The 72,089-nt window shown below is 38.2% G+C and overlaps 1 protein-coding gene and 1 pseudogene across 1 annotated transcript; both read right to left on the bottom strand.

The window, feature by feature from the left end:
- Positions 1–49,308: 49,308 nt before the first annotated feature.
- LOC143891695 ((-)-germacrene D synthase-like) lies at positions 49,309–50,135 on the bottom strand (annotated as a pseudogene).
- A 3,181-nt stretch (positions 50,136–53,316) lies between these two features.
- LOC143872454 (beta-cubebene synthase-like) lies at positions 53,317–58,739 on the bottom strand. The gene is made up of 7 exons (XM_077376738.1): positions 58,534–58,739; positions 57,194–57,455; positions 56,714–57,086; positions 56,273–56,494; positions 55,203–55,341; positions 54,494–54,742; positions 53,317–54,022 (listed from the first exon to the last, which is right to left on the bottom strand). Exons 1-7 carry the CDS (start codon positions 58,675–58,677, stop codon positions 53,732–53,734), a joined length of 1,680 nt encoding a protein of 559 aa, XP_077232853.1. The 5' UTR covers positions 58,678–58,739; the 3' UTR covers positions 53,317–53,731.
- Between the last annotated feature and the right edge of the window lie 13,350 nt (positions 58,740–72,089).

The following is a 72,089-nucleotide window of genomic DNA, read 5'->3' as shown; positions in this document are numbered from 1 at the left end:
TCCCCACCACCATTCCCACCATTACCATTATATATTCCATTATCCCCACCACCATTCCCACCATTACCATTATATATTCCATTATTCCCACCACCATTCCCACCATTACCATTATATATTCCATTATTCCCACCACCATTCCCACCATTACCATTATATATTCCATTATTCCCACCACCATTCCCACAATTACCATTGTTTATTTCCATTATTCTCCACCACACCCACCATTCACATTATATATTCCATTATTCCCCACCACAATTCCCACCATTACCATTATATATTCCATTATTCTCCACCACACCCACCATTCTCATTGTTTATTTCCATTATTCTCCACCACACCCACCATTCTCATTGTTTATTTCCACCTCTCCACTAAGTTTTTCACTATATAAAGAGAGGTGATGAGAGGAGAAAAAAAAACAACACATTGTTTTTGGATAGTTTTCTCTTTCTCTCCCTCAATATCTCTCACTCTCTCACTCTCACATTATCATTATCTACTTTCTCTCCTTATTTGTTTCTCCCCATCTCTCTCCCTTGTTCCATATAAAAAAAAATATAAAAGAAAATAAAACAAAGAAAAAGAGAAAGAAAGCGGAAGCGGATCAAGCGGCGGTGCGATTTTCGAATTTTTCGGCTCTCGGATTCGGCGAGGATTTCGATCACAGGTAGGTACTTAATTTTTAGATTTTTCTAGAATTATTTGGTATATTTGCATGATTTTTAGTATTTAATTGGATTTAGTTGAAAATTAAATATGTATGCTCAAAATCATGATCTCCATGAGTGTTTCGAAAATAAAATATATACTAAATGAATTCCAAAATTAATGAAATTTCGTGGGAAACTAATATGATACCAGTACATTCTACCATGAAATTTTGAGAATTTTGAGAATTTGTTTGGTATATTATTTTATGCTTTCTTTGAAATTTACCAGCTTTTGGAGGAATTGTTACTGACATCAGATCACAACTTAAATTCTTAAAATTTTTACAGTAGTCTTCAATCTCACATTTCTAGTTACTGTAAAAGTTTCAAGTGATTTGGATCTGTTTTCATATGGGATGTAGGGTTAATTCATAATCTGGTCTGAAAATTAAAAAATCTGAAACTGATAGTAAATGGTTTCCAAAATTCATGAAAATTTCTCAGTATGTTATTTTTACTTATATCTTATTAATGTAGAAATTTCATTGAATTTAGATTCATATTTCTAGTGGTTTCTGTGTTATTTGTGCAATCTGGTCAATCAATTGTTAAATCGAAATTAAATATGAGCTTAATGTAAAAATCTGTAAAACTCTTTCCGTAAGCTACATTTCATCATATCTTGCTGCTGTAGAAATTTCAACTCATTTCGAATTCGTTTGCTACAATTTCACTTGTAAAATCACTCATATGTTTAAAATTGATAAAATTCATTGAAAATCCGAAATTAATTGAAAATCATCTGAATATTTCTAAAGAACCTTAAATCTCTGTCACACATTAACTCCTTAATCCATTGAAACAGAAATCTTAGGATCATTAGAATTCCCCGGAAAAATGGTCAGTGCATCCATAATCGTATCCCAATTGCAACCGATCTTTGACAATTTGAATACTTAAGCTATAGCATGTTGTTGGCTCCGAGGTTACTGTCCACGGAAATCCTGAGATATGCCAGGCAATAAGATGTTATAACCTAAGTATTAAATTGCGCAAGGAAAGAACGCACGATTCCCTTCCTTGGATGCTATTCTGGGCCGAAATTGGTGAACCCTAGAACCATTGGTAATCCTCAAGTGTCCATAAATCGAAAATCCATGAAATCTGAAATTAATTAACTTCAAGAATTTGAATTGATTTGTCTCGAGTCTTCCGGAACCATTGGATTATGGTTTCCAATCTAAGAACCATTAGAGCCCAATTTAGGAACACTAGTGTTGTGTCGTGTCCTAAGTTTTAGGGAGTCCTAGAGTTAGGAGTCCAGCCTCATCACGGACGTTTGTTATGTATAACAACCGTGCCATAGGTCTAGTCACACTAGTCACCCAATCTTTCCTTAAGACGAGCCTAGTAACCTAGGATGTAGGCAAACCTGCATTAGTCTAAGGAACAATTTGCATTTAGATAAGAATCATATAGCATCTCAGATGAAATCCTAAGATAATAAAATCCTCAACTTGAATTAAATAACTTCTCTCAAAACTGTTGAAACAGTCAATTCTGTCTAGGTCGGTGTCCTAGTTGAGTTAGGCATAAGTAGCTTGGCTTAGGTGCACCGAACTACGTCGACTCTGATCCCAGTGAGGCTTGGGTACGTAGGCAGCTTGGATGTCTGACGGCATACCACCCGCGAGTCGGCACCACAACAAATTGTGGTGTTTTGGATATTAATTTTCTTGTAAATGCTTAATCAAATCATTTAGGGCTTTCCATGAAATTAGAATTCTAGGAGAACTTTCACTTAGAATGAATCCAGACAAATTAATAAATCAAGATACACATCTAGGATTCACATTGAAATTAGATTCTAGGATGCATGTCACTTAGTTCGCACATTAACATAGAGTTGAATGAGCCATTTAAAATAAATTTAAAAGAGTTAGCTTTTGGAATCGAAGACCGATTATCGGACAAGAATGGTGCATGTGGTGGATAACTCCCCATACCTTCCATTCTCGTAACCAGGTAGCGAGTCTAGATTTCTGGTTAATTATGGGTCCTAGATCCCACATCTAGGTGGCGACTCTGTCAGTCTCTTTCGTGTGGAATTCGGATTGCCTTAGTGATCCCAAGTCCACAGGAAAGACGAATTCAAATCAATATTAAAATGCACACGCCAATCGCGTGGGAACGAGAGACCAAGAGAGAGAGCGCGGCGGCTCGCGCCCCACCCCTCTCGTGGGATCGTGTCCCACAGTCTGGCGACTCTGCTGGGGACCACCTAACTTCATTACAATTCCAAAGGATAACTCATTTGAATCTATTTTAACTGGCTCATAAAAACTCTATCTCTTTTATGCTTGTTAGATTAGTTTGTATGCTTTATTTTCTCATCACATATACTCAAACTTAATCTAACAAAACCTGAAGGCATCATAGATTGCGCGAACTTATTGCACACACTTACATCACTTTCATCTAAACCCCTGCATCTCACATGCACACACGTCCTATTTTAGGAACCCGGAGTGTTATCTAGCATGGTTGACTGGGATTTCATCACCTGGTGCCTCTGTGCTAGAGAAGCATTCCACCCTTAGCCTAGTACCTTTATGGTACGTAAACGGATCTCTTGTTCACGTACTGATACGCCGGACACTGGTACAGTATATCGAACAGGGATTCGCGCTAAGGGAACTCTTGGCCTTACCCCTAGATTAACCCACACATGCATGTAGTATACGAACACATGTGCATCACGTGTGTGAGCCTAGTTTAGGATATCTTACCCATTTGTGTCTAGATTAGGCCGTAGTCCATCTTCCAATGGCTACGATCGGTCCTAGGTACACAAACAAAGTCATGAGTCGAGATCCTCTCTCCACTCCGCTAGATTAGGATTAGGGTTGATGCCTTCAGGTAACACTGTTAAAATATGCGAAGACTAAAAACTTTTCCTTTGGGGTTAGGATATAAATCCCATCATTTCCAAAGATCTCATAGGATTAGTTATTCTTGATCTACCCGTTGAAAGTAATCCTATGCAATCTCACATTTTGATCATGTGTCTATCATTCGTCTCTTGTGGGATTCGATTGTATCTTCATTGGCGGAAATTGTGTCTCAATCATTTGATCGTGCAATCTTGATGATCCAATCTTGCCTATACCCTTGATCTCTTCCTCCTCTAGGGGCTACCTTTTTCAAGAATATTTCTGCTAAATCCTTCAGAGTTTACTCTCATAATCCTTGAACTAAGGGCATTCCCCTCATCATTTGGATTCATTCTATTGTCCCAATTACTTGATTAAATGTGTAATATTTTTCAGTCATTGAGAAGAAACACTCCATGAATGTCAAGCTCATATACCTCGTGTTCATTATTTCCATGACAGGGCACTAAACACCATAGCTAACCCTACTATTCCTTGGGTTCGGATCTCTTCTCGATTGCAGAGGAAATCTGTCTCCCCGCCACCTTCTCTGAGGACCCCAGCATCTCCTTCTTTCCCATCCTCATCCTCCCCAATGGCAGAAAACCAGAACAGTAGTCTTCCACCCGCTGCTATTACCGATACTCTCACCTTGATTCTCCGGCAGCTTCAAGAACTCAAAGAAGAGAACCAAGTTATCAAGGCCCAGCTTTCTGAAAAGTTGGGGCCATCGTTGTCCAAAGATAAAGGGTCCATGCACCATACAGTTACTTCAGCCGCACCTGCCCAGCCAGTGTTCATTCCTATCCCTGACAAAACTGAAGAAGATTTTGAAAAAGAGCAGTACAGCGAAGATCGCAGCAGGCCTTCTCAGTCCATGGTTGATAAAGTAGTTATGGAGAAATTAGAAAGTCTTACCAGGAAGGTTCAGGACATTCAGTTTCAGGACCAGGGTGGTTTCAATCCAAGTGACCTCACACTGTTCCCAGAAATCCGTCTCCCAGCCAATTTTCAAATGCCGGACTTTGATAAATATGATGGTGTGGGTTGTCCAATCACACATTTGCAAATGTTCACCATCATGTGTCAGCCTCAAGGCTTATCTTCTGAGCAAATGGCTCAATTGTTCCCGGTTTCCCTAACCAAGGTTGCCAGGAGGTGGTTCATGGTCTTGGACAAGACTCGTTACAGGACATGGAAGGATATCGGCGAGCAGTTCATCAGGCAATTCAAATATGATGACGGGACAGAAATCACCAGGAAGGATTTGGAAAGGACAAAGCAAGACTTGAGGGAATCCTTTCTGACCTTTGTGAAAAGATGGAGGAGAATAGCAGCTCAGATGATGGAGCGCCCTTCTGAGGAAGAGCAGGTCCAAATAATCATGAAAAATATTTCCCCCCAGCTCCAGTATCACATGTCGTTGCAGTATTATCCGGACTTCAAACACTTTATCGTGGCAGGCACCCAAATAGAGGAGGCTATGGCTCAAGGTGTGTTCAACCGAAGTAACCCGAATACCAAAGAATTCAGGAAGCCTCCATCAGCTGAAATTAATAACCTTTCCCGCTCCAAGCCTCAGCCTTCAAAACCTCAGAACCCCATGGTGATGGATTATACCCAACCTGCTGTCGCACCTCGGCCACAGGCCCAGACAGAATTTACCCCTCTCCCTCTTCCACCATCTGTGATACTCAAGGAGTGTCTAGCCTCAGGTCGCATAATCCTGCCCGACATTAGGGCTCTTCCTAATCCTTTACCAGCAAATTGGCGAACAGATCAACACTGCGAATACCATAGAAATTCTGGCCATCTCACTGATAATTGCATTGCCCTAAAATTCAGAATCCAGAGGTTGCTCGACAATAAAAGCCTTGTGTTTGAGCCAAGTTCCGTTGCTACCAATAACCCATTATCAAATCATGCAGTACTGCCGCCAGCCGTTCGCAATGCTTAAATAACTGAAGGTTCAAAGGGGCACAGGTCCGGTTGCAATGAAAAGAATCAGAAGTTGAAAGTACCATTTATGAGCCAGCTTTCGCCGAGCCTCCGAAGCTAGACAGTTGCGGCAGTTAAAGTTTTAGTCGTTTATTATTTTATTTTGAGTCAGCCATCATGGTCAGTACAATTGTTGAGTCCGGTTCTACAGTTCAAGGTTAATGCCTAGTCCAGGCAAGTTATCTTTTGCTTTTCTTTTAGAGTTGTGAATCCTGAACATGTTCAGGATAGGTTGTGAGATGTAGTATTTTTTTCTTTAAATAAAATTTCAAGTTTCAATAGTTCACTTGTGTCTGTTTCTTAAGTATGCTTCTGATCTTAAAGTAAGACTCCCTCCTCAAATGAGGACAAAATTGACGAAACTCCACTTGAGTCACAGCAATTACTTGAACAAGAGGAGGAGCGCCAATCTCAGCCTTTCAAAGATGAAATTGAAGTGGTAAACACTGGCACTAAAACCTTGATCCAGTAAATGCCGATTGAAAATACATTACCCTCTGAAGAGTGTGAAGAATTGGTAAACCCATTTTGAGGATAAAAAGATGGTCCGGTAAGCGTTACCATTAATGCCAAGAGAAAGACCCAGATAGAAGGTTCAAGAAAGAATGAAGTGAATATCATATGCTATGCAAAGGGCATGGAGTGGAAACAACTTTCATATTTCCAATCAATGACCTTGGTTCTCAAATTCATAACATGAAGCTAACAAATTCAAGATAAGAAGTTCAAGAGCAAGCATTGAAAAGTGATCATCAGATATCAAGAGTTACAAATCCATAGATGGAGGATGTCGAAGAACAAGTTTCGCTCTATGAAAGTCGAAGGCACGTATTAGAATCTTGAAAGAAGAAGATTTATTATCTCTTACCTGGAAATGCCGTCAAACTCCGTAAAAAAAAGAAAAAGAAAATAAAAAAATAAATAATCAGTACCAGAGGGACTCTAGTAAACTAGATCGACTCCCAATCTGAACATCGGAAGGCCTCCTTTGGCCGAATAAATCCCAAAATCAGAACCCAACGTCAAAAGAATACTGGTTTGCAAACCCTTCGAGCCTAAATGAAATTTTCTTGAAAACCCATCAAACTAGGGGCATTCGCCCCGAACTACGCGAGACCTGATCCCTACACTGGGGTACGTAGGCAGCTCGGTTAAACCGAGTTCGGTCGATTCAAAAAAAAAAAAAAAGGAAAAGAAATGTAATCGTTCCAAAAAAAAAAAAAAAAAAAAAAAAAAAAAAAAAAGAGGGACCAGTTCCAAAAGAAGCGAGGTCAATCATTCCAGAAAGAAAGAAAAAAAGGAAAAAATCAATTAACCTTCAAACAATTTATCTTCAAACTAGGGGCATTCGCCCTGAACTACACACGACCTGATTCCTATCTTGGGATATGTATGCAACCTATTCATAGGTTCGGTCGAAATCTTTGTCGAGCCTTAAGCCATTCTTTGAAAAACCCTATCCTACCTATAAAGTCCTTCCAGTGTTCAGAATTATTGATCTAGGTACCGAAAACACAAAAAGTAAAAAAAAAAAAGAACGGAGTTTGAAGATCTGCTAGACTGAAAACCTGAAAGGGCGGTCTAGGCAAAATTTAAGATCGTTCCCCTGCTAAGTTGAAAACCCGAAAGGGCGGCTTAGGCAAAAGCTAAGGGGATAGCCTGCTGAATCGAAAACCTAGAAGGGCGGTTCAGGCAAAAGTTAAGGCCACCACGGTCCGCCAAGTTAAAAACCCTGAAGAGGTGACTTGGTCATGATAAGAGAATCATTGTAAGAAGGCTACAGCCGGTATCAGGACTGAAGATCAACTGAAGTTCAAGCAAATTCAAGTGACATCCTCAAAACTGGGGGGCATTGGAGCTAAGCAATCCTAGGAGTTGTAATTAAATCATTGAGGCATTACTGTTTTAAGGAAAAAGTCCAGTGTTTACCAATTGAAAAAAATATTCCTTGAAAGGATAGACTTACCAAATAAAACGTTAACTAAGTCAGAAGCATTACTGTGTCTGTCAGTATAGTTAATCAATCGTTGTTATTCTATGTTCATTCCTTCAGAGCTCCTCAATCCTTTGAGTAGTGTCTTTTATCTAAGTTTTCTCTTTAAAAAGAGTCAATCGTCGTCCTTGTGTCCAAAATGATGCAACTGTCTCGGTGAAGGAGGCCCGGCTTCGTCAGCTCCCTGCGATTGTACCTGAAAGAGCTTGAGAATCCAGTCAAACAGCTTCATTTCAAAGATGATCAACCCAGAAGAATTCAGAAGTAGAAACATCAGAAAGCCCAGTTTCCGTAAAAAGATCATACTCCAGGAAGGCATCTTAAGCTTGGAAGAGCCTCAGATGCAATGATGGTCGAGCCAATTTCTCAGAAAGATGAACCGTTAAAATTCAGAATTTCCTTCCAGTTAGTTAAATACTATCTTGGTCAAGAAATGTTTATCTAAACACCTATCAAGAGGCAAGTCCCACTTTTCCATGATTATATCCAAGAGAGCCGTTGTTCTAGATTACCAATTTCAAGTGTCTTGTTCAAGGTTTCAGTCATCCAAATCCCCAAAGACAAGACCAGCAGTCTCTTTGAGAAAAATCTTGTTGAAGTTTCATAAAAGTGTTTCTAATCCATTCTTGTTAGTAATGGTTCTTTGGTTTGCCGTTTCATCATTCGTCACGGTTTGCCGTTTCATCATTCGTCAAAGTCCTAGTTTCCGATATCTTTGTCAAGCACGATCTGCAACATCCCCGATTTCATTAAGTTCAAAAAATCAAAAATTCATCAAATCCAATCCTATGTCAAATTCAAGTTCATGAAAAATCTCTAAATTCTTCGTTGTTGAATTCATCAATCAAAGCTATCTTGTTTCTTTGAGCCTGTTTGTGAATGGTGCCTCTTTTCTCGAGTCCATTTCTAAATGGTCTCATCTTCTCCTTGAACCCGTTTGTGAACGGTGTCTCATTTTTCTGAGTCCATTTATGGTCTCATGTCCTCCTTGAGCCCGTTTGTGGACGGTGCCTTATTTCTGAAAAATCAAAAATTCATCAAATCCAATCCTATGTCAAATTCAAGTTCATGAAAAATCTCTAAATTCTTCGTTATTGAATTCATCAATCAAAGCTATCTTGTTTCTTTGAGCCTGTTTGTGAACGGTGCCTCTTTTCTCGAGTCCATTTGTAAATGGTCTCGTCTTCTCCTTGAACCCGTTTGTGAACGGTGTCTCATTTTTCTGAGTCCATTTACGGTCTCATGTCCTCCTTGAGCCCGTTTGTGGACGGTGCCTTATTTCTGAAAAATCAAAAATTCATCAAATCCAATCCTATGTCAAATTCAAGTTCATGAAAAAACTCTAAATTCTTCGTTGTTGAATTCATCAATCAAAGCTATCTTGTTTCTTTGAGCCTGTTTGTGAACGGTGCCTCTTTTCTCGAGTCCATTTGTAAATGGTCTCGTCTTCTCCTTGAACCCGTTTGTGAACGGTGTCTCATTTTTCTGAGTCCATTTACGGTCTCATGTCCTCCTTGAGCCCGTTTGTGGACGGTGCCTTATTTCTGAAAAATCAAAAATTCATCAAATCCAATCCTATGTCAAATTCAAGTTCATGAAAAAACTCTAAATTCTTCGTTGTTGAGTTCATCAATCAAAGCTATCTTGTTTCTTTGAGCCCGTTTGTGAACGGTGCCTCATTTCTCGAGTCCATTTGTAAATGGTCCCGTCTTCTCCTTAAGCCCGTTTGTGAACGGTACTTCATTTTCTGAGTCTATTTGTGAATGGTCTCATGTCCTCCTTGAGCCCGTTTGTGGACGCTGCCTTATTTCTGAAAAATCAAAAATTCATCAAATCCAATCCTACGTCAAATTCAAGTTTATGAAAAATCTCTAAATTCTTCGTGGTTGAAGCTATCTTGTTTCTTTGAGCCCATTTGTGAACGGTGCCTCATTTCTCGAGTCCATTTATGAATGGTCTCATGTTCTCCTAGAGCCCGTTTGTGAACGGTGCCTCGTTTCTCGAGTCCATTTGTGAATGGTCTCGTCTTCTCCTTAAGCCCGTTTGTGAACGGTACCTCATTTTCTGAGTCTATTTGTGAATGGTCTCATGTTTTCCTTGAGCCCGTTTGTGAACGGTGCCTCGTTTCTCGAATCCATTTGTGAATGGTCTCGTCTTCTCCTTGAGCCCGTTGGTGAACGGTACCTCATTTTCTGAGCCCATTTGTGAATGGTCTTTTTATTCTCCTTGAGCCCGTTTGTGAACGGTACCTCATTTTCTGAGTCTATTTGTGAATGGTCTCATGTTTTCCTTGAGCCCGTTTGTGAACGGTGCCTCGTTTCTCGAGTCCATTTGTGAATGGTCTCATCTTCTCCTTGAGCCCGTTTGTGAACGGTGCCTCATTTCTCGAGTCCATTTGTGAATGGTCTCGTCTTCTTCTTGAGCCCGTTTGTGAACGGTACCTCATTTTCTGAGTCCATTTGTGAATGGTCTCTTATTCTCCTTGAGCCCGTTTGTGAACGGTGCCTCGTTTCTCGAGTCCATTTGTGAATGGTCTCGTCTTCTCCTTAAGCCCGTTTGTGAACAGTACCTCATTTTCTGAGTCTATTTGTGAATGGTCTCATGTTCTCCTTGAGCACGTTTGTGAACGGTGCCTCGTTTCTCGAGTCCATTTGTGAATGGTCTCATCTTCTCCTTCAGCCCGTTTGTGAACAGTACCTCATTTTCTGAGTCCATTTGTGAATGGTCTCGTCCTCTCCTTAAGCCCGTTTGTGAACGGTACCTCATTTTCTGAGTCCATTTGTGAATGGTCTCATCTTCTTCTTAAGCCCGTTTGTGAACGGTACCTCATTTTCTGAGTCCATTTGTGAATGGTCTCATATCCTCCTTGAGGCCGTTTGTGAATGGTACCTCATTGTCTGAGTCCATTTGTGAATGGTCTCTTATCCTCCTTGAGCACGCTTGTGAAAGATGTCTCATTTTCTTTTAAAAAAAAAAAAAAAAAAAAAAAAAAAAAAAAAAAAAAAAAACCGCTTGAGAACCATCAGGATTTCTTATTATGTTCTAATTCTAGGATTTCATTTAGGGCCTTGCATTAGGTAGTAAATGTTTGCGTCTAAGTTCCGTTTTGTGTAGAGTCTTTTGTCGATTAAAGCTACGCAAAATGGCTCTGTCATTTTGACTTTGGTATTCGATGACTACGTCATCTCTACCAAAGAGGGGCATCTGTAGACACCCCATTTTGCTCTACCTTAATCGATAAAGAAATTAGGGTTTGTTTTCCGTCGGTTTTCCAATGTCTTTCTTTCCCGCATCCGTTTGTTACATTTCTAAATATTTTTGGTCATTTCCGTCGTGTTTCGCATTTTCCCGCTAAATGTTGAGAAGGATTATTCAGAAAAATCTAAACTAGGCAGAATTTGTACCCGTTTGTGTGGGACCCGCTGGTGTGGGACCTGCTAGTGTGGGACCTGCTAGTGTGGGACTCGTTTGTGTGGGACCCGCTGATGTGGGACCCGTTTGTGTGGGACCCGCTGATGTGGGACCCGCTTGTGTAGGGCCCGCTGATGTGGGACCCGCTTGTGCGGAACCCGCTGATGTGGGACTCACCATTAGCATGACTTAACTTTCTCTACCATTTCCACTAACTTCATTTTTCCCTTTAAAATAACACCATTATCTCCATTACCATTATATATTCCATTATCCCCACCACCATTCCCACCATTACCATTATATATTCCATTATCCCCACCACCATTCCCACCATTACCATTATATATTCCATTATTCCCACCACCATTCCCACCATTACCATTATATATTCCATTATTCCCACCACCATTCCCACCATTACCATTATATATTCCATTATTCCCACCACCATTCCCACAATTACCATTGTTTATTTCCATTATTCTCCACCACACCCACCATTCACATTATATATTCCATTATTCCCCACCACAATTCCCACCATTACCATTATATATTCCATTATTCTCCACCACACCCACCATTCTCATTGTTTATTTCCATTATTCTCCACCACACCCACCATTCTCATTGTTTATTTCCACCTCTCCACTAAGTTTTTCACTATATAAAGAGAGGTGATGAGAGGAGAAAAAAAAAACAACACATTGTTTTTGGATAGTTTTCTCTTTCTCTCCCTCAATATCTCTCACTCTCTCACTCTCACATTATCATTATCTACTTTCTCTCCTTATTTGTTTCTCCCCATCTCTCTCCCTTGTTCCATATAAAAAAAAATATAAAAGAAAATAAAACAAAGAAAAAGAGAAAGAAAGCGGAAGCGGATCAAGCGGCGGTGCGATTTTCGAATTTTTCGGCTCTCGGATTCGGCGAGGATTTCGATCACAGGTAGGTACTTAATTTTTAGATTTTTCTAGAATTATTTGGTATATTTGCATGATTTTTAGTATTTAATTGGATTTAGTTGAAAATTAAATATGTATGCTCAAAATCATGATCTCCATGAGTGTTTCGAAAATAAAATATATACTAAATGAATTCCAAAATTAATGAAATTTCGTGGGAAACTAATATGATACCAGTACATTCTACCATGAAATTTTGAGAATTTTGAGAATTTGTTTGGTATATTATTTTATGCTTTCTTTGAAATTTACCAGCTTTTGGAGGAATTGTTACTGACATCAGATCACAACTTAAATTCTTAAAATTTTTACAGTAGTCTTCAATCTCACATTTCTAGTTACTGTAAAAGTTTCAAGTGATTTGGATCTGTTTTCATATGGGATGTAGGGTTAATTCATAATCTGGTCTGAAAATTAAAAAATCTGAAACTGATAGTAAATGGTTTCCAAAATTCATGAAAATTTCTCAGTATGTTATTTTTACTTATATCTTATTAATGTAGAAATTTCATTGAATTTAGATTCATATTTCTAGTGGTTTCTGTGTTATTTGTGCAATCTGGTCAATCAATTGTTAAATCGAAATTAAATATGAGCTTAATGTAAAAATCTGTAAAACTCTTTCCGTAAGCTACATTTCATCATATCTTGCTGCTGTAGAAATTTCAACTCATTTCGAATTCGTTTGCTACAATTTCACTTGTAAAATCACTCATATGTTTAAAATTGATAAAATTCATTGAAAATCCGAAATTAATTGAAAATCATCTGAATATTTCTAAAGAACCTTAAATCTCTGTCACACATTAACTCCTTAATCCATTGAAACAGAAATCTTAGGATCATTAGAATTCCCTGGAAAAATGGTCAGTGCATCCATAATCGTATCCCAATTGCAACCGATCTTTGACAATTTGAATACTTAAGCTATAGCATGTTGTTGGCTCCGAGGTTACTGTCCACGGAAATCCTGAGATATGCCAGGCAATAAGATGTTATAACCTAAGTATTAAATTGCGCAAGGAAAGAACGCACGATTCCCTTCCTTGGATGCTATTCTGGGCCGAAATTGGTGAACCCTAGAACCATTGGTAATCCTCAAGTGTCCATAAATCGAAAATCCATGAAATCTGAAATTAATTAACTTCAAGAATTTGAATTGATTTGTCTCGAGTCTTCCGGAACCATTGGATTATGGTTTCCAATCTAAGAACCATTAGAGCCCAATTTAGGAACACTAGTGTTGTGTCGTGTCCTAAGTTTTAGGGAGTCCTAGAGTTAGGAGTCCAGCCTCATCACGGACGTTTGTTATGTATAACAACCGTGCCATAGGTCTAGTCACACTAGTCACCCAATCTTTCCTTAAGACGAGCCTAGTAACCTAGGATGTAGGCAAACCTGCATTAGTCTAAGGAACAATTTGCATTTAGATAAGAATCATATAGCATCTCAGATGAAATCCTAAGATAATAAAATCCTCAACTTGAATTAAATAACTTCTCTCAAAACTGTTGAAACAGTCAATTCTGTCTAGGTCGGTGTCCTAGTTGAGTTAGGCATAAGTAGCTTGGCTTAGGTGCACCGAACTACGTCGACTCTGATCCCAGTGAGGCTTGGGTACGTAGGCAGCTTGGATGTCTGACGGCATACCACCCGCGAGTCGGCACCACAACAAATTGTGGTGTTTTGGATATTAATTTTCTTGTAAATGCTTAATCAAATCATTTAGGGCTTTCCATGAAATTAGAATTCTAGGAGAACTTTCACTTAGAATGAATCCAGACAAATTAATAAATCAAGATACACATCTAGGATTCACATTGAAATTAGATTCTAGGATGCATGTCACTTAGTTCGCACATTAACATAGAGTTGAATGAGCCATTTAAAATAAATTTAAAAGAGTTAGCTTTTGGAATCGAAGACCGATTATCGGACAAGAATGGTGCATGTGGTGGATAACTCCCCATACCTTCCATTCTCGTAACCAGGTAGCGAGTCTAGATTTCTGGTTAATTATGGGTCCTAGATCCCACATCTAGGTGGCGACTCTGTCAGTCTCTTTCGTGTGGAATTCGGATTGCCTTAGTGATCCCAAGTCCACAGGAAAGACGAATTCAAATCAATATTAAAATGCACACGCCAATCGCGTGGGAACGAGAGACCAAGAGAGAGAGCGCGGCGGCTCGCGCCCCACCCCTCTCGTGGGATCGTGTCCCACACTCACTAATGAGATCACAATGGTCTCCTAAACGAGGGAAAAAGATCTATCTAAAGGTGTCTAAAAGACTTGAAAGTCCACTAAGTAAAGAGGGGAACACTACTTGGACTGAGCAAGTCCCCCTACAGATGGGCTTGGGCTAACGCCTTCATCGCCTTGCAATAATAGGGGAACCTAACTAGAGTATAAAGCTCCAAACTTACTAGACAAAAACCTTGACCTATTGGAATGACTCTAAAGAAACCAGGATTTCCAAACTTGTGATACTCTAAAACACAACATGAAATAAATTCACGAAAAAATAGGATTCCTATGCTCATCCTTCATCATTTTGATAGCAAAATCATTCATCCCGCCATACCCCTCATAGTATTCTAATCACGCAAGGTATCTACCACAGGCAGTACCATCCCGAAAGTGCTAATATAAGGCCTCGGAATTAAACTACAAAGTACGATTCAAACATGCCATATACTAAACACATCCATATCCGAACATTCTCTTCTTCAAAACAATTTCATTACAAACTTCTATTTCCAATCAAAATCCGTATGCATGCTTACCCCTATTGAAATCTAAACAAGTGTAGATGATAGATGAAATATACACTCTTTTAATACAAATCCCAAGAAAGTATAGCCAACATCACTTCCCAAACTAGCTAGAATTTACTCTTATGGAAAACAAGGAAAATTTACTACATTTATCTAACATGATAGCTCTAGTGCTGTTCACCAATATAGAAAAGGCGATTAAATAACTAACAGGCCTTGAATTGTACTTAACTATACATGAGGTATAAGAGAATAAACAAATGAATCACCTAAACTACGTTACATTAACCATAAGAACATGCTTAAAGAAATAAGCCTAATTTAATTTGCAGAGCACGCTTGACAGACAAAAGTTATAAGTTTAAAGGTGAATGAGAAGTACAAAAGCCAATTATATATATATATATATATATATATATATATATATAAGAAAAGAGAAAACAACCATTTTCAAACATATCTTATGTCTCCATTGATTAGCTGTCCTGTTATAATCACCATGTACTGCTCTACCTTTCTAAATTCTTGCTAACTCAATAACATGCATGTGACAAAATATCGATACCATTATCCCCTTCAATCATTCCAATCACTATTTTCAAATCACAAGTCAAATATTTCATTATAACCTTTGTCTAGGTATTTTCAAAACACATTTTCTAATCGAACAGATATCACACAAATAAAGGTTTTACAAATTCTACAAAGGAAAACTATTTGTACCAACTAGCATTTTATTTTATTTTAATGAGGACGCCACTATCATGCATGAGCTAAAGTCCAAAGAATACTATAGTTCATACAACAAATTCGTAAAGGCATTCCTAATATAAAGAGAATAACAAAACAAAACTAATGCAACTTCTAAACTTGTAGTATTAATAAAGTGGGGAAGAACATAAAAGGTGCAACTAATGAAGATGGTAATGCATATAATCAAAACTGGATAAAATTGGGCTAAACTGTACAAAATTGGGGCTGGATTGTATAAAAAAATTGGGGTTAAAACTGGCTGGTCGGTGAGGGCTTACCATGGTGAGGGTTGACATTACCAAACATGTGCGGGCTGCCCTTATCAAGGGGAAGCAACCCAACAGATTTGGGGGGGGGGGGGGGGGGGGGGTTTATCATAGCTAAGCAGCTAGACAAAATAAAACTAATAGATTCAATGTCCCACTGAATTTTAGAAATAGTACTTATCAAAGCAAAATGCATCCAACACATCATACAAATATCAGCTTTCCATGCTCAGGGAAATGAAATCGTACTTCTATAATTATACTTCCCACTCTTGTCTTTTACTATTTTATGGATTCATCAATTGGTGGTTGACACTTCACAAATGGATCCTCATGACTACACCAAAACCTGAACAAAAGATATCACTTATTCTAACATTGGTATCCACCTTATTGACATACTACCCTGCTGAAGTAATCCTTATAAATGACAAACCATTAGATAAAGAAAACACACATAAACATGCTTATATATGGACACATCATACCTATACCTATATATACTTACACTGTCATTCACAGCCATACTTACTCACTCACAGCCATTAATATACATACAGCCATACACATACATATACATTCATGTATATACATATATCCATCCGCATCCTTTCTTAAATATAATAAATGGACCTTTACGCTCATATACACATCACCCTTCAAATCTTTCATTCACAAATATCCAATAAGAGTCTAATAAAGCATAAATCAGAGAAGAGAATGAATTTATTCTCCAACACAGCCACAAGCACATACATTCACAAACAGTCAAACCATACTGTGCATCCAAAATGGCTTATAAAATCATCAACACGAATAAGAATTGTATTAACCTTCCTAAAAGAACTGAAAAATACATGCATATACAAGGCTTTCTGTTTCAGAATTTATATACTTCAAAACTAATGTGAATATTTCATGCCAAAAACTAATCTGTGCATTTTGGAATATCATCAAGACTTGGCGTATTAGTCTAGAACAGTGAATGACAGTTATCTTTACAATATTATCTTGAGCCGAGCCCTATTATGATAATGACAGACAAGTAAATACAGGTATTGGGCATTTTGACAATTAAAAGTTCAAAACAGGACCAAACGGATGTCATTTACAAGAAATGATTATGCGCAAATTGGGTCAACACAAGTTGTGATTCACAGTTATACCAAAACTATCCCCAAGTGAGCATGTAATCTGCAGATTTTGTTTAGAACAACTTCATTTCATAGACAGATACCTAAAACTTAGTACATTAATGGTATCATGAACAAATACATAACCAATCATCCAAATATTTTCAAATAAAGAAACTGTCTTTCAAAATCATTTGCCTGCTGATATTTAGGAATTTTGCCACCAAATCACTTTGAAGAAATTGATTGATCATGTATCAACAAACTATCTACAATTCTTCAGAATTTATTAATATAAATGTCAAGAGGAACCAAACCTGCACATCTTTGATCACTTAAATGTCACAGAGAAATCTCATAGACCTTCAATCCCAAGCATTACTCATACAGAAATTACTTTAAATCACAGATGTTAAGCCACGATCATGCACTTTCCACTGATAATCAATGGGATGGTTCAAATGATAATGCTTAGCTATATGTGACCAATTCTTAATAGGAATAAAAAAAAAATTCAATAAGAACATATGTACTGGTAGCTGAGTTGAAACTTCTGACAATTTTACATTAAAAATCCATAAAAGAATGTTATAACTTTTCAAAATTTATCTATCTCATAAGAATCATTAAACGAACACATTGGACTACTCTTTCATTAGAACTAAACTTCCAGATGTACCACATAATTCCAGATAATCACAAAATCCAATGCAAAATAGCACAAAGGATATGAATTATTCACAAGATCAATGGATCTATGAACCGGTTCATTCTCAGCACCTCATCTCAGTAACAATTGTCATACAGAACTATTAGATCTAAAAAATAAAATTCATCTATTTTAAAATAGACAATTAAATTTAAATAATACTTTCTCAATTTCAACATGAATAAACACTCTAGCACCTTACTCATGAGATATCCCCATTTCATCGGTTTCATCATGAAAATGCAAGGATCTAAAAACAACTGAGGGAAACATGGTGTAAAACTACCCAAATGATCATCAACTCATCATCACACAAGAAGAAGAAAGATCGGCAAAGAAAATCTCAGCAATTCAAGCTTATTGCTGTATGATTTAAAGCGAGAAAATCATACAAAATTTAAAAGAATGTCTTACCTAAATTGCTCCAATTAAAAAAAAAAGAATCAATGGACCTATCTTCTCTTCTTTGATTTTCTCTCTCCAAAATAGCACTTGATCTTTAATGCTCAGGCATATGAACAAATTTCAAGAGCGAGACCGGATCTGAAGTTTTAAACCTTCGATCAGGTAAAATAAACAAAACCTCAAGGTATAGAAAATCAATCCAAATGTTATAGCAAATCAAATCTCTAGGTTAGGGACAATTGCAAAGGGAAGAAAAAACTAAAGGAATGAGAACAAAATCCTATCGAAAATTGATCGGATCTCCGGCATGAAACGATCGGAGAGAAGGAAATGAGAGTTAGGGTTTCGATTTGAGGAAAAGATAGAGAAAAATCTAAGATCTAAAGTTCAAAAGCTTGCATAGAGGTCAACAAAACAAAGAGAAAAAAAAATGATCGGAAATTAGTAGGAAAACCTAACCGGAGCTCAGAACCTTGCCGGAGAAAAGTAGATCGGAGAAAAGAAGGCCGAGGTTAGGGTTTGTAATTGGGGAAAAATCTCACTCACACTCTTTCGATTTCTCAGAATTAGCAAGGCTTGTCGGAATCCTTGGATCTCATCAAAATTGCAGAGAAAAAGGAATGATTTCTAACTGAGGTGAGGAAGAAGAAGATGAGAGGTTTGGGTTAAAGAACAAGTGGATCGGAACTCCGATCAACACAATCGGAGAAGAAGATTCCTTCTCCCTCTCTCAATCTCTAGAATTTTAGATGAAAATGAATAGCCTCCTACGATTTTTCGCTGTGATCTTTTATATACCCAAAATGAAATCACCACTATTGGCACTCCACCAACTGATGAGCGCGCCAAAAAGTGATGGGCGCGCGAAGTTGGATCGATTTTAGACGGGCTAATTCACTCCCCTCTTGTATTAAAAAAGACACATTTAACCCATTTTCTTCCCATGGACAGCCCCTACCTTGAATTATTACACTAATTTATACAAGCTCAGGGCACCCCTGATTCGACTAATTGATCCCCCTTCTTCCTGCATTCTTTTACAATATAGCCTCTATCACACCCCACTCGCTTGCTATGCAAACCTTAACGGATTTGAGCGAAATTTTGCGGGGACTCTCCAGGGACCCTAATCTACCTTGGGGTTAAATTTGGGGCATCCATTCACTCATTTGGGATTTTATTAGATTTTTATGAGGTTTAGGGTCCGGTCAAAATGAGGTGTCTACACCTACATCCTATGTGTAACTAGGCTGTGCATCCTAAAGAAAACCATGGGCTGACTATATGCTTCCTAGTCTAGCCATCAGTTCGACTAAATGTCTAACCGACTAGGACTCGAGGCCTCCTAACTCTAGGGACACTCACACGACAAGACACACCATATCAATACAACAAGACATCCTCCTAACTCTAAAACACCCGAAATATCTAGGACAGACTCCTAACTTTAGGGGAAGATCTTTTTGAAAAGATTTTGAAGAATTTTTGTATTTTTGGAAAGTTTGAAATGCTTATTTTGAAAGGTTTGGCTGGACTTGGGATGTGGATCCCGAGCTGCACTACGTACCCTTTGGAAAGGGATCAAGCCAACGTAGTTCGGAACAGAATTCCTAACTACACTCCTAATGACTCAAGATTATTGAGATTTTTAGTTTTTCAGATGTTTTTGATGTGCTTTTGCTGTTTTGAAATGTTTTCCAGTGTTTTTGAATTTTTAAAGGATTCTCCCTTCTAGCCAAATGGGGAAACAAAAAGACAATCAGAAGGAAAAGAACACTCTTGTGATCCATAGCCTGGAGAAGTGTTAGATGAAATGATAGAACCCTTTTAGCCTAAGGGTTGTCTCAAACAAGTAAATCTGTGCCTCAAATGAATGATAGAATGGAAGGAATCCTGAGAAGGTGTGAAAAACCTAAGAAGATTGAGTTAAACCCTAAGAGAAAGTAGAGGAACTAAATCAGAAATGAATTCCTTCACTGCTGTTCTCCAAAAGAGTGTGCAGATGAGACAAGGCATGTCTCTCAAATAAAAAATGATCATTAAGATCAATGAGACATAGCCTGTCTCCTAAAAGAGAAGAATCGACTAAAGAATGAGACTGGGCGAGTCTCTTGAAAGAAAATGATGAAACTGATCGAGTCTCCCTAAAACAAAGAGATAACTGGGGCAAATGAGACAAAGCTTGTCTCCAAAAGATATGACTCTTCTACTGAGACATAGCTTGTCTCCTAGACGGGGGCTCTAGATAACTCTTTCATTACCCGTGCAATGAAAATGGACCTAAAGTTCAAGGGATGTCTAAAAAGACTAAATAAGTCTTCTAAAGAAAGAGGGGAGTGCTACTTGGATCAAACAAGTCCTCTGAGGATGGGCTTAGGCTAACGTCTTCATCGCCCTAGCAATAACAAGGTATATGATGACTAAGGGCCGTCTTAAAGACAATGAAAGTTTTCTAAAAAAGAAGGGGAAAGGAGAAAAATGCTATATGGACTAAGCCAGTCCCCTAAATGATGGGCTTGGGCTAACGCCTTCATCGCCCTAATCTAAAAGATACTTTTAAGAATCAAAGAGGACATTTATTCCTAAATTCAACGAAGATCCCCTCAACAAGACAAAATTATAAAATTCTAAACATGAAGTATAAATATCCATAGGACCCAAGAAAATGATTTCCGTCCTAACCATATTCTCTTCATTACCAAACTACAGATAAAAGAAAAGGAATTCTATCATTATTTTCATCAAAAGATTTATTTGAGTTATCAGCATCATGACACAATTCCTAAAATAACATTGCTATCTTATTCCTTCATGTTGAAATACCCATTAGGCCCTTATAAATCATAATGGATACTCTCAATAGCCAAAAATTTTAAAAAACTGAATATAGTTATTAAAGCATTTTTTTTTACTATCTTCATAACAACAATAGATTCTTTCTATAATGCACCATGGAGAGCAGAAATCAAATAAAGATTATGGATAAGTATCCAAATCAACAAATGCTCATGAACAATTTAGCGACTATCATAGCCTATATCAACCCTCACAAGAGTACTACTAAGAACCAAGCTAGGAAAAGAGGTAACTTGCACTGCTGGGGTAGTAAAACCTGATAATTCTTCTTTCTTAAAAACATATGAACAACAGACCTATAAATTTTTTTTACCCATAACAGTTGCCTACAAATCCCTTTTCCAGGTTATGCTTCTCATGAGAAAAATACACTGGCATATAACGCAAGACGAATTAGCAAGAGAAGCCAAATAAAGGAATTTATGAATAGTTACCATCTGCCACATAATTCATGGGTTCTCAACTGATATTATTAAGTAATATCTCTAATGGCCTCACATCAACCAAGAACAATGAAACACCAGTCTGTAAAATCAAGTAGGACACCCTCAAGGTAAGGAATCTATGGCTTTGTCAAAAGGATAATCATAGATATTAATCCTTTCCTTTGCCAGACACCGAGATCTTTTCTTTTCCCTCTAATATCCATGGGAAATGTTTTCCAAAATGAGTTATTGAGATTTGGAGCTAGAGATGATATATGCTATTAGAGGTGAAGAACCTGCACATATTATTGGGCTGTACGAGACTCTAGGAGTATAATCAAATGTGAGAGGATGAAATAGGGAATGGATATGAGTGGTTCAACCAGTTTTAGAAGGCCTGGAAATAGAACTGGATAGTATATAAAGAAGATAGAGTAGAGATAATACTATTATCAATATATGGTTTAGTCAGATAAAGAAATATCAATAACATCACCATGTTTGGATATTGGCTCTCCCCCAAATACAACATCAGCACATATATCAAAATATGATTAGGCTAGAAATAGCACCATCACTGCCATATTCTAACATAAGCAACTCCCATGCTTCAGCGTCAACACCATTGATCAGAACATAATTTTATTTCTAAAAAAAATGCATTCAATAAAATATATAAAAAATCAAACTATGTATGCATTTCCTTTAAATGAAATTGGCAGTTGGGTGAACAGAACTAATGGAAATTTAATTCTGTCTAGAATAAGGTTGCATTGTGTTTACACTTGAAATGCACAAAAAAAATAAAAATGAATTGAACATAACAGGTCAAATTTGTCAAATATTCAACATCTCATTTGACCAACTGGAAAACTTCCATTTTAGCATTATGGGTTATGCTTTGTTCAAATAATCACATCCAACTCATCTTGTTCTCTTGTAAAGAAGGGCATAAGAACCACTACATCATAAGGACGGTATCTTATTAAAGTAAGATATCTTATTAAAGTAAGATTAATCAAATCTACGCAACATGAGAAGTGAACCATATGTGACTATTATAATCAGTGTGCCAAAAGACAAGGAATGAAAGAGGACAGTTGAATTCCCATTTGAAGGAAGTAAAATTGTGTCCAAGTAATGACCAAATAAAATGGTTGTTGGAGATTGGGGACAAAGAAATTCTGAATCAGCAAGATTGTTGAGGCAATAAGAAATTAAACGGATGGCAAAAGAGATAGTGGTAGCATAAATTAAATTAGAAACAAAAATAGGGGAAATATTTTATAGTGACAAGAAGAAGGTTCTAAAATCTGTGAAGAGGATTGTAGATAAAGATGATGGAGGTTAATAGTGGGGGGGAAAAATGGCTGAAAAGCATGAAAACAAAAATAAATTTAAGAGGTTTTTCTCATCAAACGAATGGCATCTTCTTCTGGAAATCCTAGCGATTCTTAGCATGATATTGGGTAATCTCATTGCTATTACTCAAACAAGCATGAAACGTCTGCTTGCATATTCGTCCATAGGTCAAATCGGATATGTAATTATTGGAATAATTGTTGGAGACTCAAATGATGGATATGCAGGGCCTGAAAATGATGAAAGAGATCATCAGAAATAATGAACAGCCTTGAGTCTTTTTGTAAGCCCAAGGGTTCCCCATGGGTTCATTCAATCAACTTGTTTTGATGATTAACAAACGCAAATTGATTAGTTGTTTATGGACTGATCATTTGCCTTGAGTGTTGTGCTTTAGACAGGTCCTACACAAGTCAAACCATACTAGCACGCACCTTGTTGGCCTATGCTTGAAGATGAACCAAACACAATGGCAAAGGAGCTTGGAACATACTTGGACCAATCACACCTTGGAAGTACCAAGGAGAAGCTCATCATCAACCATCTCAAAGCATTGAACAAACAAAGAAAGTTCATGAAGGCCAAAGGTCGAGGATCAAGAACCTAATGCAAAGGACCAAGGAGCTTGTACCACAACTTGAAGATGTCAAGCATGGAAGCTCAACCATAGAAGATCCCAGCTCAAAAGAAGAGTTCAAGAGAGTGATAGAAAGGGTAGAATGTATTCCTATCTCTCTTGCATTTCCTCTTGTCAAGGCACATTGTTTAAACCCCTAAAAATATGTTTTTCAAAGAGACTAACACACCCTTTAAGGTCTTAAATGGATAAGTGAATGGCCATGGTGGTGTACCAACATGTTGGGACCCATATGGCATTCAACACAAGAATGAACAAAACAGAGTTCCGAAGCAACAACCTGGACCAGCAACTAAATCCTATCAAAACTTATTTAAAAAATTTTCAAATATTTTTGAAACTATTTTTAACAGATAGCTCTCATTTTTCTCATATCCGTAGAGTATAGGAACGTCAAAATCTGACGAGAAATGAGGGAGATATGAATTTTACAAGTGAGACAGTGTTTGCTGGAAATCCAGTCTCGGAACTCCGAGAAATGCACCAGATTCTAAATTTAAAGGCTCTGTTTGAATTCTCGGAACTCCGAGATTTGCTCGGAACTCCGAGAATTTCGCTCGGAACTCCGAGAATTTTTCTCGGAACTCCGAGAAATGTTTTTCTTCAAAAAAATATAGCCGTTGGGGTGCAACGGCTAGTTGATTTTTTGACCCAGTTTTGACTGTTTTACCCCCCAAACGGTCACATGGAGTTGGGACTTTATATATACCCATTCAAGGGTCCAAAACACTAGAGGAACATTGTCCAACTTCAACAAACCCTAGAAAATCATTTGTGAACTATTTTTGGGTTAAATTCTCTCACCAACCAAACTCTTTGTGCCTTGATTTGAGAAAATCTTTTGAGATTGGTTTAGGCTTAAACTTGTTTATTCTTGAGAGCATCCTTGGAGCTTCAACTTGCATTGTAGCCTACATAGAGGCAAAGCTTTTATCTTCTTCTTTACTCGATCGGTGGCAAGGGCATCCGTTGTTTTTAATTCCCTTGGGTGAACCGCTTAGAACTCGGCGGAGAAGGAGAGTCATTGTAAAGGTGGAAGGGCATCCTTATTTAATTCCCTTGGAGTGTAAAAGCCTAGGAGCCGGGCGTCGTGGAGGTCTCAATAGTGGAAATCCTCAAGTGCGACCTTGAGAAGAGTGGAGTAGGCCGTTTGCCGAACCACTATAAATATTTGTGTCACTTGTGTGATTGGTATTTCTCTCACTCCCTCTCACTCCCTCTCACTCTCTTATTTGATTATTTGTGCTTAGAATTGAGTGAGTAGTTAGCATTGATAATCAACCCAAATATCTTAACCTTGCTAACTAGGCTATTAAAATTACCTAATTATGTTTGTTAATCAACAATGGTTTTGAACTTATATTAATTTGTAATATTGTTTAAGTTCAACTATTTCAAACTTAATTAAACAAGGGATAAGTCTTTGGTGAAATCTTAGGAAAAGTTTTTAAAAGGTAAAGATTTTATAAACATCCTATTCACCCCCCCTCTAGGTTGCCAAACCAAGTCACTACTTGGATTTCACTTTTCCTCTCTATTGCTTTTTTTATATATATATTTTTATGACAGCAAAACTTTTCCCTATTATCTTTATAAACAGAATCATATCTTTGCAGACCAAGTTTCATTTTTGCCATACAAATAATTCAGAATAAACTATTTAAAAAAAATAAAAAAAATAAAAAAATGAAATAATGCTCTTTCGGTGCTAATAATCTTTATTTCCTTATCCAAATGATTCTTGAAGATGATTTAACTCCTAAACACTATGAAAAATTATCTTTTATATAAAACAGATAAGAAAATGAAACTTTTTATTTTATTCTCTGTTTTCTCTTTGAGCATGACCTTGTCAACAAACCTAATGATATGATATAGGAATTATCCTTCTAACAAGTTATCATGACAATCCATAAGAGGAACCAAAAGGAAATCAAGATTAATATTATAACACCTCCACAAATTTTTTTCAAACTTTACTCAGATCAGCATAGAATATAAAATCTTACACACACAATGATAAATTCTAAAATAAATGATGAAATACACAAAATTGTTTAATCAATTAATATAAATAGCAAAACGTCCACAGTTGCAAGCATTCCATATTGCTCAGAACAATTTAACCAGTTTAAAGAAAAAAATTGATATGACCTGATTCTTATAAATTAATGTATGAAAAGGAAATCATACACTAATAAGGTTGTTCAGAGAGAAAATTCCAAGACAAAAATAATCGAAATAACAATTTCAGCCTTAAAAATTTTCAATGGAATCAATTGAGTAATCTATTGTAAATGACAGAAAATTCTGGTCTTAAAACTCACTAAATCTAGCATCTAATTTACTATGACTTTCACGAGATCAAACCCCTCATCATCGACAGAAATCATATCGCAGAATCACAAGAACTAAATTTAATAAAAAAAAAGAGAAACATGTACCTGTAATCGAGTTTTCTTCCTTGAATCCAAAATCTTTTCTTCAAACTTCTTCAATTATACAAATGACTAGACTTCAGCTATGATTCCAAGCTCATGCCAGGGTTGACATGACATATAAGGTAGAGATGTGATGAGAGAGATTGCCGCCGGTAAAGGATGACCGGAAAAGTAACCGGAGCTCGCCGGAGCTTGTCGGAGAAGAAGATATTAGGGTTTAAATGATGAGATCCAGTTTCTCTCTCTAGATTTCCCTTCTCTTTCTCTCTATCTACTTACTTTCCAGATTACAAAGCCATAGAATAAATCATAGCCTGTACAAAATGTCTAGTTTTGAGGCTGAATATCTCAGCTATTTAAGATAAGAATAGATCAGATCTAAAAGATCATGGATCTAGGGTTTCAAGGTTTTTTTTTTTAGCTAAAAAAACCTGAAAAAGGGTTTGAAATAAGAACGAAGGAAGAAATGAAGCTAGATGAATAAGATGACCGGAGCAAGCTAGGCCGGAGATCGACCAGAATATGGCCAGAGTATAGTCGGAGAAGATGATGATGATCGGAGTTAGGGTTTCAGTGAGGAGGATTTGGGGAAAAACTCTCTCTTTCTCTCTATTTAGGCTTAGAAAAATCCTTGATTTTTTTTTTCAAAATGAAGGCTTAGATGGGTATTTATAGGCATTTTTGCAAATTGATATCAGCACCCTATTTTGATAAAGCGCACGGTTTTTTTATAAGGCGCGAGGAAATTGATGGCTGCACGCCCGAATCGTGTCCTATTCGGACCACGATATGCATCGCTCAGGATAAATTCACCCCCTTTCAGGATGAACTCACCCTCATTCTGCACTTGCACCACGACACAATCTCGACTAGTTCGCTAGGCAAACGTGCTCGGATCTCGACGAAATTTTGCGGGGACCTCGGTGGGACCCTAACCTAGCTTAGGGTGGAGTTTGGGACCCTAATGAACTGATTTGGTGAGCTTTTGCATAAAATTGGAAGGTTTAGGGCACGGTCGAAATGGGGTGTCTACAGATGCCCCTCTTTGGCAGAGCGTGCTTGTCACGCGAATGTCAAAGCTGAACCGATAGCACATTTTGACTGGACCAAGATTAGAGAGTTTAAAATTTTGGATTTTTGCAAATGATATCCACAAGATAACATGGTGAAATAGCCTTTCACCAGACTCTAACTGTGCAAACCCTGGTGAGATAGCCTCTCTCCCACTCGTAACTCAGCAATTGATATATGGACGAGATAGCCTCTCTTGCAAAACTTTAAAGGATTGATTTGGTTGTGAATGATCTCGGCATTTGGAGAGAAAATGGATTTGGATGCCGTGTAGAAACGGACTTGAATGCCGTATGAAAACGGACTTTGAATGTACTTGAATGCCGTGTGAAAACGGACTCGAACGGACTTGAATGCCGTGTGAAAAAGGACTTAGAATGCCGTGTGAAAATGGACTTGAATGCCGTGTGAAAACGGACTTTGAATGACTTGAATGCCGTGTGAAAACAGACTTGAATGCCATGTGAAAACGGATTTAGAATGCCGTGTGAAAACGGACTTTGAATGGACTTGAATGCTGTGTGAAAACGGACTTTGAATGCCGTGTGAAAACGGACTTTGCATGGACTTAAATGCCGTGTGAAAACAGACTTTGAATGCCATGTGAAAATGGACTCGAATGAACTTGAATGCCGTGTGAAAACGGACTCGAATGAACTTGAATGCCATGTGAAAACAGACTCGAATGAACTTGAATGCCGTGTGAAAACAGACTTTGAGTGCCGTGTGAAAACGGACTTAGAATGCCGTGTGAAAACAGACTTTGAATGACTTGAATGCCGTGTGAAAACGGACTTGAATGCCATGTGAAAACGGACTTTGAATGACTTGAATGCTGTGTGAAAACAGACTTGAATGCCGTGTGAAAACTGATTTAGAATGCCATGTGAAAACAACTTTTGAAAGGCAAAGTGAGGACGGATGCTGTAGAAAGCAAATGCTGAATGATTAAAGAAATCAGATTGGATTCGAAATTAGAAGATGATTTCCAAATGTCTTAACGGGAAATCGATTGATCATCTCTTGCTGAGAGAAATAAAGAATTCGCATTATCTGCTGAGAAAAAACTTGAATGAGTTGAAAAGATTTTGGGTATTATCCTCATTCCATTTTCAAGATAAAACTGTATTGTGAAGATTATTTTAAAAATTGTTTTGAAGAAAACTAATTTTTGAAAACATTGACTTCGCTGAAAAGAAATTGAGAAGCCGGATTCAAAGAATGTGCTCTAACTTCTCTTATCCTTATTTGCTGAGAATAGCTATCTCAATTGCCATTGCTTGCTGGATATCTTTTATGACCTGAATACTAAGGTCATAAAAGATGCCCCTAGAATGATTTTACTTCCATGACAGATTCATAAGAGAGCAAAACACAGGAAAATTGTCAAAAGGTTTTCATTTCATTGAATACTTAAGGTTACAGACTTTTCTCATATACAACAGACTGAATCTGATTGACATCTTTCTTTCATTTCTGCCAACTGCTAGTGCTTCAAATGGGTATGAGAACCTGACATTCTTTTGAACTCTTGTTCGACTTTGTATCACCTTTGAGGAGATACAAGTGTATAATTTTTCTCTTACCACCCCAGCTTTGAGAGGGATACTAACTACACAGGACTCCCCGTACAGGACTCTGGAATTTGACTTTGACTCGATAGAGAAAAGACTTTGACAATGATATCAAGAACCTCGATGATGACATGACTTGAACTCTAAGAGAGACTGAATCTGCTTCTTAGCCTGATAAGTGTTTTAAAATGGTACAGTCTACCACTCTTAGATTCTTTTTAAAACCGTATTTAAAGGTGTTTCATTTCTCTTTCCGGTATTTCTGTCATGGTTATTATCCATTTGGATTGCTTAGTCTTAACTCCCTAGCTTAGAGAGTGTCAGAAGAATCTCTACTGGCGCTTACTCAGACTTTGGAGTATTGCCGCCGAAGAAAATGAAAGTCTTGCTGGCTTTCAGAGTCTCTGCCCTTTATGAAGTCACTGCCATGACCAAATCGCCTTTTTTAGGTTTTCAATTCGGCAGACCACATGCCTTATATTTTGCCTGGACTGTCTGCCCTTGCAGATTTTCCATCCAGCAGGCTCAGCACCCTAATTTTTGCCTAAACCGCCCTTTCGGGTTTTCAGCTAGCAGGTAAATGACCCTAACTTTTGCGTAGACCGCTGTAGACACCCCATTTTGACCGACCCCCTTTTTTTCCCATGGATGAATAAATTCTCGAAGTTGAAAAATGCCCATTTACAAGTTATTGCTAAAATCCTTTCTGAAGCGTGAGTGACCCCTGAGCTCGGCATATTGGCCCAAGTCGCACCCCAACCCATGGTCTTGGGTTTAATCCGAGCTTAATATAAAAGAAATGCAGAGGGGTGGTGCATTATCGGAGCAAAGGAGTGTCAGTATCAACCTGTAAATCAAGTGGAGGAGAGAAGACAGTTGGGTTAGTGCCTTCGTCCAATATGGGTGTCCATATATTAATGTCTATTTTGCATCAAGATACTCCATTGAAAAGAGATGAAAAGGTTTGGTTACAAGTAGAAAAGGGGTAGGATATATCATTTCTTTTATTTTTATTTGAACCATCTCTCATAAATAGAAAATTCATAGTGAACATGTTATAAAGGTTGTCCCAGTAAGAGAGGGTGCTGAATAAATCATTTTCATGATTAAAGGAGGGTAAAGTATCCAAAATGAGTGTGTTATTGTCAAGGCACGGTAGTACAAGTACATTTACCTTGTTACAGAGAGGTGTGAATTAACTGCATAGGGGGTTGTCCCAAGGGGAAACGAGGGCACGAATTTATCACCTCCCTATATAAACCAACAAACTAGGGTTAGAAAAGAAAAAGAGAGGAGGGCTTGATTTTTCTTTTCGTAAGGCAGCCGCAAAGAGAGGAGGGGAGAGGGTGAGAGAGATCCGACCACCTCCCTCCTCTCTCCAGCCAACCACCATTCTCCGACCACCTCCTACCGGATTCCGACCAACCCCCATCCCCATCTTCAATACCCCTTGTCATCTCCCCCATTAGCACCACCAAAACCCCTTTTCATTTACCCATTCACTTCCAACCTCCATGGATTCCGGTGGCCTTGCCGGAATCCGATGATTCCCCTCTACAGACCCCCCCAATCTAACCTAAACCCCAAACCCACCACCTTAAGCTCATTCCCATCTTCAACCTCCAAACCAATTTCCAAATCCCACTATCCCCAACCCATATCCCATCTTCTTTTCACATTTTATTAAACCCTAACCACCACCATCATCTTCCACCTCCCTTTACCCTAATCCGAGCCTTATATCAGCCACCAAAAGAGAAACAGAGAAAAAAAAAACAGAGGAAGAGAGAGAGAGAGAGAGCAAGGGAGAGAAAAGGGGTGAGCTGGCCGGAGCTCCGATCGGCCCCATCGCCGCCATCTTCTTCTTCTTCTTCTTCTTGATCTCTACCCCCACCATCAGCCACCTCTGCAAATCTGACCATCATAGCCATTAAAACCCACATCTAGCAAAGCCCAAACCCATGAACTCCTCAGGATTCTTCATCCCATCCATCAAACCCTATTTTCTGCTCCGATCATATCCCTCTTCACCACCACCGTTTTCACCCAAACCCACTTCAATTTTCCTCCACCTCCTCCTGATTTCAACTACTCTGGTTTTCCCCAACAATCCCCATTGCAACCACCATCAGAGAGGAAGAAAGGAGGAGAGATCGAACCCATCTCATATTCTCCGGTGGCTCCTACCGGAATCCGACCCCATCTCCGGCCACCATTTTTCCGATCACCACCATTTTTATCTTCTATTTCCACTCCCCACCACCACCGAGCCACCATTTTCTCCTCTCCTCTGCACCAGCTGAGCCACTCCCAAACCCACCTCCATTAAAGAGCCTCTTCTTGTTTTTCTTCACCACCCACCCTCATCTCTAATCGTCTCCCACCTACTCCGGCCACTCCCTCTGCAAATCACCACCACCTCCTTCCCTAGCCTCCGACTCCATCGTCGTCGACCATTTTCATTTGCAGAAAAGAGGAGAAAACAGAGAGAATAGTAGAGGAGAGGGGTTTCATTTGCAATATATATATATATATATATATATATATACAGAGAATAAGAGAGAGAGAGAGAGAGAGAGAGAGAGAGAGAGAGAGAGAGAGAGAGAGAGGGTTTGGGGTTATCTTCTCGGGTCAGCTTTCCCGCCGGCCATTCTCGCTACCTCCGATCATATCCTCGGGCAACACTTTGTTGGGAAGCAGCAGTGTGAGCTACCTAAGAATTTCTCTACTTTCTCTCTTCTAAAAAAAAAACCTAGGGTTTTCTGAAATTCAGAAGAGTTTTTGAACTGAAAAACCAGAGGGGGAATAACCGAAGTTTTAAACACTAAACTAGAGAATAGTTAAAACTAAAAATCTGATTTTTAAAACTTAAAATCTGATATTTACTCTTACCCCCTATTTATAGGGGTTCGGGCCACAAATTCGCAAAGTGCCAATTTGTCGCACTCTGCGAAACTGGAAGAAATCCATTTTCATAGAGTGCGAAAATGGACTTGACACTAACATGTCACTGTCAGGTCAGCAACATTTCTATAATTGTGATTTTTCATCTTTTTTGGCTTCGAAAAACGTGATTTTTCATCTCTTTTGACTGGTTTGATTTTTAATACTTAAAATCTGATATTTACTCTTACCCCCTATTTATAGGGGTTCGGGCCACAAATTCGCAAAGTGCCAAATTGTCGCACTCTGCGAAATTGGAAGAAATCCATTTTCACAGAGTGCGAAAATGGACTTGACACTGACATGTCACTGTCAGGTCGGCAACATTTCTATAATTGTGATTTTTCATCTTTTTTGGCTTCGAAAAACGTGATTTTTCATCTCTTTTGACTGGTTTTTACGGAGTTTCGACAGACCGTAACTCCTCCGTTTGGACTTCGAATCGTACGCGGTCAGATCCGTTGGATTCTTCGTTCCAAGGAGAATCCAATGAACCTAATATCGGTGGTTTTCGGAACACAAAGTGCTTTTGAATAAAAATGAATATTTTTTACTCAAAGCTAACTTCTCGGTTGAAAGGCCATGTGAAAGCGGGCTTTTTGGCCGTGCCGTGAAAAGCGGGATACCGTGTAAAGACGGGCTTTTGTTTCACCTCTTGGGTAAAATTCATTTTTGAAAAAATATCCTAGTTTCAGAACCTAGAGAGAGATTGAGAGAAAGACAACAGGTGCTATGGGACTCGTCACTCGCGACAACCTATCATTAGTTCCACCTTGACAAAATTGGGTGTCTACAGATGCCCCTCTTTGGTAGAGGGTGCAAGGCACCTGAATGTGAATGTAAGGAGACCACAAAATTTTGTCACTGGGGACTAATGATAGCCGTACAAGATTCATATGGGTCCTTAGGTGTAAAGCCTTCACCGAGGAATCTTGTTGTCAGGTCCTTGAGTGGAAACCTCTCGTTGACGGTTTTTGGGTTTTAAAAATACGACTGTTAGAACGAGTCTTGGGTGAACATCGTTTCCAACAGCTGCGAGGGTCATCAGAAGTCAGGTTTGGAGCCTGACTTGGGGAGGGACCTCGAGGGATGTCGTTCTGACATCCAGTGCTGACACTGATAAAGGAGATGCCGAAGTGGCATCTGGCAGTTGGTACGACGGATCGTCGCAAGGTTTGATTTGAGTAGAGCAGATGCATGACTATCATTTGCTCTTTCAGACACCCAATTTTGTCAAGGCAGTACTAATGATAGGTGTCGCGAGGAAGAACCTTATGACAAGTCCCGGAGCACAAGTTTGGTTTATCTCAATCTCTCTCTTTAGGGTGTTTTTTCCAGAAGAAAATGATTTCCGCAAGCCTTTTTAAACCATCGGAAAGCCTGTTTTTACATAGCACCTGCCTTCTCGGCAAGCCGAAACCCTATTTTACACAACATCCGCCTTTTACGGCATAAACCGGTAAGCCCGTTTGCATACGGCATTTTAATCGGTAAGTTAACTTTGAGTCAAAATTTTTTTATTTTCACCCAAAAGACACTTCATTTCCCGAAAGCAAGCAATATTAGATTCATTGGAAACTCCTTGGAATGAGGAATCTAATGGGCCTGACCGCGTGCGAATCGGAATTCAAATGGAAAAGATATGGACATTCAAAGACGAAAAACATAAGGGAAGAAAGACCGGGAATGATGTCATCCAGATGACATCACCAATTTTGCTCGGGGCGAAATTGGACTCCCATTTCCGCCCCCATCGAAATTGGGCGGAAATGACCAAGCATACCCCCCTCCGAAACTATAAATAGAGGATGGCGGTAAGGCTTTGAAAGAGAGTTTTTTTGTTGATCATTTCTCTTTCTCTCTCCCCTTTTGTGGTTAGTTCACCCCTCTTTTCTTATATACACCGAACCTCTGCAGAAATTTCTGAAAAAAACCCTAGTTTACTTTATTTCTAGAAGAGAGAAAGTAGAGAAAGTCCATGTAGCTCACACCAGGCGTCTGCATTCTGCCGAAATTCTGAAGGTTTGGAGCGATATCCTTCAAATAGCGCCGTTGTGTAGACACCCCATTTTTACCGAACCCTTATGCACTTGGCTTGATTCAATTTTCCTTTAAACAATGAAGTTAGAGTCCCAAGTTGTTTCTCAGGGTTGTTTAAGATCCCAAGTAGATCCCCATAAAATTTTGTTAAAATTCGTCGAGGTTTGCCTAATATGACGAGTGTAGTTTGTAGCATAGTGTTGTATAGTGTAGCAGAAGGGGAGTGATTTATCCAATTTGTGGGTGGTCTAGTTAGAGTAGTTTGTAGTTTTAAAGCAGCAGGGGGTTGTCTTTGGCAAACTGAAGGGGCCTAAAATTTTCTTTTAAATTTTCACTAAAAACTTTCTTGTGGACCACCTCTTATTAAATAAACCAAGTTGAAATACACCAATAGGGGGTGTACCAAGCAACTAAAGGGGGGTAAAGTTTAACTCAATTGCCATAAATAAAGAAAAGCTCATTTCATTTTGTAAGTCCAAGGGTTCCCATGGGTTTAATCATTCACCTTACCTTCTTGTTTTGATGCTAGCAAACTAAATTGATTAGCATTTATGGACTGATGTGTTGCTTTGAGGTGTTGTGTTATATACAGGATTTGCTTGTCATAATCGCCATTACACAACTCTTCTCAACACATGACTTGTGGATCAAGAAGCAAAGGAACCAAGAGCTTGCACCTACATTGGAGACATCAACATTTGGAGATGTTTTATTGAAGAAGCTTGAAATTCCAAGGGTGGTCCCGAGTACGGCAACTATGAGGAGTGAAAATTAATTAGGTTTCTAACAAGTTTTAATCTTTTGAAAACTCAAACCTAAATTGGAAATTAAGAGATCAAAAATGAAATTCAAGCACAAGTTAAATCTAGAGGTGCAATGCAAAATAAAGAGCTAGAGTTCAAGAGAGAGTGCACCCGAGATTTAAAGTGGTTCGGTCCTCAAAACGCGAGGCCTACTCCACTCCACCAACAAAGACCCGTTGATGGCTTCACTAAGTGATCTTCTTAACTTCGACGAAGATCGGTGCCGATTACAAAATTCCAACCGGAGAGTGGGCTACGCTTCTCCGAACACTCGCCCAAATACAATCTTGAATGAAGAAGGAAAGAACTAAAAACAATCCCTCACAAGGGTTTACAAAATGTAGAAGATGTACAAATAGAGCCTATGATCCAAATCCCAATATTTAGATGATGAGAGGCATAAAAAAGTTTGATTCACTCTAAGGATCTTCAAGTAGGTTTTTTGAGTGTTAGGATTGATAGTATGGGTGTTTAGAATACCCATATTTGTAGAAAAAACCAAATATGACCGTTCAGTGGCATTGACGTAATTCTGGCAAAAATTCCCAATGGCTAGAAATCAGACCGTTATAGGGTTCTCGGAGTTCCGAGAAAAAATCTCGGAGTTCCGGGAATACACACAGAAGTTGGAAAAAGTCTACTGGACCATTTCTCGGAGTTCCGAGAATTTCTCTCGGAGTTCCGAGAAGCCTATGAAGAGCAGATTTTCACTTCATGTTTTTGGGCTTCCAACTTAACACCAAGTTGGGATTGCTATAAGGGTTCCAAGGTGTTGGAACACCACAAAGACAATCACATATAATTTTAGGGTGTGTGTTTATTTCCTTAATTATGCCTCTTAAAATCTAAAACTAAGATTGGATTTTATACAATCTAAATTGACTTCGATCTTCAATGAGATTCTTCAAGTCTTCATTTGTCTTGGATCTCCGATGTCTTTGGCCTTCATAATCGGTCCAATGAGATCTTCTTGGCCTCAATCCAAGCAATGTTGTCTTAGCACCAATGTGATCTACAACTTAGACAATCAAACACATTAGTGATCATAAATCACTTGTGTTTTGGAATCATCAAAATAAGATGGGAATGCCAAGGTGGAAACCATTGGGCTTACAAAGCTCAACATGAAGAACCCACAAGTTCCTAGCAAGTGTCAAGACAGAGCTTGGAGTTGAACATGCCATTGATGACACCTCATGCACCTTGCAACATGCATTGAAGATTGGAGGAGAAGTCACAAGGGCCAAATCTGTTGGAGAAGTTCACTCACAAGCCAAAGACGTCCAAGAAAGTGCAAAGGAGCTGCTACATTCCAATAAGACTCAAGGTTCTTATTTTTAGAATGTATTTGGAGTCCTCTTGAGTTTATGTTTAAATGCACTTTCAAAAGGTTTTCAAACGGTTTTTATACTTAACATTTTACATCTTTGAAAACCATTAACACATCCCAAAATGTGTTTGAAAACCTAGGACTTTAGCCCAAAAACCATGGCCCAAAAGCCCCCAAACTTTAAAGTTAAAAATAAAATTTTACACAGGGCCGGTCGACCGGGATATTCCGGGTGACCGTGGGATGGAACCTGGAATTCCAGGGCATCTCGAAAATTATCGGGCCGGTTGACCGAGTCAAGCCGGGCGGCTACGGATATGTGTCTGTTTCAAACAGAACAATCCGTCATGGGTTTAGGCGGGCAACCGCCGTGGGTCGGTCGACCACTGATAGGTTTTTCATCTGAAATTTTGAGCGAACAGGTTGACCTCGCCGAACGACCGCCATGGGGCAGGTCGACCGCGACGTTAAGAAATTTGAAAATATAAAAGGGCGCCCGATAGGGGCAAACGACTGCGATGGCTCGGTCGACCGCCGCGGTCGAGCAAACTAGCCATTGGGAAGTTTTCTACTTGACTTTTTCAAGCCAGTTACACTTGCATAACTACAGCTAAATAGGTCATAGCAGATATGATGAACAGTAAAGCAGTAAAGAGCTACAGCTATGCATGTGAATAACAATAAAGAAAACAGTAAAGGGCTATAACTAAACATGAGCATAAGTAATATGAAAAGCTGTAAAGAACTGTAAGAGCTACAGCTAAACAAGGTGAAGCTACAGCTGAACAGGTGAAGTAGAAACTATAACTAAAACGTGTGAATAACAAGTCACAAACAATCCAATCAAAGAAAGAAAGCACACTAACATGATTCTATGTAAGAAACAATGCTAAATAATAGACTCAAATCCCAAAATGCTAACAACAAACCCTAAAACTCTAAGTGTTTTCGTCCGAATCTTGGATGGCCTTAAATCCATCCAAGCCGCCTACGTATCCTCGACTCTACAGGAATCAAGACGACGTAGTTCTTACGCACTTATTCTAAACTATGATGCCTAACACATCTAGGACTGTTATCCTAAACTCGATCAACTAGACTCGACTAGTTGTTAAAGCTCCTTGAGCGATTCTTTAAGTTCAAGTGAATTGTAACTTTTAGGACTCCCTATATGCCCTAACTAAATGCAAGTTTTTTAGTCCTAAACTAATGCAAATAGTTCCTACATCCCATGTGTAACTAGGTTGTGTGTCCTAAGGAAAATAATGGGCTATCTAACGCACCCTATTCTAGTCATCAGTCGGCGATGTGGATCGCCAACTGACCGGATAGAGGTGAGGACATACTCCTAGCTAGGACAAACTCCTAACTCTAACACAAACACAAAACATCCAAAACACTCAACACATCTAGGACAAAATCCTAACTCTAGAGGAAGATTTTTTTGAAAACAGGTTTATTGAAAAGTTTTAAAGCTTTTTGTGTTTCTAAAAGTTTTACATGGTTTATTTTTAATGGTTTGACTGGACTTGGGATAAAGATCCCAAGTTGCCTACGTACCTAGTGGAAGAGGATCAAGCCAACGTAGTTCGGAAACCAAATTTCCTAAATTACTCTAAAAATTTTAACATTTCAGATATTTTTGAGTTTATGGTTTTCAAATGTTTTTGAATTTTGAATATTTTCAAATGTTTTTGAGTTTTAAATTTCTAATATTTTTTGGATTTTTGAAAAAAAAAATTGCAACCAAACACTCGGGCTAAACCCTAAGGCTAAAAGGGGAAACCCCTAGACAAGTAAACTCACTAAAGTGAAATGATCTCAAAATAAGTAAACCAGTGTCCCAACGTAAAATAAAAAAGGTAAGATCCCAAGCAGGTAAAGGTCTAATTAGACTAAGCTAGTCTCTAACAAAGAGGAGTGGCAACAACAGTAAAGGATAAACTCATAACTGGCAACACTAAGGAGGCACCAATAAGACCAAACATGTCTAACAGCTGTATAAAAGAGGGTGTAAATAAGTCAAAGAATGACTAACAACTTTATGAGGGGTACAAATAAGTCAAAACAAGTCTCCTGAATGAAAACAAAATAAACAAGAGTACTAATGAGACTAGGCAAGTCTCCTAGACATAGAGGTGAGCTCCAAGTATCCCTATCATTACCCTTGCAATGATAAATAGGTAAGGACAACGAACAGACCAAGTTGGTCTTCAACTAGTAGGGGAGTGTTCTATAAATGAGGGTAGATGACTCTCTAATGAGACCAAAGTGATATCCTAAAGGGGAAAACTCTTCTAAATGAGACAACGCTTGTCTCCTAATGGGGGCTCTAGATGACTCTTTCATTGCTCTTGCAATAAAAAGAAAAGCATAATATCTATGGTATATGTCTAAAAGACTAAAGAAGAGAGAATGGGAGGACTACTACTAGGACCAGGCAAGTCCCCTAAAGATGGGCTCAGGATGACTCCTTCATTGCCCTTGTGATGAATAAGGGAACCTATGGTTCAAAAGGATCGAAAAGACTAAACACTCTCTAACTAAGAAGAGGAAAGAAGAGGGAAGAGGGCACTACCATATCCAGGTAAGTCCCTCAAAAGGATGGGCTTGGGCTAACGCTTTCATCGCCCTTGCAATGAATTAGGAGAAAAAAATAACATAACCAAGGAGACTTAGCTAGTCCCGAGAGTAAATAAGGAAAATAAACTCCTAGATGATTACATCAATAAAGCAAAAGCTTAAGAATTTATCTATCTTTTACTTTAAACTTCACAGGTAAATAGATCAAACTAATATTTATACTAATTTTTAGACAAAGCTATTAGGGCATAGGAAGACATATATAATTTCTAATTAAATTCAATGAACACACTTGCATCCTATCTATATATAAACAGGAATTAAAATAAATTCATACAACATGTCACACTCTACTATTGAAAATAAAAGAAATAATCAACAATGTATAATTTATGACCATTTTTGCATATAAAAATGACTCTTCTCTATAAATAAAAAATGAAAGCTTGAGTGACTCATTTTCCTAAAATAAAAGGAGAATAAAGCCATATCAAGGTTGATTAAACATCTTAAAATAGAGCATTTGGTTCAACATAGGGATAAATCAAATCAGCATTTATTCGCTCGTTTCAAATAAATTGTTTCAACCCATTTCATATTCCCATAGCGATCAAAACACATACTCTCTAAACAGTTTATCACATACAATTCTAAAGCATTTCATTTATGGTCAGTAGACTAAGTACAATTAGCATGAATTATTGAAATTCGTAAGCACTTCATTACTATGTATGAAATATCCAATGTCTTCATTGTAAACCATCCCAACATTTTATCCTAAACAAATATCATAAATATACCACAAAATGATGCCTGTAAATCGAGCATTACCATCACAATGTCAACATAAAAGCATTTGTTAACAATAATTTCAGCGTTCATAATAGAGGTGTATATTTAGCTGAGATTAAGTTATCATCAAAACTATAGTTTTTTTTAATAAACTGAAAAGAGAATCTTCTCCATATAACACACCACAGATAATGTGCCTTACAAACCAGTTTGGTATATAAATGTCATGTTGCAATACTACATAAGGAATTGAAAATTTATACCATGATGAGAACAGGTTCTCTACTATTTTATGTCCTGACAACCATCATCCAAAAATTATAAAAGGTAACACTATTCCCAAACAAAAAAAGCCAAATTGGAAATCATAGAGTAACAACACAATATTAGTTCAAAAAACACAATTGACATAAGTCAAACGTCATTCTCAAATCAAAAACATTTAACCTTAACCATTTTTTCTGCTATGCATCAAATATTTTTTCAGCCAGGCTCCTCAACCTGACATTTCAATATCACACAGAGAACCTTTAAGATGATTTATACACATAAAAGAAATGGGATCAACACATTTACATCAATGACATCCGGTTATATTATCTGCCTCTCTGGACTCATGCACCCTTTTTTTTTGGACACTTTGGGCTGGGTAAAGACTTCTTAAACCGGTTGAAGAGAGAAGACAACAGTCATAAGAAGAGAAAATTATTAAAATAGAAGAGTACATACATCATTCCCTTAAACCTGAGAGGTATATGGAGTTCATTAGACAAATCAGTGTGCGTATTCTGAGAAACTGACATGCAGGTCTAATAAAAGAATCCAAGATATGAAAACTGCATAGCACTTGAAGAAAAATCTGGACAAATAGAACAGGAAATAAAACCAATAGACTATGAAGAATCAAAGCAACTCCTACATGGTGTGTGGAAATATCCTAGATTAGGATTGTAGACACCCCATTTTGACCGTACCTTGAGCCTCCCATGTTTGAGCAAAAACCAAACCAAATTAATCACTTAAGGTCCCAAATTTCACCCCAAGCTAGTTTAGGGTCCTACCAAGCTCCCCGTAAAATTTTGTTGAAATCCGAGCACGTTTGCCTAGCAAACAAGCCGAGATAGTATCGCGGTGCAAAGCCAGAAAAGGGGGGTGAATTTATCCTGAAGGGTTTAGATCGTGGTCCAAATGGGACACGATTCGGTAGCGCACTCATCAAAAATCGCGCAACTGCGCGCCAATAAAAAATGGTAGTGCCATTATCATCACCCGAAAATGTCTAATAAATATCGATTTTATCGTCTTATTTTACTCTCTCTGGATTTTTGCAAAAAAAAACAGATCTGAGGAAAGAAGAAATTCCTATTTTTTCCGGTGATATCGCCGGAGCTCTAGCCGGATTCTCAAGTCAATCATCTTGTTTTCCCCCTTTGCAAGCTTTAGTTACTATTTTTTTTTTCATTTTCCCCAAGATCTCGCTCTAATTTCCCTTTTTTCCGATCATTCCTCAACTTCTCCGACCGCCTCTCCGGCAACTTGCCAGAGCTCCGGTCGGATGTTTTTTTCTCCGATCGCTTCTATAAGCCTTCCCAGCTTTGTTTTCTTCTTTTTCTATCATTTTTTTTCTCCAAACCCTAAACCATTCGATCTATCTTCTCCGGTGAGATCTCGGCTACGCTCGGGTTGAACTCCAGTTAGCATATTTCTCCTACTTTTCTTCATTTTCCTTGCAAATCTGTTATTCCCTCTCTCGATTCTTCATTTGAAACCCTAATTTCTTAATCCATGGTTTACGATCAAGATTTTTTTCAAATCCAGTTGAAAATCTTAGATCCTTTTGTTTTTATTGTTTTTCGGAATCAGTTCTTCTTAGATCTGATGTTTTACCTGCATTTATAATCATTTTTTTTTTGTTGTTTACGAAACCCTAGATCTCTAAACTTAAGAGCTTAAATTCGAGTGAGAATTCTTTTAGCTCTGCTTTAGCTCTGTTGTGGATTTCTATCCAGCTGGTTTAATCTCGTCTTTGTTGGAAACGAGCAAAGAAGAGTTCATCCAAAAGATATTGGAGATTTGCAGGATTGAATAAGAATTGTTGATCTAAGGTGATATTGATAAAATCTGATTATTGCGGGACTCTAAATTCGAGTCATTCTACTATTGTTGAAGTTACAGGTAAGTTAATATATTTGTATTTTATCATCTATGATGTTTGAGCTATGATTTTCCCTGTGTATGATTGCTATTGTGAGTCAGTGATTCTTTTGTGATATATGTGATGTTTGACCTCTTCGGTGACAAAGGAAATGGATAATCTCATATTTAGGGATGCTCTAACTTTAAGAAAGATTTGATTTTTATTATTCTGCATTTGTGAACTGTTTCTGTTGAGGTTTCAAATTTTTTTTTTAAAGGGAAGAAAGGTTTTTGAACTCATTAATTACATTGGTGGAAAGACTGGACATTTGTCTCAAATTTAGGTGTTGTCTGATTCCCTTTGATCAATTTGAATTTTAGAAAAAGACAGAGGATAACAATTTGTTCCCCAACTTTGTATTTGCCTAATGCTCCTTGGCCTTCGGAATGCTTCATGTTCTTTATTACTTCTTTTCACTTTTTCTGAGAGTTTCTATCGTTTTCATATTATAACTCTATGTTCTGTCTCTATGTCCCGTCATGTTCTTCATGTTCTGTCAAGATTCTGTCATTCTTTTATGTTCTGTCATCTTAGCAATTTCATTGCCATAATTTATTTTTTTTATTTTTAGGTTGTCCAATAATATTTGGATTGTCATTTTTTTTTTGAATGCTTGTTACCTGTGTGATTCCTCATCTTTTGCCAAAGTTTGATATCTTGTTTCATAGAGTTTGCAAATAGGAATCAGGTTATATCCATAGCCATGATTTGAAACTTAAAAGTCAGTTCATGAAGAATTAAAGGCCGTTGGTATTCCCACTTCATTTTCTTTTATCACATGGAGTTCTGGAATGGTTTGAATCAATCAAAGATCACATAGTCCTTTACAACTTTTCAGGTTGAACTTTGTATGAGTAGTAACAATTAAGCTCCCAAGTGTTTCATATTGAATATCAATTCTTGTGTGGATGTAATGAGCATAGACATATGAAAGAGTGTAGTATTTGTGAACTTATTTACTGTATGGTATAGGGAATACTTGTCAGAATTCTTGGGAGGCTAATTAGAGTAAAGATAAAGCTTGGTTGACACCGATTCACATGTTTAGTTTCCCCCGGAGTATTGCTTCAAGTTGACTGGAAATATTGTTTCTTATATATAGGGAAATGACTAAAGTATATACTTACAGCTGATCATTTTAATGTTATCGTCTATCCATGATAGAAATAAAAAGGGTGAATACACATATGCTGAAGAGAAGGTTAGCTATTACTTCTACATTTTCAGCCTGGAAAGCATGATCTAATCGAAAATTATTCAATGCAGCCCTTTCCTTCTGAATCTATGATCAAAGTCACTACCCCTACTTGAATCAAATTTCTTCACTTTGGACCTATGGTTCACTGTCTTATTTGTAGGACCAATGACATTTTTCTTTTAGAATATTTTTATTGGGTGTATGTACCATAGATATAGTGTAGGTTAGGTTTTTTTTTTTTTTTTTTTTTTTTTTTTTAAAAGAAGTCCCTGGTAGTTTGCATATCTTATTTTTTGTTCTAGTGACCAAAGGTGAGTAGGGTTGGAGATATAGTTGAGGAAAATTTGACAAAAATAGTTTTTGGTTCTGGATTTGTTGTCCGTCAGAGTCTTGACATCTGTTATGGATTCTATCATAGCAAAGGGCGATGAAGGCGCTAGCCCAAGCCCATCTTTTAGGGACCTGCTCGGTCATAGTAGCACTCCCCTCTTTTGTTTAGTAGGCTTACCCAGCCTTTTAGATGTTTTAATCCTTCTTTAGAACCATTCCCTCATTGCAAGGGCAATGAAAGAGACATCTTGAGCCCACCCTTTAGGAAGACGAGCTACGTCTCAGCAGATAGTCATACTCTTTGAGAGACAGGCTTTGTCTCATTAGTGAGTCGCACGTAGGAGGCTTGTTTAGCCTCATCATTAGAAACTCCTTTCTTAGTTGTAGGCCAATTTGGTCTGGTAGTTGTCCTAACCCTTTTTATCATTGCAAGGGCAATGATAAGGATACTTGGAGCCCACCTCTCTTTTTGGAGACCTGCTTAGTCTCATTGATACCCTTCATTGTTTCCCCTCTTATTTTTTTTTAGACTTACCTCTCATTGCAAGGGCAATGAAGGAGTTATCCAGAGCTTACCCTTTTAGAGAGACATGCTTTGTCTCGTAGGAAAGTTTATCCTCAGGGAGACAGGCTATGTCTCATGTGGTAAAATTCAAACCCTTTGAAGACAGGCTTTGTCTCATTGGTCATAGTTGTCCTTCATCTTTTTTAAGAGACATGCCTTGTCTCATTAGCACATCCTTCTTAGAATTCCTAATTTCAGTGTCAGTCTTTAGCATAGGAGTCTGTTCTTAGCTAGAGAGTCAGTCCTTCTGTCTTTCAGGAGTCTGTCCTATCATCATAGGGGTTAGGATTCTTTCCAACCTCTCATCAAATATTGTGATTTTTATCCGCTCTTGTAAGGTATAGGATGCTGTCCAACCCTTGCAGAGTTGTTATTTTGTCATTTTCCCCCGCAAAGCATAGGTTGCTGTCCAACCTTTGCGGGATATTCAGGAGTTTGTCCTACCCTTATGATGATAGGGATTTGTCCTCTTGTGTCAAAAACTCAAAAATATTCAAAAATTTCAAAAAACACTTGAAAATTCAAAAACATCTAAAAACCAAAAATCCTCAAAAATCTGAGTCTTTTAAGAGTAGTTAGGAAATCTGTTCCGAACTACGTTGGCTTGATCCCTTCTACAGGGTACGTAGTGCAGCTTGGGATCTTTATCCCAAGTCCAGCCAAACCTTTAAAAATAAACATTTTAAACATTCAAAAAAATACAAAAATTCTTCAAAAACCTTTTTTTTTTCAAAAAGATCTTCCCCTAGAGTTAGGAATCTATCTTAGCTATTTGGGGTGTTTTAGAGTTAGGAGTCTGTCCTGATTTGTATTGATATGGTGTGTCCTGTCGTGTGAGTGTCCCTAGAGTTAGGAGGCCTCGAGTCGATCGGTTAGACATTTAGTCGAACCGATGGCTAGACTAGGAAGCATATAGTCAGCCCGTGGTTTTCTTTAGGATGCACAGCCTAGTTACACATAGGATGTAGGGCGCACCTGCATTAGCTTAAGGCTAATCAACTTGCATTAGTTAGGGCATATAGAGTCCTAAAAATTACAATTCACTTGAACGTAAGCAATTGTGCAAAAAGCTTTAAAAATCAGTCGAGTCTAGTGGATCGAGTCTAGGATAGCGGTTTTAGATGGTTAGGCATCGTAGTTTAGAATAGGCCATCGAACTACGTTGACTCTGATTCTTCTCGAGGCCGGGATACGTAGAGCAGCTGGGATGGACGGCCATCTTGGTTCGAGTCAATGCATTAGAGTTTTAGGATTCATTTTATCCAGTTATGTTTAGAAGTGAATTGTGTTGTGTATTTTGCTGTGTTTTCTTACTTTCATGTACAGATCCTATACCTTTAGCTGTAGTATGCATGTGTTTGCACACTAGAACTCAGACACCAATTAGGTATGACACTTATAACCTAGCTATTATTTGGCGACACTTCTTTCATTTCTTTTATGTGTGCTTATTATTCATCTCCGAGACATGCATGATTAGATAGACGTCTTCTCAGAGATATTCATTCCCATTTCATATGACTTTCGCCCAAAACTCTTCAAAATTATTAAGTAAATGGCGTAAGAGACCACGTGTTTGCACTTGGGCGGATGAGGTGCTCTTTAGACCTTCTGAATTCGTAACCAGGCACGAACCTTCTTTTATATATCTGGTTATCCGTTGCAACAGAGCATAGTATGGGATCCTTGGCCCACTTCCTTGGATGGCGACTCTTCTTTGTTTAAGGTACGCCTCGAATCTGGGCTAGTCCCCGAATCGAGAGGTATCTCACCTTTGTACCGCCACTCATGCTGTGAGGGGCACTTCTTTCGAGAGTTCCTTGGTAGAGCTCTCCATTCACGTGGATGATCCATAGAGACTAGCGCGTTGGGGCACATCCCTCCGCCGCCTCTCTCGGATCGAGGTCCACAAGGATGTCTGCAAGAAGAACTGAAATATTTAGGAATTAGGACCTGCCTATGATGTCTCTTTTCAGTTTTTCATAAACCAGTAGCCTATACAGTTTATTCTTCTTTAAATAGCACTGAAATCCAAAGTGACTCTATGTAAACTATAATTGAAAAGGCAAATGTCTCTCTCTATCATCTTCTTTTACATTCATAATATAAAGTAATTCTAAGTGAAAGCATTTTAACATCTAAGTAACTATTGTCCCTATTCCTAGAAGAGTAAACAAATTTCTTTAAATGACTACAAGACTTTGAAATCACTAAGCATTGTGATAATGGTAATAGGGCTTGTGAATATTGGTAACTTTGAATTGGTAGTAGAAATCACTAAACATACAAACCCCAAAGTTTTCAACTGAAATGATTTAATATGCCCCTAATGAAAATTACTGACAGTTTTGAATGAAGATAGGTCGATGAACTGAAAACTTACTTGACATTGCCATAGAAATAATATGCGAGCTAACACAACGTAAACTTTCTAGATGAGCGGACTCAAGGTTTTCCATGAAAACATTTGATGAAATAAATGTAGAACCAGACCTATCCTTTTGCAAAATGAATTACAAAAGTTAGGAACTACAAACATAAAATTTTAAACCTAACCATTTAAAAAAAAAAACAATGAACTAACGACCATTAGAGTTATAAAAAGTTGTTTCTATTTTACAGATTTTCAAAACTGAGTAAGTCTATAACTATTTGAAAATTGAAGGAATAGAAGAACATTCTTTCAGAGAATAAATTTTATACAAAGGATCAAAATGGGAAAGAAATAAAAGTATATGCCCTTTCCCTATTTAAACATAGGCATGTTGCATCCAGTCAAAATAAAAAGATAAAAAAATTTGTAGAGTTTTTAGTAGCACCAAAAGCATGAGAAATAGTCTTCAACACAAGCACTAGTATTGTTATTACAGTAGCACAAAATTGGCCATTTACATTATGAACCTCACACTTTCCTCCATATTTCAGATAGAAATACATTATTCAAATACATAGACTTTTTTTTTTTTAAATGTCAACTGAAATCAAAGCCAAGACACTTTACTCAAGTATGACGTAACACCCTTAAAATATTCACACATCATCTAGACTAACCTAAGGGAGGTTATCACTTCAAGACAAAATCAACATTTATAACTCTCTTTCACTACTGTCCTCTAAGCACACACAAAAATATACCAAGCTGAACATACGTATCAACAAACATCAAAGCCTCTAATTAATACTACCATTTCAAGGACACTAACAAGTAAAAATCATCACATTAAAAAAAAAGTCAACAACCTCCAGAACATCAATTTCACATTCTTATGCAATCATCGAATAAAGATGAACACAAAATAATCTATAAACATTGTCATAAATTCCAAACAGAATCACAATAGCATGCTGTTAAACAATCATTAGTGAAAGATTATCGCAAAATGTGAGCAACTAATAAGATTAAATAATATTTCAAAAAGAGGAAAAACAATTACCTCTTCTTTCACTTCTTTCTACCTAGGTATGAGAAGGAATGTTCAAATCTTTTCCTCTTTACCTTTATCCTCAGCTCTGCAATTCTCTTTTGAAAATCTCTAATTCTTCCTTGGATCCGGATCCTAGCGATCGTTCAACCGAGCTAGAATATTAATCTTCCTTTATACAGATTTAAGACATTTAGACTTCCTTCCTCGATTTTCAGAAAAGCACAAATCAAATTCCACCCAAAATATTCGGATCTAAACAAGTTCAAGCAATTGATGGCAAATTTTAAGGATTTGAAGCTTGGATCCGCAGTTTAAAAACTTGAACGAGTGAAAGGAATACATTAATCTATGGTTTAAAGGCGGATCTAGGGTTACAAATACTAACAATAAGAAAATTAGGGTTTAAAGCTTGGAAAACAAAGAAGAAGATCAAACAAGACAGTGAACTAAGAAATGAAACTAAATGAATCGGCCGGACTCTTGATCGGAGATCAGCAGGAGAAGACAAGGATCATGCTAGGGTATTGAATGACAGATGATATTGTTTCCAACTCTTTTTAGGAATGGATGTTAGATGTGATGTGTGGAGATAGGTAGCAGGATTACCTGGTATTGAATTTATTCTAGTTTTCTTCGCCTCTTTGAGAGACGGCGGATTCTAGTGTTCTTTTCAATGTCAGATGGTTTTGATATCAATTCTCTTTAGGATATGGATATTTTATTTTTCTTTTGCCCATCCCCAGGTCATGCACGTTTAGGTAGACATTTTCTCGGAGATATTTGTTCCCATTTCACATGATTTTCGGCCAAAATTCTTTGAAAACAATAAATAAATTGCATAAGAGACCGAGTCTGCTTGGGCGAGTAGGATTCCTAACACCTTCCCTACTCGTAATCTGGCACGGACCATTTCTTCTCTGGTTATCCGTTGCAAACAGAGCATTTATTTTTGGTTCCATGGCCTATCCATGGATGGCGACTCTTTCAAAATTTTAGGTACGTCTTGGTTTCGAGGCTTTTGTTTCCGGATCAAGAGGTATCTCTTATATCACCATAAGGCGTTTTGTTTTGAGAGTTCTTTGGTAGAGCTCTCCTTCATGTGGAGATCAAAAGGACCGACAAGGACTCGTTCCTTGACACTTCTCAAATCGGGGTTCACACGTTGTTCTGTCGAATTTCGCAGAACCACGAGCTATTTTTTAATAATAGTGCCGTTGTTCTACCTAAATCTCGGCAAACCCGAAGCCCCTTCGCCAACACAGTGCCGTTGTGCTGCCAAATTTTAGAGAATCCAAGGTCCTATTATCTAAATAGCACCCTTATTTTGCCGAAATCTTGGCAAACCCGAAGTCTCTTCGTCAAAACAGCGCCGTTACGCTGCCAAAATCTCCGCAATCTCTAAATCCTCTCAATAGTGCAGCTACTCTGCCTATTTCTCTTAAGCTTTTAGTAAATTTACATTTGTTTACCAAGCTTTATGTGATTTCCTTTACAGAGCAAGGTATGAGGTGGTGACATCATAAGATCTCCAGCTTACGTTGCCCCCAGAACTTAAGATGTAAATCTCTCTACCTTTCTTTTACTTTCTGCAATTTTCTTTACAAAGTAAGGTACAAGTGGTGACATCATAAAATCTCCGTCTCACGTTGCCCCCAGAACTTATGAAATAAATCCCTCTACCTTTCTTTTACTTTCTGCAATTTACTTTACAAAGTAACCAACACCCACTAACAAGACACATCTACAACAACTAACTCCCACTATCCTAAACCAATACACCATAGTTAACACCCATAACTATAAAACACATCCCCACAACTAGACAATAATCAGATTAAAACTACCCATATGCACCATAGTTATATGCACATAACATTCCTTCTCCCTTAGAATCGACATTGTCCTCAAGGTCGAATTACTATAGAAAAGATTGTCTTCCGCCCGGGTCCCAAATCTTATTGGGCACACTTCGATTGAGAAACACAATCAACTTTAGACCTCCATATTCTTCAAAAGTGATGACCGTGATCTTGTGAATCTCACTTTGGAAATCTGTTGTGGTGAAAGTTGAGAAGGGGAATACGATTTTTCATGATCATCAATTGCCGCTTTTTTCTTTCTCCGAACATCAAAATCTTCCATCTTTAGCCTTCCTTCGTCTTTGAGTATTTCCTCTATCGTTGTGCTGATTTTTTTTAAGCCTTCCATAAATTGATGTTGTTCTTCCATCATCTTCAAAGCAAGTGCTTTAATCTTTTCCAAATTGTCACGTATTGATTCCCAAAATTCTGAAGACGCAGCCATGGCGCAGGATCTTCCGCTTTGATACCAATTGTTACATGCCTAATTGGCCGTAACGGAAGTAAACGAAAATAAAATAGAAATGAGGGGGAGAGAGGTTGATTCGAGGCAACCGGACCTCCTAATGGCTCGATTCGAGAGGAACCATGACTCTCCTAGAACGAAGTCTCCTTTGTGCTGTAAAATTCTTCTCTTTCATTTTCATTAACATAAACTTCCTAAATACAAGAATGAAGGTAGTGCCACATAACTGCCCCATTAACCCACTTACATAACACATAACAAGTAACCAACACCCACTAACAAGACACATCTACAACAACTAACTCCCTCTATCCTAAACCCATACACCATAGCTAACACCCATAGCTCTAAAACACATCCCCATAACTAGACAACAATCAGATTATAACTACCCATATGCACATTAGTTATATGCACATAACAACACACAAGGACATATTATCAGTTAAAATAAATTACCTCGTAAGATCCTTTAACTCCATTTGGTGCAACGATTGTAAGAGATTGAAATCTAACTTTGCAATCTCTAGAAGCACATCATTTTGTTTATTCTCTGGTTGGTATATTGAGATGTAATGCCTATGCTCTAGCCTTGGTAAACTCTTCCATAAGGGCATCTCTAAGGCATGCTCTATTTGTGTTGCAAATTTAGAATCGTGATCGCTTATACCAGATTTAAGGTGTTTCCGTGTAAATGTAATGGCCTCATCTAATACATCCTCTCCTTGTGTACTGAGATATGCCACTTCATACAAGCTTAATAGGCCCCTCTTACCACTAATTAAGGTTAAGTTGAAGTTTCCCTGCTCATCTTTGAACTTTTTAAATACATCTATTTCAAAATCCAGCAATGTCATGTTATAAAGGATGTGAATGACAAAACTAGTGAAAGTAGCACAAGTTGTGCAATGAAAAATAGAAACAAAAAAAGGATTTACCAGAAGAAACATTAAACACATGCTGTCTTAGTAGTCGAAATCGGAGAGCAACAACATATAGATCATCGTCAGCAGCATAGGTATGGGATTCGTATAGTTGATGTAGTGCCTCGTTAATCTCCATTTCAAAATGATATGCCACTCAAGACGTTTTAGCACATCGATCAAATCTATTTCTTGTTGTGACCCCTTGGCACTGCTTAGCATTCTCTTCACTTCTTCCTTCAACTCTTCAATCCGCTTAGTCCATCCATGTAATTTCTGCATTGTACCATTCAGAAACAAATGTACATTAGCTACTATTACAACGAAACGTTGTAATTCAAAATAAATAAACGCTATAATTCAAAATAAAAGAGCGCTCTCTCTCTCTCATGTAGTTCTCTATTGAATACATAAATCCACAATTTTGTTTTCTTCTAAATTTCATACAATCATCCTTTTTCTCCGTTTTTAATCCTAACTACATAAATAGATATAATAGAAGACAAAAGAGATCATATCTAAAAACCCAGATCAAAGTCAAAATGCAGCCAAGAAAAATCCTTGTCGACTCCGCACAGACGTGGCAAAAAATGCAGTTGACGAGGTCATAACTCAAGAGAGTGAAAGGAGTTTTTATTAACTCTATAGGGCAAAATGCGAAACGTGGCCAAGGGGAAAGAGAGTTTACTCAGGGGAGTCCTCAATGACCCGGGGAAGTTTTAGATGCTTCAGATGACCTAAAAATAAACCGTTGAAGAGAGCATCCCCTAACATCACGAATGAGATCCCACATCGGAAAGGGTGGAAAAGTTGTTGGGCTATATATGTAGATCTCCCCTCTCCCCCTGTAGATGCGTTTTCACCATCTCTAAGGGGCAGGCCCCGCGGAGTGGGTCGGGCACGGTTAGTAATGCTGGAAAACAAAATCGGGGAGGGCGGAAGACCCAGAACCAGACAATATTTACACAGTCAGGCTGGGGCGTGACATAACGTTGTCAGATCGGGACCTCCAATCTAGTACGGTGTGCCAGGGAGGACGTTGGGCTTCAATTGGGTGGATTGTGAGACCCCACATCGGAAATGGAGGAAAATTTGTTGGGCTATATATGTGGATCTCCCCTGTAGACGTATTTTCAGCATCTCCAAGGGGTGGGTGCCCTACGGATTGGGTCGGTCACGGTTAGTACTGTTGGAAAACATAACCGGGGAGGGTGGATCTTTCACAAGATTTGGACACCAATTTGGGGAATTAAAAAATACTCACTGTTGGAACTCCAAGGCATGTGATAACAACAAGGAGAAATCATGAACCTCCAGATGCAATCTTGTTCCACCACCAACTTTCAATGGTATCAGTGCTGATAGTTACTTAGATTGGTCAATTTCCAATCAATGATACAGCATGGTTTTTACCGGTGCGCTCGGAGCCCATTCTCGGCTATCGGAGATTGAATATTGTTTATGTTTCCTATTTTAAATTGAAATTGTGCTCAAAGAATTTTGGTTTTTGGCGACAAAATTTCAAGCGATCCATTGGGAATATTGGATTCCTTGCGTTGATTGAAATCAAACGAGTAAAAATCCAATAGTTGGATCAAAGGTTACGGTGAAAACAAGAAAAAACCGAAAAAGAAACAAAACTAAGTTTTTTGGACTCGGTTGACCGAGGGGACCTTCGACTGACCTAAGATGGATTCGGTCGACCGAAGCCCAGGCTCTGGGTTTTTTTAATATTTTGTCTGAAAAGGACTGCACTCTCATAACCTCCTTTTCTTTTCATGGACCCCTTTTCGAACGTCTTGTTGAAGATTTATGTAGATCTTTCTTTTCTTCACACTCCATTCCTTGAAGGATTGAATACACCCCAACTATAATTTTGCTTCTCTCTTTCGTTCCTTATTTCCGCTCTTTCTAAATAGGCAGTAGCAAAAACTAACCCACATGGCTCTTTTTTATGGTTTGGATCAGTGTGTGATTTGTTTTGCCACTAAATGTAGGGGTGTTGCAAGTTGGGAAAGAAAAGGAACTGGAAGTTCAGCAAGAGTAATGGGCTGTTGCATGTATCATTTCTCTCTCTATCTCTCTTTGGAATGTATGCTCTAGTTCGGCAAAGCTATTGCATCCTTGATCGGTTATTTTCTAGTTGGAAAATCGCATGAGCAGAGGCCACTTCTGCTAGGATGTTAATCATACGTTTTTATCAGCCAAGTAGTGTTGACGGGGATTCTAGCCAATGCCAGCCGGAATCCTTTCTCGGCGAAGTCACCGTCATTGCCGTATTGATATTTTTTTGCCATTAGCAGCTCGTCGGAAAGCCAAAGCCGATCGGTGCAAACTTGCCGCTGCAATCGGCTGTAGCTGAACATGAACATGGGCTGTTTTTTTAGTTGCCAGAAGAGAGAGGGCACTTTTGGGGAGAAAATGTGAACCATTTGTTTTTGCCGGCAATATTGGTTATAATTTTTTTTATCGCGGAAAAACATACTTAATTTTTTTTTGAAAAATAATAAATATTAAGGAAGAATTTTTTTCCATGGCTAAAAATTAAATGTTTTTTTTTAATTTTTTTTAATTTTATAAGAGCAGGTTGGTTGAAGTGGACGCTTGCCTAAGGAGTTCTGTGTGACCGTAAAATCCCTACCAAGTTGAAGGGAAAGTTTTATAAAATAGCTGTGAGGCCAGCCATGCTGTACGGCTCAGAATGTTGGGCCACCAAAAAGCAGCATGTGCATAAGATGAATGTAGCGGAGATGCGAATGCTTAGATGGATGTGAAGCCACACAAGGTTAGATAGAATTAAAAATGAAGACATTCGTAAAAAGGTGGGGGTGGCTCCAATCGAGGAGAAGATGAGAGAGCACCGCTTAAGATGGTTTGGACATATCCAAAGTAGGCCTTTGGATGCTCAGGTGAGAAGAGGTGACTCGTGCCAAATTGAGGGAGTAAAAAGAGGTAGGGGTAGACCGAAAATAACATGGGTAGAAAGAGTGAGGAAAGACTTGATAGCTAGGAACTTAACAGAGAACATAACCTTGGATAGGATAGAATGGAAGAAAATGATCCAGGTAGAATAACCCAACTAGAACCAGGATTAGAGCCGGGTAGATCCCTTTTACCTTCTTCATGAATTTTGTTTTTCTAAAGGATTGATTTAGTTGACCCCAACTAGCTTGGGACAAAGGCTTTGTTGAGTTGAGTTGAGTTATTAAAAAATACTTATTAGTGACTTTTTTTTTCCATTTCCATTTCCTTGAATTTCCATTGCAATTTATGGGACAGATTTTGTGCGCCACCAAAAAAGGGGTTTTCTTGTACTAAGAGTATTTGTGCTAGTGTGACCTATTAGAATAATTGTGATTTTATACTTAATATCTCTATTAGTGTAAAGATAATCTATGATAACCCAAATCAAGTATGTTATCACAGTACTCATTTGTTCTCTTCACAGTGAACTTTGCTTTAGACATGTTTCGTAGGTCACTCTGTATTCAGTTTGGGACAAAACATACAATACATACTGTCATTCAGAGGAGATATTAAACACGTACAAAATATTAGTACGCCTATTACATAATATATATCCAACAATTTAGACAACATAGTAAACACAAAGTACTATTAACGCTCGAGGAATGATAGATGCAAGGTGCCTCTTTATGCAAGGGCTAGAGAAGAGCCCTAGACTACATCCACGTCATTAAGAGCAACCGAATTCAGTTTCTCAACCGAATTTAAAAATGATGTGGATCTATTCAAGGGCCCTTCTCCAGCCCTTGCATAAAGAAGGCCCTTGCATCTATCATTCCTCTTAACGCTATTACATGTTACATACAACAGTAATAAGATAATCAATATTGCTTTATTCAAGTACATCTAAACCATAAAAATAAGTAAACCGCATCTATTCTTAAAGGGCAATCGGATCAACAAACAGCAAGGTGATACGCTCTTTGGTCTTGCCGTTTGAGAAGGTGTATCCATCTTCATCTTTGTATAGTACTTCCATAACACGTGCGAGATTGACGATTCGCATAAGAAGAGTAAGAGAGACAGGGCGGTCGAGGCATGCTTTATTTATGTCTTTCCATGCAATCACTATCAATTCTCGAAGCTTAGCGCACGCCTCCTGCTCTGAGATGCCATGCTCCTTGACATAACATTGGATTGATGATGCAACATGCCCTCGTTCTTGTTCAAACTTCAAATATCAATAAAACATAAAAATAATGTTAAAATCAATCAAAAAGTAATTGCATATTTTATCATCCTATCTCATGTAACTTCATTAGTTGATGCTTGTATTATGATTTTTCCTTCTTTTTTTTGGGTAAAAAGGCTGTCTTTAAATGATAACCTAATGGCTGGACATAAAACACCTTCTGACTAAGACAACAAACTAAGTTTTTTTATTAGTTGGATTAGTTTTTTAACTTTAGTAGGTTTAGCAATCTCTTAAGAAATGAGTGGTAGTTAGTTGGTTAGGAACTTAGAATAAGTAAGTTATTTTATTGAGAAAGTTGTTAGTTATTAAAATCGTCATGATACATGACATGAATATGAAAGTCATTTTAAGGCTTTATCATATCATTACGTCCACTTAGCATCCTACCTTATTTTCTCAATATTATTATTTTTCATCTCTATGTTTTCATGTAAATCAGCATCCAACCTTGTTTCCCACGATGTCATCTTGCAGTCGGTTAACTAGTGATGCATCCATAACAACCTTAGGTCTTTTGCTTGCCCAATCAAATGCCTCCTTTGTTTCAATTTCACCCATCCCGACAAAAGTAAGGATAGTAAGCATTGGGTAACCACAACTGATCAATGAGATGCTTAAATGCTCATTGAATAGAGGTACATATCCCCTGTTAAACCATTCAGCTTCAGTAAAGTATGCTCTTGTTAAACCTCTAATCTGCGATAATAACAAGCCATTCAACCATAATATTAGAAAATAGCAATTATCATTGAAATGGAAAGATATGGTTATCTTCCTGTAACAAATCTAGGATGCTGATATTGGCACTTCCATGTTTTAATAATTGCATAAGGGTAATGATAAATTCACACACCATGTAGGATAATTCACTCCCCTGTAACGTGAATTGATGTTAAAAACGTTGAAGTCTGCCACGTACCCTCCTTTAAAGGGGTGCGAACTATCCTATAGGGGGTGTGAATGTATCATCACCCTTGCATAAAAATCAGGTTGTCTTTTCTTTTTTAATTGCTTTTGAGAAATTTTGAGAAACATTTAAATAATAAAAGACAAGATGAGTTTGTGCAATTATCAAAACATGGTATTGCCAATATCAGTAGCCCAATTCATATGTTCATAATATGTGTCAAACTTTATGTATACTCAGATGTCATACTCCTTCTATTAAGTATGGTACACGATAGGACTTTCCTTCAGCTGCAAGTTCCTCTTCTATTTCCTTGACATTATCCAAGAGAGCAAGATAACACACTTTCATATACTTTGGAAGCTGATCTATGGACTCAATAGCCCACCTGAAATTAATTAACCATTCACATTATCAGTACTTGACTAGTTAATGATTCTCACATTAAAAGAATGTGAAGCGTCGTTGATTAAAGCATCAATTTCGTGAGTTAAAAATAAGATTACCTCTAGATATGGTGAGTGATATTTTTCCATCACCATTCTAGCAGAGTATCAGCAGTATAATACCTTTGGTAATATTCTGCTCTTCTAAAGAAGAGAGAGAGAGAGAGAGAGAGAGAGAGAGAGAGAGAGAGAGAGAGAGAGAGAGAGCATCGGGAGGTTATAGGATCCTATTATTATATGAGATGAGAATTCAAAGGATGACTAAGGGCATGATTGGAACCCACAAAAATATATTTCATGGATATTTTTTTGTGAGGAGGTTGTGAGTGAGGAGAGCACGATTTGGTAACGAAAAACGGATGAAAAAAAATATTATTTAAAACAGGAAACTTTTTTCCCTATCTTTTCATGCATCATCGCACCCTTTCATCATTCACCACCTTATCAAGTCTCTCTCTCACCGTCCTCTTTACTGTTCTTTTACGTTGGTTAAAGAAATATTCCATGAATGTTATTTTCATGGTTTCCAAAGATACCCCAATTTTAAGTGTGGTGGCAACATTTAGCGTTGTATTGTAATTTGGGACGAGTGTCTCAAATAAGTTACGATGTAGCCTCAGTTCTTTCTTTGATGTGTCATTCATCATAGTAGTCCTTTGACATATTAACTAAAGGGATATGATATCAACACCACCACGTTTTGATATACGAGCTCACCAATCTTGTCTTCTAAAGGTCATTACGGTTCCCAAAAAACTAAAAACAAAAATACAAAAAGTTGGTGTGCTGATATCATTTCCCTAACTAAAATGATATAATATAGTAGTTTCTAATCAAAGCAATATAAATAAAAGATAAATGTAAATCGAGTACCTATCGAGTGCATCTGTGAATAGTTTTAGTTCCTCGAATTTACCATACACATCATAAATGTCATCAATCACTGATATTATGGATAATATTTTGGCAGTCATTATTCTAGCTCGAGAGTATTGTGGTTCAAAATACACTCCATTCGCCCAAAAAAAGTATAATTCCACGATTCGGTCCCTTGCAAAAGGCATGTTTCCTGTAAGATCCATCTCTTTCCACCACCTGTAAGAGATATCAATATATATAGTCCATTATAATCGTAGGGAATCAAATGTGGCATGTTTGATTTCATGTAATACAAAGAAAACCCTATAGTTTTGAAATTATATGATGAGTGGATAATATGATTATGATGAAAGAGACCGAAATCAAGAGCGCTACCCGCCTTGATGGTTTCTCTATAGCTCGATAGTGGAAATATTATCAGTTAAAATAAATTACCTCGTAAGATCCTTTAACTCCATTTGGTGCAACGATTGTAAGAGATTGAAATCTAACTTTGCAAGCTCTAGAAGCACATCATTTTGTTTATTCTGTGGTTGGTATATTGAGATGTAATGCCTATGCTCCAGCCTTGGTAAACTCTTCCATAAGGGCATCTCTAAGGCATGCTCTATCTGTGTTGCAAGTTTAGAATCGAGATGGCTTATATCAGATTTAAGGTGTTTCCGTGTAAATGTAATGGCCTCATCTAATACATCCTCTCCTTGTGTACTGAGATATGCCGCTTCATACAAGCTTAATAGGCCCCTCTTATCACTAATTATGGTTGAGTTGAAGTTTCCCTGCTCATCTTTGCACTTTTTAAATACATCTGTTTCAAAATCCAGCAATGTCATGTTATAAAGAATGTGAATGACAAAAGTAGTGAAAGTAGCACAAGTTGTGGCAATGAAAAAGAGAAACAAAAAAAGGATTTACCAGAAGAAACATTAAACCCATGCTGTCTTAGTAGTCGAAATCGGAGAGCAACAACATATAGATCATCGTCAGCAGCATATGTATGGGATTCGTATAGTTGATATAGTGCCTCGTTAATCTCCATTTCAAAATGATATGCCACTCCAAGACGTTGAAGCACATCGATCAAATCTATTTCTTGTTGTGACCCCTTGGCACTGCTTAGCATTCTCTTCACTTCTTCCTTCAACTCTTCAATCCGCTTAGTCCATTCATCTAATTTCTGCATGGTACCATTCAGAAACAAATGTACATTAGCTACTATTACAACGAAACGATGTAATTCAAAATAAATAAATGCTATAACTCAAAATAAATGAGCTCTCTCTCTCTCTCTCTCTCTCTCTCCTGTAGTTCTCTATTGAATACATAAATCCACAATTTTGTTTTCTTCTAAATTTTATACAATCGTCCTTTTTCTCCGTTTTTAATCCTAACTACATAAATAGATATAATAGAAGACAAAAGAGATCATATCAATGTTTAAAAACCCAGATGCGGGTCAAAATGCAGCCAAGAAAAGTCCTTGTCGACTCCGCACAGACGTGGCCAAAAACGCAGTTGACGAGGTCATATCTCAAGAGAGTAAAAGGAGTTTTTATTAACTCTATAGGGCAAAATACGAAACGTGGCCAAGGGAAAAGGAGTTGACTCGGGGAAGTCCTCGATGACACGGGGGAGTTTTAGATGCTTCAGATGACCTAAAATAAACCGTTGAAGAGAGCATCTCCTAATATCATGAGTGAGATCCCACATCGGAAATGGAGGAAAAGTTATTGGGTTATATATGTGGATCTCCCCTCTCCCAGTGTAGACGCGTTTTCAACATCTCCAAGGGGCGGGCCCCGCGGAGTGGGTCGGGCACTATTAGTAATGCTATAAAACAAAATCGGGAGGGTGGAAGACCCAGAACCGGACAATATTTACACAGTCAGGCTAGGGCGTGACATAATGGTATCAGATCAGGACCTCCAATCCAATACGGTGTGCCAGCAAGGACGTTGGGCTTCAATGGGGTGGATTGTGAGATCCCACATCGGAAATTGAGGAAAAGTTGTTCGGCTGTATATGTGGATCTCCCCTGTAGACTCATTTTCAGCATCTCCAAGGGGTGGGCGCCCCGCGGAATGGGTTGGTCACGGTTAGTACTGCTGGAAAACAAAACCGGGGAGGGTGGAAGACCTAGAACCTGACAATATTTACAAAGTTGGGTTGGGGCGTGACATCATGGGTTGAATCAAAAGAGCAGGAGATACACATGAACCATCGTAATTAAAGGTGATAATTGAATTTCTGTCTACCATTTGATCATGTGTGTAGGTGAGGAAGTGATCACCCCAAACGCTTGGGTGATACACTTCTGATTTAGGATTGAGTTGTGGCTTCTCATCTTCCTGTGGATTGAAGTAAGAACCAAAATAAGTGGTTGCAGTTACGAGATCCATAGGAATGGAAAGGGTGGGAAAGGAAGACAAGGGTGGTATTGTATTTTGTGGTGGAGGAGTCACATGAATCGTTATTTATAGGCATCAAAAGGAGGCCTGCTATATTTAAACATAAAAATGGTAGAGAAATAAGATAATGACATCGAATATACACATGAACTAATAAAATAAGAGAAGAAGGTGAGAGGGTGAGAAAGAGTAACGTGACCAGCAAATAAATGTTTTCTACTTGTTTTAGTGCCTTAGATTTTTATTTTTTTTAAAGTATTCCACCCACATTTTCCCCATACAACCGAATAAGTACAAATCAAATATAAATATTGAAAAACGTGTTTGTTGTCCATAATACACAGGACACAGGACAATTACCATTCATTTTTGTTGTCCACATACATAGGCAGTAGGAGAAAAAATGTGGATCATATGAGTATCTAACCCTCTAAGTCAAAGACGTGTGCTTACATATGTATTAATGCTGATAAATTAACAACCCCCCTCTTACTCTCTCCAACTTGAACACTTGGCGGGGCCAACAATTGATTTGTTTAAATCTTTGGGCAAGGTAGGCCCTTTGATGGACTGTGTACCACCCACACCATGGGATGATCCAAACCGTCCATTTGATGGGCTGCAATGTAAATAGGTTGTGCCCCAAAAAAATCATTCCCATAGCATGATACAAGCCCTCGATCTATAGAGAAACTGCATAATATGGAAACCACTATAGATCGGAGAATTGTGATCATCCTATGGAAATGATTTTTGGGGCATAACCAATTTACATTGTGGCCCATCAAATGGACGTTTTGGATCATCCTATGGTGTGGGACGTAAAGCCCATTTTGAAAACACATGACTATACGGGCTAACACAATATAAAAACTTGATTGTCACAACCATAGTTAGCAAAATGACGTTTTAAACTGCATTTTTTCATAAAAACATGTTTTAATGGTTTACCATTTCTTACTCTGTTTAAAACTTTTACTGTCCGGCTTTTTAGGAAAACACCATAAACACGTTGAAAATGTATGTTGTTGTGTTTCCATTTTGTTTACCACTTTTTTCTTTTTTTTTTTTTGAACCAATACTACATTAAAATCAAACCTTCACCATCCTTTTTTTTGGCCGAATCGTCTTTTTGCTAATTACTCTCTCTCTCTCTCTCTCTCTCTCTCAACATGAAACCTTAGTGGGGCCCAACAATGAATGGTTTAGATCATATCTTTGAAGAAGTTTGACGCCATAAACATGTATTTCTACTAAAAAAAACCACTTGGGCTTACTTTGTTCGAAGATCCAAACCATTCATTTTATCCGACCCAATGTCAATAGGTCATATCCCAAAAAAATCTCCCTAGGATGATCCTAAAATTTCAATCCAAGGAGATACATACATACGTATGGTGTCGTCGTATTAGATTGGAGGGCTATGATCATCGAGATGAGTTTTGGGGCACATGCTATTTACATTGAAGCACAACAAATGAATGGTTCGGAACTTCGAACAAAGTTGCTCAATGAATTTTCTAAAAAAATAGCGAGGTGGGCCCAGTGTCTACTGCGTCTGTTTGTAGGTGAGGATATATTTCAAAAAATACAATGAAGCCTACCTTATTCGAAGATCAAAAACATTGTTGTTGTGCCTTAATGTTTCTAGAATGTACCTCAAAAATCAGCTCAATCATGACCCTACCCCTTTTAATATTTACATAAACAACACCATATAGAAAAATCTATACATCGAAGACCTTGGATCATCCAAAGGAGATGATTTTCATGGTACGGTGCATTTAATTTGGGGCCTACCAACTAAATGGTTTAGATCTTTGTACAAGGTGGAGCCCACTTTATTTAAAAAAAATAAAATAATTGTGTGCACCTCCGTATATACCCCATACAATCCATACTTATTAGAAAATTCATTAATACCCTTGTTCCAATATCCAAACTCTACATTTGATGGGGCCCAACGTAAATAGGACTTTCCTTGAAGGGATATTTACATTTACACCCCCTCAACTATGGCCAAATTCCACTTCTGACCCCGTGGTATCGACTTCACCAAAGACACCCCCTCATCTTTCAATAATGCTTGTTACATGACGGGGTGGACGGGAACGAAGAAATTGTCAGGGGGTGTTTTTGATGAATTTGGAACTGTAGGGTGTAAAGTCAGGGGTCTACTTAAAAATGTTAGAAAGTTGATCGAGGGGTATCTTTGGTACCTTCGATACCACGGGGTTAGAAGTGGACTTTGGCCATAGTTGAGGGGGTGTATCTGTATTTTTCCCTTCCCTGAAAATCATTTCCATATGATGATTCTAACTCAAAGTTATGTAGAGGCTGATCGAAGGGTTTTGCTCATCCTATGGAGTTGATTTTATGGGCAAGACCTATTGGGGCCCAACAAATGAATGGTTTCGATCTTTGAATAAGCTGGCCCCACGCGAATGTAAGGATTGTGTCTGTGTGGCCAAATGGACCACATTAATCGATAATCTACTGCTAGCATTAGGCTACATTAATAAATTAGGAGAGATCAACAAAGCGTTTGGAATGATCCAGTACTCCTTAGGTAGTTTTCAGCTTTCTACAACCTGATTGCATACATTTTTCTATCATCACTAGCGGTTATAGGGTGTGGAATATCCCAGCTCCTCCTAGTGTTTGTACTTTTTCTTGGTCGGCAGCTCCAGATGAAATCCTCACAATGGACCCCCCTCCACGATAGAAATATGTGGAACATTAATGACTACCCATTATGTGTGGTGGCAGCTGAATCAATTGACCACATTCATAGAGTTGCATACTTGTTAGATATGGTATTTATTTTGTTTTTTCTACAGAATTTTCTTAAGAGAAGAGTACGGAATGCCGGCACATGTTTCGAGGAATTACGGATCTCAGGTACCTTTTAAAACAAGAATGAAACACGGGCAATTCTTCAAAATCAGGTGGTAAAAAGACCCGATACCTTTCTGACATTGACAGAGTCCTCCTTTTTCATTACTCCCTATTAAATTGGCACACTTCACGAGGCTTCTATTGGTTCGTTTGACTGTGTATTTGAACTGACAGAACCTTGGGTTCGTTCCTATCTTGGCCGTCGGAAATAACTAGAGATGGATGGATGCTTGACATGTGTTGGAAAACTTTTCGGAATGCTGACAATCCATATTTAATCATTATCTTTGCTCACTTCTCTTTTGGCATAGAATGGTAACGTTATTGAATACGTCTCTTTCGGCTTAGAATTTTTTCACTTCTCTTTTGGTCCTCACTCTTTTGCCTTATAACGGTAATGTTATTGAATATGTCTCTTTTGGCTGAGAATGCCACCGGATTACGCCGGCGTACCCATTTACGCCGGCATACCCATTATTTACGCCGGCATACCCCTGGATTACGCCAGCGTAAACCCTGTTTCCACTTACACCCTATTTCCGCCGGCATACCTCTTAATATTCTGGCGGCGTACTCTAAAATCGACGGCGTACTCGATACGTTTGAAACACACGTTTGAACCCAGAAAATCTGGTAGCGTACTTGAAATTCCGACGACGTACTCTAGAATCCGACGGCGTTCTCAGCCAAAAGAGACGAGAAATAATAAAGTATTCCATAACGTCGCCGTTTTAAGCCAAAAGAGACGTTTTCAATAACGTTACTGTTATAAGCCAAAAGAGAAGTGAGAACCAAAAGAGAAGTGAAAAGATTCTAAGCCAAAAGAAACATATTCAATAACGTTACCATTCTAAGCCAAAAGAGAAGTTAGAAAAGATAATGATTGACTTTGGGTTGTCAACGTTCCAAAAAGTTTTCCATCAAGTGTCAAGCATATCCATCTGTCTCTAGTTACTTCTGACGGCCAAGATAGAAATGAACCCAAGGTTCTGTCGGTTCAAATATGCATTCAAATGAACCAAAAGAAGCCTCGTGAAGCATGCCAATGTAATAGGCAGTAATGAAAAAGGACTATGTTGATGTCACAAGGGTATCAGGGTCTTTTTACCACCCGATTTTGAAGAATCACCCGTCTTTGATTCTTGTTTTAAAAGGTACCCAAAATCCATAATTTCTCGAGACTTGTGCCCACATTCCGTACATTTTCTAAAATTTCAGCAGGGGTTCGGTGTATATAAGAAAAGCGGAGTGAAATAACCACAAAAGGGGAGAGAGAAAGAGAGAAAAGATCAACCAAAAAACTCTCTTTCAAAGCCTTACCCCCCTCCTCTATTTATAGTTTCGCCGGGGGGGGGGGGGTATGCCTGGTCATACCCCAGCAGATTTGGTCATTCGGCATCGCAACGGATTGCGTTCTCATTGTCGGCTCTGCCCTTGTGCTCGGCACCCGACGCCCCTTATCTCGATTCATCCGAAGAAGGTATTTTCTTGCAGCCTCTCATGTTTCCATTTATGAGAGTCGTTACGTTCGGTTCCTCACCCGAGGTTGTCTCAATTTATGGCCCAGTAGCTAGAATTGCCTTTTCCTGTGTCTGTGTGGATTTTAATTTTAGCATGGTCTTTCGAATGGTGTTGTAGATGGGGTATTGGATCTGCAGGTTTTAATTTTTCTTTGTTTGTTGTCTTTTATTGTCATAGTTTTGAAAATTTTGAGGGAGGATTTGTTTTAATTTCAATATCCATTTTAATTTTGGGGTTTGAATTCGATATCCTCGGGGAGCAGTGACTGAAACTGGATCTGTTAATTTTGAGGTCTCCTTTATAATTTGTCTATTGATTAATTTCTCTAATTTCGAAAACCCATGATTTCATTTCTTTCTACTCTATGTTGATTCCCAATTTTAAAGCAAAACTGGAAATAACTTGTTCAAGTGTTTTAGCATTTCCCTGACCTGATGTATTAGAGATAGCATGTTGAAAGGCTTACTTCATTTGTCATCTTGTTATGCTTTGTATTTGGATAATTCTCAAAAGGTGAATTATGTGCCTACTTATTTGTCCTTCGTTTAATACGGTTTTCGTGATACCAAAGACTCAGATCTTCTTTTGGGAATAGCCAATTCATCTTTTCCATTTTGAATTTATGTGAAATCATCCTTGAATGTGAATGGATTTTGATGTCAATTTATAAGTAACGATTTCTATTAATTCCATATCTCCTTATCATCAATGAATTTCGGTCGAAGCCCACCTTGGTGCCCTGAGTTAATCCAGATGATTTATTGCAAAGCATAAGGATAACAAGTTAGGGCATCTGCTTATAATTTCATTTCACTCATGGGCTCTCATTTTGGTATTTGGAATTCTCGAGGTTATGGATTTGTTCTTCATCTCGTTTAGACCATAAACTAGATCTGTTTCTTTGGTTCTTCCAATGATTGGTCATGGTTATTGTAGTTTCGTTGAGTTGTTTAGGATAGAGATTTCTCAGACCTTTGTAATGGCGACGATGGAACATTTTCTTGAGCCAGCCTCTTCCGTTCCTGCCTTAGAGTTTTCGCAGGTTAAGGGGTTCTCTCCTCTTAGAGTGTTTAGCCAGTTAGGACCATTTCTAAGTGACTGATCGTTTAATAGTTTTTCTTATAAAGTTTTTGTCGGTCCATTTTTGTTTAGGAAGCTTTTCATCTATCGTTTGTTTAGGGTTTTCCCTCGCGGGTTAGATATCGTTTCCTTTGGATATTGATTAGGACTCGTTAGTTTTGTTTTTGTCTCTTTGAGATTGTTCTTTTCTTTGGGGATTTTAGTCCCCTCTGTTTTGATTTCTTTCCCCGTAGGCTTTAGGGATCCCGTTTCCTTCTAAAATTACTCTACCGCGATATGGTGGGTAAGGAGGCTCTTCTATCGGATCCCCTTTAGCTGAAGGATGTTAACACACCTTTTTAAACGTCAAAAATATAAAAGCACTTCAAAAACATTTGAAAACATCAAAAACCTTTAAAAAAATCTAAAGTGTTGAGTTTCGCGTATTAGGAGAGTTCGATTTTCGAACTACGTTGGCTTGATCCTCTTCCACGAGGTACGTAGTGCAGCTTGGGATTCTTATCCCAGGTCCAGCCAAACCTTTGTAAATAAATGCTTTAACCATTTTTCTTCAAAACCTTGTTTTCAACAAGATCTTCCTCTAGAGTTAGGAGTTTGTCCTAGATAGAGAGTTTTAGAGTTAGGAGTTTATCTTTTGTTGTGTGCTTGTTGTGTGTTTGTGTTAGAGTTAGGAGTTTGTCCTAGCTAGGAGCGCCTCCGTCCAGTCAGTTGGCGATTTACATCGCCGACTGATGACTAGGTCTAAGATGCGTTAGTCAACCATTTGTTTTCCTTAGGAAATACAGCCTAGTTACACATAGGTTGTAGGAACCACCTGCATTAGCTTAGGGCTAACCTGCATTTAGTTAGGGCATATAGGGTGTCCTAAAATCTACAATTCACTGGAATCTAAATAATCGTTCAAGAAGCTTTAATAATTAGTCCAGTCTTTTAGATCGAGTCTAAGATAGAGGTCTAGGTGTCTTAGGCATCCTAGCTTAGAATAGGTGCGAAGAACTACGTTGCCTTGATTCTCGTGGAGGCGGGGATACGTAGGCTCCTTTGGATGAATACCAGACCATCCGAGGACTCGGGCTAAATCGTTTAGAGTCTTAGGATTTGTTGTTTTGTTATGTTGTGTGTTTTGCTATGTTTTCTTACTTTCATGCGCAGACCTTATACCTGTAGCTGTAGCATGCATGTGTTTGTCCACCAGAACTTAGACACCTATTACTATGTCACTCATAACCTAGTCATCATTAGGTGACATTTATTTCGGGTCTTATGTGTGTGCTTATTTTCATCTCCGAGACATGCATGATTAGATAGACGTTTTCTCGGAGATGCGTGTTCCCATTTCATATGATTTTCGCTTGAAACTCTTCAAGGTTAATAATAAATGGCATAAGAGACCAAGTGTTCGCACTCTTGCGAATTGGGGGCGCTCTTCGGACCTTCTCCATTCGTCATCAGGCACGGACCTTTAGTATCTCTAGTTATCCATTGCAAACAGAGCATTTGTTTTGGTTCCATGACGTGTCCATGGATGGCGACTCTGAGTTATTTTTAGATATATCTTGGTTTCGAGCCCTGGCTCCGGATCAGGATGTATCTCTTTCTTTTTATATCGCCACTCATGCTATGCTGTGATGGTGGCATCCATTTTGAGAGTTCCTTGGTAGAGTTCTCCTTCACGTTGTGGATGATCCAGAGGATGATGTCAGGGACCCGTTCCCTCGCCGTCCTCGGATCGGGGTCCACAACCGCCCTTGCGGGTTTTCAGTCTAGCGGCTCTAAGACTCCATCATTTTTTTTTCTTTATGTTTCTCTACAAACCTGGGCCTAAATACACCAGAAGGACTTTAGGTAGGCTTGGGTTCAAACAGGTTTTGACTTTGGAAAGCTTTCTTGTATTTTGACCGAATCTGGCCCTCCAGATTGCCTACGTATCCCCAAAGAAATGGGAATTAGGTCTCCGTAGTTCGCCCATTTGGGGTTTCAAAGATTGTTTGTTTTGTTTCTTTCCTTCTTTTAAGGATTTGAAAGATTTGAAGGATTTGACCGAACCCGAATTGATCAGGCTACCTACGTACCCTGTAAAGAGGGATCAGGTCATGACGTAGTTCAGGTTTAATATCTTTTATGACGAAAGTCATAAAAGATGTCCCTGGTTTGAGTTTATCAAAGAAAGAAGATTTTTTTTTTAGGCTCAAAGGGTTTGCAAACGTTTTTTGACTTTGAGGTTGTTGGCTTTTAAGCTTTGATTGACCAAAGACGGCCTCTTGGTGTATCTAAGCATAGTATTTCTTTAGTTGGTCCAGGTTTGTAGGTTCTGTTAATTTTTCTCCATTTTCATCGAGGAGTCTTACGGCTTTTTCAGGCAGGACTTCATCGACGATGTCAGGACCAAACCAGTTTGGTCTGAACTTCCCTCTGGGATCAAATACCGGTGCCCTGTAGGACTTCAAGACAAGATATCCTGGCTTTAGATCTCTGACTCGGACTTTCTTGTTGAAGGCCCTCTCAATTCTTCTCTGATATTGATGAGCACATTTATCTGTGAATTATAGGTAGGAAAAGCACGCATTTCTCTCATTTAAAGCGGTGCTACTAAGGTATTTTTTGTGTTTTTGGTGTTTCAGGTTGTTTTCTGGATTTTCACAGAAAATAGAGCTAAGAGATGGAATTGCAAAGAAAATTCAAGGATCTATATGGTTTGCAAAGATGAAGTGTGTGATTTGGATCTCTGCCTTCTCACTGCTGGTTACAAATTTGGGAAGGCAAATTGGGAAAACAACTGATTCGTATTTTAGTATTAAAATGAATGGTTCGGATTACACCACACTGAAATTCCATGTTGCTGGAATCGAATTAAAGCTGCTGGAATTAAAGGTGACTGGAATTGGAATTATAAAGCTGCTGGAATTAAAGGTGACTGGAATCAAGTTGCTGGAATCAGTTGCTGGAAACACAAAATTGCTGGAATCGAATTAAAGCTGCTGGAATTAAAGGTGACTGGAATCGAATTAAAGCTGCTGGAATCAAGTTGCTTGAATCAGCTGCTGGAGACACAAAATTGCTGGAATCAGAAGTTGGAAATGGAATAAAGTTGCTGGAATTAGAATTATATAGTTGCTGGAATGGGAATTATGGCTGGAATTGAAAATTGCTGACTTGTGGGACCCACCAATAGAAATAATATTTTGATACAACTTCTGTGAATTCAACAATTCAACGGTTAGGATCAGCCATGAAAATAATATTGGGGACACAACTAATTAAGATTGCAGCCCACAAAACGAATGGTTCCAATCATCCATTTGATGGCTCACCAAATGAACTGTTTAGATCATCTCATGCCGAAAATTATGGCTTATCAATTGGATGGTGTGAATCAGCCCTATGGACATAATTTAAGGGGTGCAACCCGTCTACACTGTAGCCCCATCAAATGAACGGCTCGGATTAGCATATGGAAATGATTTCGATGGAGCGGTCACTTGCCATTGTGTCCCAACAAAATAAGAGGTTTAGATCAATTAATTGGACAGTTTAGATTATTTTATGGGGTTTAATAATGGGAAGGGTTGGTGGATTAAAAGTGGGATGATTTTCCCTTGATATAAATTTTGGCCATTTAACATGCGGCCCATTTATATTATCCAAACCCATTAGACTTGTGCAATTGGGTCCCATGTTCGGTTGTTGATGGAGCCACACATGAACATCACACACGTGAAAAGCATACGTGTGGGGGCAAACTAAATTAGTAGCTAAATTGGAAAAGTAGCTATATTCTAATTGAAAATAGTTGTGAAAGTTGTTGTGAAGCTTCTAAGAAATTGGGAACGTGGGAATGGAAGAAGGACATGCATGTCATTATGAAATTAGCATGCATAATAAAAGACAAAAAGAAGATGCCATTCTGTGTGTTGTGTGAACTGATTTGGGAAATATTTACAAAACGGCAATTTTAGAAAGTGGTCACGTTAGAATTTTGAGAAATCATGTTAGGTGTTGAAATAAGAGGAAAGAAAGTGACGTGTGGAATTTTTGGGATTCTCTTTCCATGCCAAATTCCCATTCCTAAATTGCTAATAATTATATTCTATTAAGTGGGTGAGTGTCTTTATCAGAAATACAGGTCCTTAAAAACAGCAACTTCTTAATTTCCACAACATGGCAGGAGCTACCGTATATATATATATATATATATATATATATATATAGCAATTGTAATTGTTGCCATCCAACGATTAAAAAAGAAAACAAGCAAGAGGGATGATGCTGTTGGAAATTTTCTATGTTCAATTTGCCACAAGGAAGGAAATTGTATGGGTGATTGTTGGCTGGGAATACAAATTATGGAAGGTTGGGATGTCACAAAGGTATTCTTTTTCTTTTGCTCCAATATTGGATGAGAATGGCAATCCGTTTGGGAATCTTACCTATCTTGCACGATCTTGTGGTGGTGGTTCAATTTAGCCCATCACTTTCTTGCTCTTTACCTTAAAAAGCTCTCTTGGCTCTCATTCCTTTCTCTCTAACATACTCTCTTTCTACTCTCTTTTCATTCTCTCTTTTCTCTCTACCACTCTCAAGCTCTCTCACTCTTTCATATTTTTTTGGTTCTCTAGTTTGTAATACTTGGAATTTTCATCAACAAAGATCTCTCCCACTTGGAAATTCGGTTCAACACTATTCTTCTTCAAGTTTATGTTTCGGCACCGTCATATCTCTCGGCCAAGGATTCAATCATTGCGAAAAGACTAAGTGTTCTTTTTTTTTTGTTCTTTCTTCCAAGAATTAGTTCAATGTATTTTTGTTTCAAATTCAATTAAAGTAGAGCTTTCTTTGTTTATTTAATGGCAATTCCAATTCCCCTCTCTATTTTCTGTGTTTCTTTTTTCTTCTCCATGAGTAGCTAAACCCACTATACTTAGGGTTTAGATGAAGCCATGGGGAAGGAGAAAGAGAAGTAATTAAAACAAGTAGATTATATAACAAATTATGTAGGGTTTTGTTTTTGTACAAATCCCAATCATCCATGCCATTGGCTTTCCCCTTTCGTATGGATGATTGATGAGTAACGAAGATTAAATTTTATATAATTAATATAAATTAGAGGGTTAATTCGATTAAATACTCATAAATAATGACATCTTTTAGATCTTATTATTTATTGACTGTTTAGTTAGATTTTCAACCTAATTCAAAGGATTGTTTTAATTAATCAATTTTATCAAAACCCATGGTGGATTCTAACCCTAAGTACTCTTTTATATTGAATGAAGGATTTTACACTATTCCAAATTACTTTTGCAATTTTCCAATTCACTTAAGCCCTTAAAATTTGGTTTTCTAATTAAAGTAGATAAGTAGTTAATAGAGATCATTAAAATTTGGTACACTTTGCCTAAATTAGGATTTTAAATAAAAAAAAGATCTTAGTTGAATTTGATTCTTAGATTGAATAGAATATACGCTTATATATAGTGTTGGCTCCGAGGTCTAAGTCCACAAAAATCCTGAGTCCATTCCAGGCAACATTATATCATAATTAGTATTCTAATCGGTAAAAGAATAGAATTGACAACTAGATTTCTCTTCCCTGAGTTCGACCCGTATTTACACGATCCGTGCACTTGCCGTTATTTAATTTCTCAATCAGATATCCTTGGATGTGATACAAGGCTCTCAGCCTCTTTTCATCTATCATATGTAATTCCTGATGTCTGGCTCTGGCCCACTCAGACTCTGGCAGATTTGCTTCCATCATTACTCTTAACGAAGGGATTCTCAGCTCAACAGGCAAGACTGCTTCCATTCCATACACCAGAGAGTACGGAGTTACCCCTGTAGATGACCTGATCGATGTCCTGTAAGCCCATAAAGCAAAAGGAAGTTTGTTCGACCAGTCCTTATAAGTCTCGGTCATCTTACTGATTATGACCTTGATGTTCTTATTTGCTGCCTCTACAGCATCATTGGTCTGAGGCCTGTAAGGAGATGACTTGTGATGCTTTATCTTGAACTCTTCACACAGGTGCACTACCTCTTTCTTGAAATGAGATCCATTGTCAGAAATCAGTTCATGAGGTACTCCATATCTGCAAATGATATTCGCACGAATGAACTTAGCAACTGTATTGGAAGTTATGGAAGCATATGAAACAGCTTATATCCATTTCGTGAAATAGTCAATGGCCACCAAGATGTACTCGTGTCCACTTGACAATTTGGGATAGACTTTGCCAATGATATCAATCCCCCATACTGAGAATGGCCATGGTGAGGTCATAGAGTGTAACTCTGACGGAGGCACATGAATAAGATTTGCATAGACTTCGTATTTATGACACTTCTTCACGAATGCGAAGCAGTCTGCTTCCATTGTAGGCCAATAGAATCCAAGTCTTAGGATTTTCCTTGATAGCATCTTACCATTCATGTAAGGGCCACAAACACCTTCATGTGTTTGCTTTATGAGCTCTGCAGCCTGATCTTCATCAACACACAGAAGCTGTATCCCGTCAAATGACATTCTGTACAATTCTTCACCACAAATGATGAAATTGGCAGCGAACCTATGAAGAGTTTTTCTCTCTTTGCTGGAAGCCTCAGGCGGATGCCCCTTGCCTGAAATGAGATTTCTAATGTCTGCGTACCACGACTTTCCGTCTGGACATCTAGCAGATATCTATATCGCATTCACATGTGCTGGAGCCCATTGCAATCTGACAGCTAAAGGTTGAACCTCCATTGTCGCAGAAATGTCTAACATTGAAGCCAGAGTAGCCAGAGCGTCGGCAAAGTGATTCCTTGTCCTCGACAGATGAGTGAAGGTGACACTCTTGAACTTCTTGACCAGAGATTCGAGATAAGTGTGATATGAGATAAACCTCGCCTCTTTTATTTTCCAATCTCCATTTATTTGACAAATGATCAAGATTGAATCCCCGAACACATCTATATCTTGAATTCGCAAAGCCAAAGATGCCTCAAGTCCTGCGATGCATGCTTCATATTCTGCCATATTATTGATGCATTCAAACTGCAACTTGATGGATATAGGGATATACTCCTTCTTCGGAGATACCAAAACTGCCCCTATTCCTTGACCATGATTATTGACGGCTCCGTCAAAGTACATTAACCACCTGGTACTCAAATTCTCTTCTTCAATGTTCATGATCTCTTCATCAGGAAAGTCTGCCTTCAGAAAAGCATTCTCCTCAACAGGAGCATCAGCCAACTGCTCAGCGATGACCCGTCCCTTAATTGACTTCTGAGTGACATAAGTGATGTCAAACTCAGACAACAATAACAGCCATCTAGCTGTTCTTCCTGTAAGAGCGGGTTTCTCGAACAAATACTTCAACGGATCCATCCGTGAGAGCAAAAGTATCTTATTCGACAGCAAGTAATGTCTTAGCCTTTGAGTCACCCAAACTAATGCTAGACACGTCTTTTCTAAGATAGTGTACTTGATTTCATACTCGAGCATTTTCTTGCTGATATAGTAGATAGGCTTTTCTTTCTTACATCCTGCATCCTGCTGAGCAAGCATACAACCCATTGCCGTATCCGTGATGAATAAGTATAACAGCAGCGATTGACCAAGAATAACTGGGATAGGACAGGAGGCAAAGATAAGCACTGCTTGACCTTTTCAAATGCTTCCTGACATTCTTCATTCCACTTCTTAGGAGAATTCTTCTTTAATAATTTGAAGATGGGTTCACACGTCATAGTTAAATGAGATATGAATCTCCTCAAGTACTGCACTTAGCCAAGGAATCCGTGAATCTGCTTTTCCGTCTTTGGTGGTTGCATTTCTTGGATAGCCTTGATCTTCTGAGGGTCCACTTCAATTCCTCTCTCACTGACCATGAATCCAAGCAATTTTCCTGATGTGACCCCAA

The sequence above is a fragment of the Tasmannia lanceolata genome, unplaced genomic scaffold (assembly GCF_043159265.1).
Source record: "Tasmannia lanceolata isolate RefF3 unplaced genomic scaffold, GAP_Taslan_0.1 ptg000002l, whole genome shotgun sequence".
NCBI classification, from domain to species: domain Eukaryota; kingdom Viridiplantae; phylum Streptophyta; class Magnoliopsida; order Canellales; family Winteraceae; genus Tasmannia; species Tasmannia lanceolata.
This window is presented reverse-complemented; position numbering and strand designations above follow the sequence as displayed.

Bases quoted from the DNA above. Each gene is read 5' to 3' on its own strand.
- LOC143872454 (XM_077376738.1), bottom strand. From the start codon at position 58,677: ATGGATCTCGTAACTGCAACCACTTATTTTGGTTCTTACTTCAATCCA. The intron at 57,456-58,533 runs GTAGACAGAAAT...GGTACCATGCAG, and splicing joins CCTACACACATGATCAAATG to AAATTAGATGAATGGACTAA. The intron at 57,087-57,193 runs GTAAATCCTTTT...ATTTTGAAACAG, and splicing joins TGGGTTTAATGTTTCTTCTG to ATGTATTTAAAAAGTGCAAA.